This window comes from Papaver somniferum, chromosome 9 (assembly GCF_003573695.1).
Source record: "Papaver somniferum cultivar HN1 chromosome 9, ASM357369v1, whole genome shotgun sequence".
Classification (NCBI taxonomy): Eukaryota; Viridiplantae; Streptophyta; class Magnoliopsida; order Ranunculales; family Papaveraceae; genus Papaver; species Papaver somniferum.
Window position 1 is genome coordinate 12,260,560 of NC_039366.1, and position 72,089 is coordinate 12,332,648.

Below are 72,089 nucleotides of genomic sequence, written 5' to 3' on the forward strand. Positions count from 1 at the left end.
AGTCTATGGATTTTACGTGTCATGGAAAATCTCTCGCCTTTAAAAGCCACGTGCTCTGCCACTGAGCTAACTCGGGAATATCTGCTGATGTATTTGTCTTTTGATTTTTTGCTTGGATTAAACACCAAATGACCGACTAATACCCACTATTTGTCTTAATCAAGTTTAAACACCAAATGCTTGATACACCACCATTTGATTATCTTAATCAAGTTTAAGTGTCATACTCTTCGTTACTAACATCGTCACACTTTCAAGCGCTTCTTTCTACTTTTAAACCTAAAACGTGGGTTCCCATGTTGATGCTTGATACACAGACATTTCTCCAAGGGTGATTTTTCGTCGAAAATCCCATATATAATCTCACGGAGTAATCTAACTGTTATTAGGGAAATTTTTATACACAAAATTAGTTAAAAAGACCAAAATCAATAATTTTTGGGTGAAAAAGACTTGTACATTTTGATACTGTTTAAATGGACAAAAATTAAAAAGATACTGTTCAAATGGACAAAAATATAAAAATAGCCAGGATGTAATCAGTTTCATCCTACCCATTTTCAAATATTTTTTCTTATTTTTAATTTATATCAGGATGCATCCAGTTTCATCCTTTCTATTTTTTAAATTTAAGCCATGAATCCAGTTTCATACTTGCTATTTTCTTTTTGTCCATTTGACCCATACTAATTTTTACTCGTCCATTTGAACCATGATTTAAATTTTTTTTGGACAAATGACCCATTTTCCGATTTTTATAGCAGTTTGATTATAAACAGTTTTTTGATTAATTAGGCCTTGAATTTGAATTCCCAAGTCTAAAAGACAATCAAAATATGGCTCAAGTTCATATAACCAAAAACTAATACACAAAATTGGTTAAAAAGACCAAAATCAACAATTCCTGTGTGAAATGGACAGTTAGATTTTGATACTGTTTAAATGGATAAAAATGTAAAAATAGGCAGGATGTAATCAGTTTCATCGTGCCCATTTTCAAATATTTTTTCTTATTTTTAATTTACACAGGATGTATCCAGTTTCAACCTTACTATTTTTTAAATTTAAGCTAGGATAAATCCAGTTTCATACTTGCTATTTTATTTTTGCCACCCAAACTATTTTTTACTCATCCATTTAAACCGTGATTTAAAAATATTTGGACAAGTGACCCATTTTCCGAAACTAATATTATACGGTCTCACGGATATTTCACCCAACCTTTATAACTTATTTTTATATTTACTTACCAAAACACCCTTTATATCATCTCTCCAGCGATAACTTTTAAAGAACAAATACAGATTGCATTAGTTGTTGGTGGTTATGTAGTCAGTAACAACAAATCAGCTATATGCTAAATGGGTTTTGATTTTGATTTGGTTCGGTTGCAGACGTGAATGAAGATGGATTTCCAAATCTACTTCCCAAATCAGAAGCATCAGCTCTTGAAGCTGATAAGAAGTGGTATTTGAGTGTTAATTGTTGAGATGGTGATGATACAAGAAACAATAGACAGGTTGATTTCAATGGAAATACCCTAGCTGCAGCTTTCTTTATCTAAATCAATTGAATGTAAATCAATGGATCTGTAGGGCTCGTTTGTGGTGATCTCAAAATGGGTTTAATTTGGGCGATTGGTAGTACAAATTTGGGTTTTTTTAATATCAATCAACTATGAGTTGATAACAAAGTGCAGGTTGGGTTTTGCATAAAAATGTTGTCTCTCTAAGGACATTTGTCTGCAGTAAGTGTTAACTTATTTTACAACCACCTCCATGATAGAACCACCAATTCCATTATCATTGTTAGAAGCAACAACGCTCCACTTAACTCAAGACGAATTGAAAAAAAAAATAAGCACAGAAAAACAGTAGAGCTAATCTAATCATGTTGAATTTTTCGCATTAGTTTGGGTTCTTTATTTGTGTTCGTTCTGTGAGTTATCATTTCTTGCTCTTTGTGGTGAACTAATACTAATCGTGATGATTTGTAGGAATCCCATTACGGGCGAGCCAAATGGAATCGTAGTCAATTATATGATTGAATGGAATTCCACAGAGGAGTTGTCTCCAGAGTTAAAGAATCAAACTAATATCATCCCATTGTCACCAAGCAACAGGCACGCCAGGACTTTGTATAAATGGTTGAACCAGTTTTGCAGAAACGATGCGAAAATGCAACAAAAATAGCGAGCTGGTACCATTAGGTGCGGATGATGGAAGTGGGAAAATAGAGCGGGAACATCAATGTTTCACTGAATCATGAAAGGGGTACTTGTTGGATGTGAAATTTGACAGCGGGATGTGTGTGTTTGGAGTCGCGAATTCAATGGGTTTTGAACTGAGTTTGGTTGTACAAGATGCACCTGAGTGCATAACGCATATTTTGACAAAAAAATAAATTTTGATCAGGTTGCATCCGAGTGTATAATGTGTATTTCTTTTTTTGTTTTTTTTATTCTTCTTCTTAATACTTGTTTTTGGTTGATGTTTTGATGGTAAATCTTATAGTAATGGTGAAGGATTTATTGATCGAGATCATGAACTAATAATTTTGGATGTGTATAATACACTGCAGGTGAGTACCAGGATAAATCAAGATTTATCCGCGAAGTACACAAGATGGACCTTAGTGCATAATGCATATTCATAGAAGAAATAAGTTTTAGACCAGGTTCCACCTGGGTGCATCATGCATATTTTTTTGATTCTTTTAGAAAAATGTTTTGTCCAGGTGTACCTGGGTGCATAATGGTATTTTATATGAAATAAATTTTGGTCAAGTTGCACCTGAGTGCATAATGATATTTTTATATGAAATAAATTTTGGCTAAGTTGCACCTGGGTGCATAATGATATTTTTATATGAAATTAATTTTGGCCAAATTGCACCTGGGTGCATAACGTATACTCGGCTTGGATTAAAACAATTTTATTTATTTTTAAAATTTCATATCAACAATGGATCTTGTTTTGAAGAGATTTTCAAGCCCTTTCGGAAATATAAATTTTGTTGAAAATCCGACTTATATTTCGAAAGGTAAGAGCTTTCTCGCGATTACTTTTTAAATTAGAGTGATAAAATAAATAGGAGAGAGAAAGGATATGATAAAGAATAAAGTTTAAAGTTAAGGGTATGTATGACTAATTTTTCTTATGTTTTTTCACTCAAACCTATATTTTAGAAGTTCATTGCTCCCACACTTTATGGGTTTTGGTCATATGACTCATTTACGGTAAACAGTTTTGGCTGGACTCTAAAGTGGATTATCTCACTCGGGATAGTACCCGAAATTTATTCACGTCGATCATCATCGATTTTCACGAGTCTGAGTTTTTGGTCTTTTTCGTAGCGTTCTTTATAGATAAGGGTCATTCAGAATGTCAGACATTTTTCGTTGGCGTTGTTTATGACAAATGCTATCCCACACGACTTTGTGGAATGGTTTCCCGTAAAAGCGGCTTCTTTACCGTTGGATGATTAAATCAAAGGTTAGATTCACATTCAGAAAATGACCCATCATTTTCAGGAAAGACCCACCACTTTCAGATATGACCCACCATTTTCCCTAAAGGATTCAAGACTGTTAGATCTGGATTTTAGCATGATCTAACGGTAAAAAAAACCTTTTGAGCGGAATAGCTTCCCGCAAGGTCGTGAGGCATAGCACTGCTCGTTGTTTATTTTACGGACTCACGGCCCACCTAGATTTCGTACCAGAAAACGAAGTTGAACACATGAGTGGGTCCGATATAGCAACTCCCACCAAACATCCATTTTCATCTTGCCCCACAAACCGGTGTAAGTAAACAAAATTTCATTTTTAGTATGCAAAGGAATTCTTACGAGATGAAAGATTCATTTCCGAGTAATTCTTGAAGGACTGCAGGAAAACCTATTGAAAAAACCGACTGTGATTGCTGGAAACCCAGCAACACACCCAAATGGAGAATATGTAAGATCTAAGACATCATAAACACTAGAACTTAAACTTATTTATTAATCTCAAGTGAAATACAAGTTATACCCGTGGGTTACAAGGAAATCCTAATCCCTTCTCCCAACCTATGAATTACAAGGAAATCCTAACTTTTTCTCTCTCCTATGCTAGACCTTTCCCTCTCCAAAAGATCCCTCCCTTTACATTGTCCAAAGGTCTTTATTTATAGGCCTAAGCAACCTTAGTGGCATACAGCTCATATCATCTCACCGAGGTTACTTTATGCTTCGCTCGGAGCATATTCCATAAAACTTTTCCCCACCTTTTGCTGACTTCACGTGGTCTTGTCGGGACACCTGTCCTTTTACTTGCGCCCTACTAATCCTACTTCGCGATTTTATCTTCTTCGCCAAGTAATCTTTTCGTGACTTCGCCTTAGTATCTTGATGGTCCTTCTACTTTATTCGGGATGGAGAGTTATCTTCGCGCTTGGGATTTGTATTTCGCCTTCTGATGTTGACTGATTTGACAGGTCACTGACACAGATCTTTGACTAGGATTTCCTTACCTTACTTGGTATGACACGTGGCAATCCTATTTCGTGTACGTACATTTTTCCTTTTCTTATTCCGTCCAAGTTGCTGCGAGGATGGAATAAGAACCGTTTCAGTTTCCTTAACCGTCACGTTCTTCATACCCATAATTCCACGTGGCCACGTTCCCTGGGTAACCGTCCGTCATCGGTCACCTTTATTTCGATCATGCCGCTTCCTGGTTTTACCGGTACCTTCTTCTTGGTATAAATACACTTCTCCACCCTTACTTGAGTTTCTTTTCTGCCTCTTCCAATCTCTGCTCCTTTCTTGTTTGATCTCTGCTCTTACTTTTACCTTATTTTCCCGAAATACTCTACTTTCTTCATCACCATGTCTCCTAAAGGTGTTTCTGCATCTTCTTCACTTAAAACTCTCGAGGAATTTCAAGCCGAGCTCCAGGAGTTAGGTTTAACCTTAACTCCAGCTGTTGATTCTTCCCCAGATCCTGCTGTTCTTGCTACCCAAGAGATGGAACTGAACTACCGGTGGCTTGGTTCGAACACTTGGTCTGCTGATAAGGTGATAATCTCTTTAGGTCAGTTGAGAGCGGGACTATCTTTCCCCTTGTATGATCCTTCAAACCCCATTTTCTTGGAGATTCTCAGTAGGCTGCAGTGCGGAGTTTTCCATCTTACTGGTAATGCGATTCGAATCTCCAACTAGTTCAAAGCCCGTTCTCGCGATGGTATCTCGCAAATCCCTTCTTCAGCGGACGAATTTGATTCCTTGGATTTCAACATAGACTCTTTCATGGACAACTATTCAGCTATGTTTACAAGCACCAGGGAGCATCAGGAGTGGGGTCTTGAGCTTGTTAGGAAGGTGGTTTCTCCCCGTATTAACGAGCTTCTACTGGATGTGGATTCCCAACTTCGTCTCTCTGTTGATGACTGGGCGAAGTTTCCTTTAGTAGTTGGCGGTCCCTTCGCCTGAGGTTACGACGAAAAGGGCTTTCCTCGCAATGGTCCCCTTCCCAGACATTGTTACCTCGCGGGATGTGAACCCTGGATATTTCGCTGGACTGTTCCTAGCGAGGTATTATTTTTCCTACTGCTATTTGTATCATTTGGAACTATCAATTGTACTTATGTTTCTCAATTCGTTTTAGTATGTGATGCTTGCTGCTGGACTTATCAAGGAGAGACAGGATAAGAAAGTGGCTGCTAAGAAGACTCCCTCTGAACATGTATCATTTTCGTCTGTTGTTAGAGATTTTATGATAATGGTCCATCCTGACGTCATACCTCTTCACAGGGAGAACTACCCACTTCTGAGGTACCCAAGGGTCACAAGAAACGTTCTCACACTACTCCTCCTCCTTCTTCTCAGGTACCATCCTTATCGCCTTTTATTTGTAAATTTTAGCCTTTTTGGTTTTTAACTTTTGATTTCGGAGACGAGTGATCCTCCGTCTGGTACATCCAAGAGGCCACGAAAGACCCTGGATGTGGATGCCTTAGCTGCAATACAACCCTCCGCTCTCCTTGGATGTCCCTTTCGCACTAAGCAACAGTCCCCTTCAGTTAGTGCTCTTGCTCCTCCGAAAGAAGCTGATTCTGCTACCCGTTCCAAGGTCGCCGATTCCCATGTTCAGCCAGGAGTTGAACATCCTAAGAGTTCTCCGGAGGTACCTTCCTCTGGAGAGAATGGAAAGCAACTTGTCCGGCCTGTAATGTCAAATCCTCTCTTCGACCCTGACATGCAATTCCTTCGAGGTATCTACCACAAGGCTCAAGAAGATCCGGCTGTTAGATCTCGTGCTTTGGAGTCTTTGTCCGCCTTTGTTTCTGACGACTTCCTCTCCCAAGACTCGTCTGCGCTTTTGAGTGCTTCGATGAATCTGTCTCTCCAGCATCACTCTGCCTTGATGAACCAGGTGATTTCTTTGTGCCTTTTCTGCCATTTTTCCTTTTCGTCTCCGAGATCTATTTTCCTAGTTCAGGTTTGCTTCGCAGGAAATCTACCGTCACATGGCCACCCTCGTGGAAATTCGGCTTGTTCGCGAGATGGCTAGGAAGGATGAAGCTAAAATCAAAGCTTTATCGGAGGACCTTCAGAAAGAAAAATATCATTCCCGCAAGCAAGGCCAAAAGATAGAGAAGCTTTTGAGTGAGTTTTTTTTTCTTGGACGTCCCTCTATTGTTCTTTCCTTTGCTTCCATTATTTTCTTATTTTATACTTCGTCAAGCTCGATGCATGCAACGTCAAATGAGCGCCGACGAAGCTTCCTCCTCGCTGGAAGGTATTCGCGCTGAGATGGTGAATCTTACAACTCAAAATGATATTTATGCTTCTGAGAACTCCATCCTTAATGAAAAGGCCGAGACCCTTTACTTGCAAGTGGACCGTCTGTCAGTTGAATGCTCCCGTAACGAGGAACTGAACCTCCATCTCCACAATGATAACCTGCGACTTAAGTCAGAGCTTCAACGGATCTCTAATTCTATTACTACCTCGCAGAGCCATCATTCTTCGCCGATAGCCAACTATAAGAAACTGGAGGAAGATTACTATCGAGTGATCAAAATCAAAACCGAGCTCGCAGCTACTCTTCGTAGGTCTCGGAACATTGTGGATGGTCTAAACGAGTACGTTGATTGTTTGAATAAAAAGGTGAAACTCTTGCAATCTAAATTATCCACTTCCTCTCGTCCAAAACCTGCGAAATCCCCTCCTCCGATCAAGCCTGCAAGTCTCTGTGGAAAAGGCTCTCTCGCCATTCAGTCTGACAAAAGCACTTTGAAATCCTCTCATGGTGAAGGTTGGGATAGAATGTATCATGATTTATGTGTTCAACTTGAAGATTCCAACCTCAAAGTTGCCAAGATCGATCATCTATACTATGATGTTCAGAGTACTTTAAATACTACTATCCTTCAGGCGGAAGGTAGTTTTTAGGTATATTATTATCTTTGTTTGACCCGACTTACTTTCTTGTTTCTAATGTAGTTTCTATTATCTTCGCAGAATCAGATGAGCGTCATAAGAGTCAGGTCCTTCGTATCACAAGGGAAAGAGATGAAGCTCGTGGTGACGTTTCTCGTCTTAATTAGGAGATTGAGAGTCTAAATGATAATATGTACGAGACCATCGATTCTTCCAAGAAGGTAGCTAAGACGTCCCGCAAGAATACTCAGAGCTATTTGATTCCACTCTTCAATGACTATTGCGCTGAGCATTGCATTCATCCTCCTTCTTTTCCTTTGGAGATTTTTTCTGATGATGAGAAGCCTCAGGATGAAGCTGCTGATCCTACCAACGAGGAATTATCTCTTGATGACGACGAGCAACCAAAAGTCGACACCGCGAAGGACAACGTGGGGTCCAAAGGAGCTTCTACTTAGCATTACCGAGGCAGGTAGCGAGAACCCTGAGTCAACCATCATCAATAGTGCCATTCCTCAGTAGTAGTTTTAGTTTTGTCTTCTCTCGTCTCAGATTAGTGTTTTATAACTAATAATTTTTATGGGCGCTCCCAAGCTTGGGGGGGCAAACTCTTTATTTTGGGAATCATGACATTTCATGATATTATGATTCTGTTTTATCAAGCGTGTGTTTATTTGATTTCCACCATTTGCCTCAAGCATATACTGACCATGGAAAATCTCAAAAGAATAGTGAAGCCTTTAAGTATATACTTGCCTTTTATTCTTTTGCGAGTTTTCATCTTCGTTTCTGCCTTCACCTTTCAAATCACCCTCAGTTCCATTTTTCTTTCTTCACTCTTCCCTGCTTCCTTTTGCTTTTCGGCGAGGTTGAGAATGCTAATTTAAAAGAGTGAGGAGCACTGGTTGCTAAAGTAGGCGCCCGGTCTTAGTTTTTTGCTTCAGGTTCCTTCTTGCCCTGTCCTGTAGCCTTAGATTATTTCTTAAGCGCTTTGTAGTTTCGTGCGGATAATTCCAAAATAAAAAAAATATAAAAGTATATACTTGCCTCTTGTTCTTGTTGGCATTATCCAATCGAGACGAGATGGTTCTGAGAATGCTCTTTATAACTTTGTTGTTTTGGTAGATGTGTCTATTTCTTGCTTACGAGGTCTTATTGCGCCTCCTAAGTAAGGTCTTATTGCGGCTCAGTTTTTTTTTAAGAGTATTACTTTGGCGAAGTCTCAGGCGCTTGCTATTTTTGCGAATAACAATCCATCAACCTCGTCTTAACATTTTTGATAAGTTTTCTTTCTGCGACAATATGACAGGCCTATCTATTCCCATGAGTAGCAGCCCCATGACATTGCCGTATTTTTTGTTTACACACCTCCCTAATATAGAGGGTGCCATCCCTTTATATTCCCCTGAGTGCCCCTTCAAGGAGGTTAACCCTAACATGCATGTTGATCTCCTCCCATCCGGTTATTACGACATTCAGTTGTTTTCGCGACTTCTTATCCTCTTCGCGGATAAGGCTCGGAGTTACGAAGTCACACCCTAAGTGGGGTTTCTTTGGGATCGAGTGCATCGTAGCCATGAATTGCAAGACGGACATGGCCGGTAACGCTCCAGACGTCTCAGGCACCCGCAGCTCAACCGAATACGTCGGCGCCTTGGTCATATTTCTGCACTCCTTACCGAAGTCCATCATAAAAGGGACCCTCAGCGGATAGCTCTTATCATTGCCCCTAGCTTTCTGTCTGAGAATTGTCCAAGACAAGTGTTAGGTCTTTGCCTCTTGCATTTTCATGCGAACTAGGGTGCATGCCGTGGGTTCCTAGCCTTCCTAGGCGAAGGTTTTAAGTTTCCCTAGAAACTTTTTATTTCATATTCATTATTTGCCTCCTAATCTTGAGGTCTTACTGTCTTAGGTTACTCGGAGAATATTTATTTCATCAATATTTCATCAAATTTTTATTGCTATGCTCTTGAAAATTGAGTACATCGATCGTTTCATTTTTATCATCAAAATAAAGCGAATATATTTATCTTATCTCATTGTATCTTTCCTATTCTTCTCCCATACGAATGTGCTCGGCTTGGTATCTTTTCAACTCCTTCATTCGTATTGCATTTCTTATCTTGAATAGTGCGGAAAATAACGGCTGCCCGGTTGATACAGCATAGATGAACGATCGCACCAACTCCTCTTCCGAGATTCTTCCCTTCAATTCTTTGCATACTGCTTCCCATCTTGCGACGAGACTTCGCAAGATCTCATGCTCCTTTTTCCTTCACGAGAAAAGCGCTGCTATTTCTGGCTTGCGCGATTCATTCATTGAGCATTTGTTTACCATTTGCAAATCACTTTCTCTCCTTTCCTTGGGGATATTGTTTCTTCCTCGAGTAACTACTATTGATTGTTTCATTCGATACTCCATTTTCCTGAATTCTCTTCTGCTGCTTTCTATGGCCTTCTTCAAGTCTTCTCGCTCCTTTTGCTCACCTCGTCCCAGGCCTTCTCGTTTTTGTATTTCTTTAGTTCGTGCTTTTCCCATAACATATCTCTCGTCCTGCATATTACTATCCGCCTGCTTGTTTTTCAAATGATTATTTCTGATGATAAACTTCTCATTTTCCCTTTCTAACCTTATTCGTTCACTGACCAGATCCTCTTTTCTTCGCCTCTCTTGACAAGGTTCTTCCTTTAACCGGGCCATCTCCTCGTCTTCGCGACTTTCTTTCGATTTATTCTGTGAATTTCGTATTTCAACGTTTTCCTCGGCCTCTTGTCCCTGCGCCTTTTTTCCTCTTGACCGGTTCATCTTCCCTCCTTCTCGTGGAATTTGCTTCTCCTTTGTCGTGGGAGTTTCCTTTTTATTCTTTGTGATTTCATTTCCTTCAACAACCTTCCCCTTCTTGGCATTTCCACCTTTTTTTGATCGACCTGGCCTCCTTCCTCTGGAATTGCGTTATTATCTTTCTCGATACGAATTTTTGCTTCATTGGTTTCCTCCTCATCGTCATGCGTTCCGCTCAGTTATTTGCTAGACTTTATCATAAATACCATCAGCTGTTCGGCTCTTTTTTCTTCGTTGACTTTCTTCCTTTCTTCCATCTTCTTTCTTAACTTCTCCTCGTAGTCTCGCCGATTCCTCTTGGCATTGGGAACCGGATCTCATGGTGATATGTCGATGAAACTCCCTTTATTCCATGTATCCAAGGCCGCCCTATGAGAGCATTGTAGGGAGAATCAACATCTACTACACAGACTGTGACCTTTATCTCTAGTTCGCTAGCGAGAATCTTCGCGGTTAGTTCCCCCTTTGGCTTAGACGCTACCCCATTGAACCCATATATGTTATATGTAGAAGGTACAAGATCCGAGTCCTTGTATCCCATGGTCCTAAAGGTATGGTAAAAGAGGATATCGACTGAACTCCCAGTATCAACTAAGATTATGTCTACTGCCCAAATTCTCCTTTCCTCAGCTTGCTCTCCCTCCTATCTGGAATATTTTCCGAATCCCAAGGTCACGACCAGAGGATTTGTGTGTGAAATTTCCCCATCAGGTGCATCCTTCGCCGAGAAGGTTATCTCCCTCTTCTGCCATTCCTCTAGCGGCTCTTTCGTCATGACGCTAAATATTTTGTTTCCCTCGAAATCCCTCTTGTGTACTCTTTTAAGAACATTGTCATGAAAGTCTTGGAGACTTCTTGTAGCGTGAATTATCGAGTTACAGTTTAATTGTTGCTTTCCTCGGTCTATCTCGATCCGGTATATTGGCTGATTCTCATGAGGTGGCGGGGGTGGCACATAACCCTCTAGGAAATGAGCGAGTTTCCCTTGGTCTATCAAGCGAAGTATAATTCGCCGAACGTTCCTGCAATCACTTGTTTGGTGTCCATGGAAGCGATGATACTTACAAAATTCATGACTTCGAGACCCTGGTGGGGGCTCTTTTCTATAATTTGGTGGGGGCGGGATTTCCTCGGCCAACACTATTTCCTCCCACACTTTTTCCACAGTTGTGTTAAGTCGTGGGAGTTTCACATCTTCAAAGATTGGTCCATTGGGCCTTCTTTCCCCGTATCTGGGTCCCTGATTATTCCTAGGTTGGTATTCCGTATTGTAGCTTCGTGGCTTATGATTTCTTCGTTTTGACTCCTCATACCTTTGTTGATCAATCCACTCCTGATCTCCAATCGAGACAACCACAAGCTTCGTTGGGACGGGAACTGCTGGCTCTCCCTTTCCTCGCCCGAGTTTATCCTCTACTACGTGCATCGCCTTTGGTAATATCCTAGAATTTCCTTCTTTCGTTGGGGCCAACGTCATTTCGCTGACCTGCCTCTGCTTTTCCTCCAACGCTATGTATTCCTCATGGTACTCCCTCAGCTCATTCATCGTTATCCAGTTTCGAATAATGAATATCTGTGTGTACAGCAGGTCCATTGGGATCAAAGCATTCACGAAATCTAAGATGAAGTTTCGTTCATCAACTCTCCCGGCTAACTCGCTCACACTTTTCTCCATCTCGTGACCAACTCCCGCAAGCTTTCTGTTGGCCTTCTCCCGCAAGTTGAACAATGTCTCTATCCATGGTCTTAACAAGTTGTTGCTTATGTACGTCGTCAAGAATATCCTCTGCAAATCTTTGAATGATGATATTGACTTTTCGGGGAGTCCATCAAACCAGACTAATGCCTCCCCTGTTAAGCTCGCAGGGAAATATCGACAAAGTACTGCGTCATTTCGTCCCTATTGCATCAGCGAAAGGGTATATTGCTTCAAGTGTTGCACTACACTTTCTGATCCACTGAATATGCTTGCAAACGTTGGTAATACGCATTTCTCCGGGATGTCCGCATGCATGATCTTATAGGTGAATGGTTATTTATCTGCTTCCTATATTGCTTCTGCTAACTGTACTCTTCCACCTATATGTGAGTTATTAATTAAAGCCCTCATGTCTCTCAACTTGTTCAAGATTTCTTGGTTCAAGTTTCTTCCATCCTCCTCATGGGGATGGCCTCTCATCATGCTAAGCCTCCCTTCGCCTGGTCGTCTCCTTTCCTCCTCGTCTCGGATAAGGTTCGCCCGACGTTGCAGTTCGTCCTCCTGCCTATGTTCCTCCTCATGTCTCCGCCTCTTATCTTCCCATTTCGAGATCTCATGTGCTCTTCTCAAGTCTCTTTCTTCGTCTTCATTCGTCGTCTTCTTCTTCGTCCTACCTCATCTTCCTCGTGGTTATGTCACAGTTCATCTTCCTCTGAAGATACAGTGTTTCCTCCCGAATCTATGGCATTCATCTCCACGTTTTCGTTAAGTTGCCAGTTTTGTTGCCTCAACCTAGGATTATGCCTTTCCAACTGCACCTGTTGTTCCGCCAAGTCCCGGTCTCGTTGTGGTTCACGGTGGAGCGTCTCCCTTAGCTGGTCCAACATCATGTTTTTTTCTCCGATATTCTCTTTCATCTCCTCGCGAGTCATCTCCTCCTCGACAACGGTGTATGTATCGGATGTGTACATTGAACCATCCCTGAGGCCATCTTCCTCCGTCTGCCATTGGTTCTCTTCTCGTCTTCCTCCTACAGCTGATGTTACGGCCCGTTCCATCCCTCCTCTCCTCGCCTCTATACGTTTTCTTCTTCTTGTTGCTATCACATGCCTTGCTCGATCTGGTGCCCTGGCCATCTAACAATCTTCAACTTCCACGATCTTTCTCTGTTCTCCACGCGAAATTTCAAGATCTCTTCCTATTCCATGTCCCTAACCTTGTCTACGAATGTAAAAACTCAATATCTACAAACCTAACTTCAAACAACTCGCTAGATCTATAATCTCTACAATCTCTAAGACAACTTCTTTGATTTTCTAACTCTTAGATGAGGATAAATCCCTAATCTAAGTTCCCTGTTTCTAGACGCCAAAATGTGATTGCTGGAAACCCAGCAACACACCCAAATGGAGAATATGCAAGATCTAAGACATAATAAACACTAGAACTTAAACTTATTTATTAATCTCAAGCGAAATACAAGTTACACTCGTGGGTTACAAGGAAAGCCTAATCCCTTCTCTCAGCCTATGAATTACAAGGAAACCCTAACTCTTTCTCTCTCGTATGCTAGACCTTTCCCTCTCCAAAAGATCTCTCCCTTTACATTGTCCAAAGGTCTCTATTTATAGGCATAAGCAACCTTAGTGGCATACATCTCATATCATCTCGTCGAGGTTACTTTATGCTTAGCCCGGAGCATATTCCATAAAGTTTTTCCCCACCTTTCGCTGATTTCACATGGTCTTGTCGGGACATCTGTCCCTTTTCTTGCGCCCTACTGATCCTACTTCGCGGTTTTATCTTCTTCGCCAAGTAATCTTTTAGTTACTTCGCCTTAGTATCTTCATGGTCCTTCTACTTTATTCGGGGTGGAGAGTTATCTTCGCGCTTGGGATTTGTGTTTCGCCTTCTGATGTTGACTGATTTGACAGGTCACTAACACGGATCTTTGACTAGGATTTCCTTACCTTACTTGGTATGGCACGTGGCAATCCTATTTCGTGTACCTACACCGACTCTCAACCAAAATGGCTGGAAACACCCTCCCTTGGTTTTGCAGGTACTGGTTTTGGATTTTGTGAGAATATGTTCTCATACGGAAGTTTTAGATGGTCAATTAATCACTTTCTTTTTTCAAATTTTTTTTGATGTTACCCCAAAAATTCGAAATGAAGAATGGAGGGCCGAGCCTTTACCAGTTAACTAATCAAAAATGTCAAGTCACTTGATTGCGGATAACAAGTTGGATCTTAGAACTTCGGCATTTCCAGTAGACGATTTCTAAACTGAACGGTCAAAAATATCACTCGTTTCTCTCAAACTGTTGGACTACATAATGAGTCGCTTAACGTTTCAGATTGCAATTCAAAATATATTTTACGGGTGGAATTTGTTTTAAAATATTATGCCAGTGAAATTTACGAGAGAGTACCCATCTAGTGGGGTGGGTTATTTTATTTTAGATGAATTAAGTATAATTTGGTAACTGATGCGGCAGTTATACTTTTAATGTCTTTTAAGATTTTTTCAAGGCTTTCTTGGAAAAACCTTCTGCCAGAAAACCATGCCACTCGAGCGTCAAGTGCCGACTTAGATTGTCGACCTTAAATCTAAAATCTCGAGCACATGATGCATTATCCTGCCCATCAATCAACAAAATAACTTTTGGTACTGAAAAAAGGTGAGGAAAAGAGTATGCACCTCACCAACAATGAAACAGTGACTGGCTTTTTAAGCACAAACATAAAAAACCAAACTCATTTTCACAAAAATTCACATTCATCCCCTTCCACACTTTCTCTATAACGTTGATGTTTTCAGTCCATTTTACTCATCTGTCTATTTTACTGAGTTTTTGTTAGTCTTTAAACGGCAGCTACAGAAAAGTACACAAAAATGACAACAAAAACAAACAGAATTTTCAAACTATTTTTCTAATTCTTCTCATTACAGTTTCATGATTTCCTTTTGTGTTTCTCCATTTCAATGTAAGTTTCATCTTATCATCCTCTTTCACATCCTTTTTTTTTCCTCTGTATTGCATCAATCATACGGTATTCCTCCATTTCCCTCTGTTTTTGTCAATATTGAAACCCCATTACTTGAAAAACCTTTGATACTTACTTGAAGTTTAAGAACAAACCTAACATAATTATTTTTTGCTGAAATATCTATTAAACTATTATATATCATTAATATCAAATATTATCTTTCTACTGTCAAATTCCAACAACTTGCTAATATCAGTATTTAGTAATTAAAAACAGTGTCCTGATATTATTTTTACTTTATCAAAACAGAGACAGAAACTAATTGTTTATTGCAAAATCGGTTTGTTTCTACTTGCATTATTTAAGAGCTTACTTATACTTCTTTAATTTTAACGTTGTACCAAGAAGAAGAAGAAGAAGAAGTGGGATCTTCTTCTCTAAAAAACAGAGAAATTAAGAGCTCTCTCCGTTTCTGATATTTCACGTACAATTTTGGAGCAATGAGAACAGAGTCTTCTTCTGGTGATACCATGAATTACAAGGTATAAAATTTTTGAACTTTCAGCGACTCAATTTACCTCATTTTGATGCAGAAAAAATTGTAACTCACTTGGGTTTCTTTTCTTATTCTTCTCGGTGTTGTTGTAGTCTTCTTGGCCGAAGCAAGTTGTGAGGAAATGGTTAAACATTCAGGGTGGAGCTAAAGAGTTTCATTCTGATTATAAAGTTTCTGGTAATTTCTTGGGTATGAAATTTTTACCACATGTTTACTGGCCTAGACAGTAAAACCTCAATAAATTAACATAGTTTTTACGGCTGGCTGAATTGTATTGGATGGACTTTTGTTTTGTAGAAATGGCTGGAGCAAATTCAGTGGTAAACCATTATGATTTCTTAGAAGAATCACCACCAGGTATGAGAAAATGAAAGAGGAAAATATGAAACTCACTTGGTTCACTCATTACACCAAAACGGGTTCACCGAATTGCTGATAATTACATGCAAATTTTTCTTCTAATTGGATGTCTTAACCTCATGATGATTCAGAAAAATGGCTGACTGAGATTGCCCCAGAGAGTTTAAAACGTCCAAGGATTGAATCAGACTCACCAGCACCTGTTTCAGACCCCTTAAACCAAAGGTACCCCTACTATTGCAGAATCCCTCCAGCTTCAGTCAATGAAAGTTATTCTTTGTTGACTGGCTGATATTTTGTGTGTGTATTGTTTTCTTCTTTCAAACTTGGCAATTTTTTTCTACAAAGACTGAATTAGAATTCAAACAGTAGCCATCAAAACATTTGACATTAAGAGCCTTTTACTTGGAATTGCAATTCCAGGCAACACTTTTTATTTTATTTTTAATCGAGTAAATTGGATAGAAGTTAGTCGTTCTTTTCCAAAATTGGTTGGTTAATCGAAGAGTTATCATCCTCAAGTATTGCTAAACGCCATAAAATCGATCAAAACTCGAATTGATTATCGGTAATTACGGCCTAAAAATCATGAAAACACCGTGGCCTAATACAGTTTGCAACACTTTTGTTCAATTTCATTGAATTCGATCAAATTCAGTTGAAATTGATCATCTATTTCCATAATTGATTTGATAATAGAACAATTGGGTTCCCAATCATATTTGAACCCTATCAAACTGGATCAAATCGATCGATTTCATCCTCAATTATTTCATGTAAAAGCAACGGTATAGGCGTTGCTAAATAATTTCCTTTGCAAAATCCAAACTACTATGAACGGATGTTCTTTTCGTTGGACTGACGGAAAATTCGGTCGTCCCCGCAGGTGCTGAGGAGTAATCTAGTTTGCTGATTGGTTCTTTAATTCGTCCTTAAAAAATCGGCAAATTCACTAGCAACTAGGAGTGTTAAATGCAACGCAAAATTTTCTAAAATTACTAGTTGTTGATTGATGATACATGTAAACTGCAAAATGAGTTGCCTTGTGGATCTGACTTATTGCATCATGAAACAAATAGGGATACTAATTTTTCCAATTGAATATCGAACCCACCAGCGTCACCGCGCGGTGGATCGCGACTTGATTAGGACAGCCTCAAAAAATTACTCATGGGTCTATACTTTGGTTTGCAATCTGACAGTGAAGCAGCCGTGTGCCAACTACATTTTTTTGTCTTCCAATTTCTGTAGCTTACCAACTTCTGTTTTGGCTTGCTTGGACTGCAGGATATTTGTGGGTACATGGAATGCTGGAGGAAAATGTCCCCACGAAGGGTTGAATTTAAAGGATTGGCTACTAACCCCAGTTCCTGCAGACATTTATGTTCTTGGGTAACTTTCCGCCACCCATGAAAACTTGTGCTTTTCAACGTGCAATTCGATAGATAGGATAAGTTTATATGCAAAGAATACTTATCCGATATGTCTGTTTTTCCATGTGCCAGGTTTCAGGAAATTGTACCACTGAATGCAGGGAATGTATTAGGTGCAGAGGACGATGCTCCCGCCTTAAAGTGGCTTTCACTTATACGCCAAGCTCTGAATAATACTGAAAATAGTACAGAGTTGACTCACCGGCACCAAGAACTTAAGAATTTCAAAACTAGAATTAGCTTCTCTGATCTGATATCATTAGAGGATGAATTGGATAAAGAGGATTTAGAAAGACATTCAACTTCGAGTCCAAACTCAGACATAGAGGATGAATCATCTATTTTTTCGATGAGGCGCAAATCTCCAAAGAGTACTAGTAGTCGTTACAGCTTAGCTGCAAGTAAGCAGATGGTAGGCATCTTTTTGTGTGTTTGGGTTCGAACTGATCTTAACCAACATGTTAGCAATTTGAAAGTGTCGTGTGTTGGAAGAGGCATCATGGGTTATCTTGGAAATAAGGTTAGACATGACCCTAATAAAATGATAGTTGACGAAGCATTTTACTATTAATGTTCATAAAGTCAGAAAAACTAATTCGAACCGAATATATTTTTGCAGGGTTCTGTATCGATCAGTATGACATTGAATCAAACAACCTTTTGCTTTGTGTGCACCCATTTAGCTTCTGGTGAGAAAGAAGGTGACGAGGTTCGGAGAAATTTTGATGTTATTGAGATATTGAAGAAAACGAAGTTCTCACAATCCCAGAGAGTATCTGGACAACCATTTACACCTTCCCCTGTTAGCATTTTAGAACATGAGTATGTGTCTATACAAATTTAGTTCAATTCTGGGAGGAGAATGACATGGAGAATATCTGACTTTCCCTTTTTTTAATAATTTTCAGTCATACTGTTTGGCTTGGGGATTTGAATTATCGACTCGCCTTTCCTAGTGGCGACACGGATGAACTTCTGGAAAATAAAGATTGGGAAACACTTCTCAAGAAAGACCAGGTGAGAGGCCAATATCACAAAATTTAAAATAGAGTAAAGTTGTAGTTCACATTTTTGCTGTTGTGTGACATTAGAATTTGTGTGCAGCTCATGATAGAACAAAGTGCTGGCCGCGTGTTCGAAGGATGGGAAGAAGGAAGTATAAGTTTTGCCCCTACTTACAAATACCTTGATAATTCTGACCAGTACGTTGCGCAGAACCAAACGCCCAAGTCCAAAGAGAAGCGAAGAACACCTGCCTGGTAAAATTCTAATCCTCTTTTCATTCTGCACTACCTGGTCTACGCATTTCAAACCCAAGGCTTGTGTCAAATCCACTCTAGTTAGTTTGCATAATGGTTGTTTTGAGGAAGCTAATCTTTGTTGGTTGGGGAATGCAGGTGTGACAGAATACTATGGAAAGGAAAAGGAATGAAGCAGATGTGGTATGTAAGAGGCGAGAACAAATTTTCGGACCATAGGCCTGTCTACTCCTTGTTCTCAGTACAACTCGACTCCCCAATTGACGGAAATAAAGTACAGAAATAATGCAGCAGTACCACTACCATCTCCTCATCCTCTGCAATTACGACCACGACAACTTCTACTTCTACAAAGGGAATGAATTTCCCGGCAGAAAGTTCTGCCAAAATCAGAGCTGAAGAGTTGTTAGTCAAGTCATCACAAGTTTATGATTCGGCTGAGAATAAATAATTAAACAATGCCCATAGGCCATAGAGAAACCGAAAGGAGTGTCCGAGACAAAGATGTTATGATAGCAAAAAGAATTGAGTAAAAGGTGAATAGTACAACATTTTCCATGATGGTTCATCGTTGGTGTAATTCTATGCTGCTCCAATTAGATGTAAGTGGTGCTGCAATACATGGAATTTTCCGACAAGGATCCTGCAATTTTGTTACCTAATCAGTCTGACAATATATCACATCTCGCTTTGGATATTGGTGCACATCTGCGATTAGAGGTGTAAATTGGGACGGGCCAGCACGTTTATGGCACAACACAGCACGTTAAAATTCGAGCACATCACGACACAACACGTGACCGGCACAGCACGGACACATCACGTTTGTTTAATGTGTTGTGCTGTGCCAGACAAATAGGCACAGCACAACACGCGGCACGTGTTAGCACGTGGCACAGCACATCACGTGAAGAAAGCACGCCACGTCATGCGTAAAATACTACACAATACATCACATTTGATGCATATTTCACAAAAAAATCATTGTTTTAGCCAATTTCTAACATTTTATTTTCATTATGCTAATTTATTTATATAATAATACATGTACTAACTAAAATATCTCAAAAATATTTATTTTGGAGAACATAAAATAAGTGTGCTAGCACAACCCAGCACAACACAACACATTTATTTTTCTGGCACAACACAGTACGGCACGCCATTTAGCACAACACAACACAACATGTCTGAATCTCTGGCACAGCCCAGCACAGCACGCTAAGTACGCGACTTCGTGGATTGGACTGTGCCGGGCCGGCACGTTTTACACCTCTATCTGCTATACATGGCTTTAGTAGATAATAAGCAAAAAAAAGAAAAACTAATCCAGATTCCAGATGAGACACTGCTGGGAGTTTCTAATGATAGCATGATGAGCAGCTGTCCTATTCCATGAAGTTTGAATCTCGGAAGATTAACGAGTTCTCGCAATGTATCCAATCAAAGCAGCTTCAGCCTAGAATAATTTGTACAGGTTGACCAAAAGAATTTATTCCCTTATCTTCTTGTTAATATTCTTTCTGGTGTTATAATTATTAAGTTGAATGGAGATGGATCTTTTGAGGTTATGACAGATTGTGAAAGCTTTGTTGGTTCGGTAGCACTTAGTCAGCGGGGGATAATAAAGCAACAGACTTGGTTGTTGGTATGCCTGCAACTACCCCTTTAGCTGTATACTATCGGATCTTGGTTTCTGTTGATGACAATGCCCATCTACTAATTTTTCAATCGATGTATCACTAATTTACCGTCGAAATAACAATAGGTGAACAAACAGTAGTTGCACATTAAATTTCCGTTTTCACTTGTGTTTTGTAAACTAAGAAACATGTTTTTCGAAATCATTAATTATAATTTGGTTAGTTATTTGAGAATGCTTCTACAAGACTACAACAAGAGAAGAAAGGCACGGATTTTTTTTCCAGTGGAAGGTAAATGTCATAAATTTTCAAATCAATCGTTGCGATGAGATAGCAATTGAGATTTTTTAAGATTTAATTGAATCAGAAAACTTACATACTTATGCCCAGGCGGCGAACCCATAAATGTTTTAATTCGTACGATTTTTTGGGGACCATGGTTTTTTAGGGGACCATGGTTCTATTGTTATTAAGACATTTAGAAGTAAATCTAGGTCACCCCTTATTTAGATATTTATATTAATACCTAAACTATCCTCCTGGTTAATTTTGGGTTAATGATTAGTTAGTGTAATGATTAGTGAAATGATTAAGTTAAAGATAATTAGTTAGATTAAAAAATCACATGGGTTTTCTTACAAAAAAGGAAGTAGAATTATTGAGTAAAGTTAGAAAAGATAAAGAAGAAAAACATGGAAAATAAAAAAAAATTGAATTCACTAAGCTTGAGTATTCAAGTGATTACTCAATTGATGGCTCATCTGAATCATGTAACCGAACAAAACCGGAGGAAGAGCATTTGGGTACCCAGGTATGCTTCAAACTTAGATAATGTTGGTTGAATTGCTCCAAATTTTCAAAAAAATGTAAATTTTTGAAGTAGATTTGGCCTTGTTCGGTTACCTTATGTGAAGAACATGTAACCGAACACATCTGAAAGTGTAGTTCGGTTACGTTTTCCAAACACGCAGGTTACCGAACTCGCTCGTTAATGGAGGTTTTTAGTCGTTCGGTTAACAGACATGTTACCGAACTTTGTTTATAGGATTTACAGAGTAATGTTCGGTTTGCCCGCAATGTTACCGAACTTTAGGGTCTAAAGTTCGGTTGGTTCGCAATCTTCATACCAATCAACTATCTAACCGAACTTTACGTAAAAAAAAAATTTATACCAAGTGTAAGAAGTTCAGTTGGTTTGCAAACTTTTACCCAACAACATATCTAACCGAAATCAATATCAGAGTGAAGTTCGGTTAAAGTAAAAACTTTATATTTTTGCGAACGAACCGAACTTTTGGACTTCTCATTATTTTCGTCAACTCAAGTTCGGTGATATCCTTATTTTGCGAAGGAACCGAACTTATGGACTTGTGTTATTCTAATACATGGAGTTCGGTTATATTATTTTTTGCGAATTGATAATATTTTTGAATGATGTTTTAGTAATGAGGTTCAAACTCTCGGACTTGTGAAGATTAAATTTAAAGATTTAATAAAATTATATACAAAAATATTAACAAAGTGGGCGAGAGGTATGAGAAAACAACCAAGACATTGATTCCACTATTACACATGAATTAATGATGGTAAATAATCCAAAACTCTAATTATCTTTTAAGTCCTTTATATCTTAACTCACTAATAATCAAGCAAATTCTCAACTCAATTGTATCCCTTAAGCATAGATTATCTAAACAAAGCATAACCTATCTAATTGAATCACAACTGATTAGGAAAATTACGCAAACAATTTAAAACTCTGCAAAAGCAGTGATTGAGTGAATTATAATTAAATATTAGAGAAAATAAAATAGTTACCAATTATTCATGCGTAAATAGCTTCCTCATTGCCTTGGTTGTGGGAGAATTAGCCGCTCATGATGTTGGAAACACGCTCAAAAATCATTATTATTACTCAAAGGGTGTTTACAAATGATGAAAAGGGAGAAATAATTCAAAACCGGGTTTCTAACAATTATATTTGTTACAAACCAGAGAACTACGACCCTCGGAAAATAAGACTGTCCTGCGACAGTAACAAATACGACTGTCACTGTAAAAAATAAGACTGTCAAAAAATAAGACTGCTCGGTGTGGGTCTTATGTTCTTCGCGTTCTTCAGCAGCAGCAGAAAAATGGAAGCTCTGTAACTTAATTTTTTCTTCTTCTCTGGTTCTCCTCAGCCCCCCAAACTCTCGACACCCCTTCTATATATTTATACGTAATTGCGACATTGAATCTCCTCCATTAACTCCAAATAATCTTCATTTACTCGGGATATTTTCTTTCTTCTTTTATCAATGATTTTGATTTTTACGCATCTGCAGCTGGATTAAATTCCTTATAAATCTTCTTCACGTTCCAAAGTGTTGATTAAAGCTTCCAAACACGTGCAGTACACGTTTAGATTCACCACAACTCATGTAAGCTCATGTTTTTCCTCGAACTCCCTGTTTGGATTAAACCAAGTTATCCAGACAAATTTGATCGAAACAAACACCCATACTAGCTTTGTTAGGACATATCACAACTACCCATTAAGTTTCATCCCTTTAGTCTACCCAGAACTCCTTCAAGAATCGATCGAAAGTTACACAGTTGAGAATAAAATGTTCCCGCCAAAACGAATTTTTGAAATGTTGAAGATGGTGTCCCACTAACCAAACTGGGGGTGCGAATAGCAGGTGTCCAACTGAGGTGCCCCTAATCCAAATTGAGGGTGCCTTTAGTACTTTTTTCCGGGAGTCCAAATAGCACTTTTTGAGCAACTTTTTCCACACAAGTGTATTTCTCCAAAAACACCTACAAACATACAAAGCATCAAAATTAGTACAAAAATCGAGCACTAACAATAGAGACATTAAGTACAATTTAGACACAAAAATGTGTCTATCACGAATCCACCGAACTCTGAGTTCGGTTAAGAAAAAATTAATTCGTGATAACCGAATTTTTTGCGACATAACTGAACTAAAAGTTCGGCTGAGACTTGTTTTTTGCGACGTAACCGAACCTTTCTCTGAAAAACAAAACTTCCATCAAACCTCTCTGCAACTTCCATTTTCAACTCATTTTGATGATTACTTCTCATTTTTTCAACCAAAAACAAATGACAAGTAATGGGTTTGTGAGAATATCTTTGTTAATGATTTAAATTAAGCTTTATATATAGAGGTGGTGGTGGTTGGTGGTGGTGGTAATCGGTGGTTGGTGGTGGTGATAATCGGAGGTGGTGGTGGTAATCGGCGGTAGTGGGCGGTGGTGGTGGGAGGAGGTGGTGGTGGTAATCGGTGGCTGGTGGTGGTGATAATCGGAAGTGGTGGTGGTGGTGGTGGTAATCGGAGATGGTGGGCGGTGGTGGTGGGAGGAGGTGGTGGTTATATATATATATATATATAGGTGGTTATTAGGTTGATTTTAAATTAAATTAGGTTAAGGGTAAGTTAGTCATTTCAACACTTTAGGACACCCCTTATAACTATAGGGAAGGTGACCTAATAAAACGGTGGTTCCCACGAAAAAAAACATGGTCCTAAAAAATCGTTCTTTAATTTTGTCTAGGGTTTAAGCCCATGATTTGGGTTGGTGACTACTGGCTAGTTACACTACTAGACATCTACAAGAATACAGGACTTGGAAGTGTTGGAAAATTTTGAATGTATTGTTACATTTGATGCTTCCTTTAAAGAATATGATAACTCAACGGGATTTCTTGATAATTATTGAGCATGCAGATGTGAGTTCATAGACGGGTTTGAATGGGCAGCTAGCCCCTTAAATACAGAAGCAAAAGCGTTCCTACAATCACTCATATGGCTCAAAGAATTGAAGATTACCTCATCTTGTTTCTTAAACGACTTAAAGTATATGATTTCTGCTATTAATGGAGATATATCTTTCACCTCGGTGGAGAGTGCAAAACAGTGTTGAAATGCCAAGAGTTGTTTAATTTACGGAAAATGGGTCATTTGTCCAAATATTTTTAAATCACGGTTCAAATGGACGAGTAAAAAATAGTGTGAGTGAAATGGCCAAAAAAAAATAGTAATGATGAAATTGGTTTCATTCTAGCTTAAATTTAAAAAATAGCAAGGATGAAACTGGATACATCCTGTGTAAATTAAAAATAAGAAAAAATATTTGAAAATGGGCACGATGAAACTGGTTACATCCTGCCTATTGTTATATTTTTGTCCATTTAAACGGTATCAAAATCTAACTGTCCATTTCACCCAGGAATTGTTGATTTTGGTCATTTTAACCAATTTTGTGTTTAATTTAGTAGTTGTTTGTACCGTGTATAAAAAATACACGGAAGGCCCATTAATCAAGCCCGTTAAAAAAGATTCCAGAAGTTTTGTTGCCCAAGTTGCTTGCACATCAAGTTTTTATCAGAATTATGGTTACATATAATCTATATAAATACATGTATCATAAACCTTAAGAAGATATGGAATTTTAGGTTACCTAACCCGGAGAAAACTCTTGTATCCTACAATCAATAAAATATTTCTCTGTTCCTCTGTGGATGTAAGCAACACTCGCAGTACCACGTTAAATTCTTGTCTTCTCTAGTTATTCTTAATTCGCTCTTTAATCCTAATTCTCAATAATCATCATCAGATCACCGTGTTTTATGCCTAAAACTAATTTTGGGTACAAGCAGTAGCGTTTGTTTTCTGTAAAGAAATAGAAGTTCACTAGATAAGTTAGCAAAGGAAACTAGACTTTTAAGTGTCATAATTTTTTATACCAAGTGTGTTTAGCAACAAATTAAGACACTGTTTTTTGCTAACTTGGAAGGAATTTATTTCATATTTCACCTTTAATTTGTAATTTCTTTTTCTAGTTAATAAAATCAGCAATTAATTAATTATCAATAGAAAAAGACAGAAACAAAGACCAAAACACAATGAAACTCCACTTCTTCAATCAGTGCATTATTGTTGTGATTAAATGATGTTTAACCACGGATTAAACTTAACTATGATACCGTTCAAACGAAAAAATTATGTATCCTTCTAGATTAATTAGAAAACGTAACCTCTTACGACGCAACGCACCACAAATATATATCTAAGTGAAACACCAATTCTAACGATGCTTTCACTCCTTTACGTGAAACACGAGTTTGTTCATATGTGAACAAACGCTTTCAACTTATCGTCATTACCATTATGGAATTTGTTCCATCAATTTATATACATTTAAATACACAAAGGTCTTTCGTCGTTAAGGAAATCGAAGTTCCTAGAAACAAAACCGTACGAGATTCCATTGCAGAAAAATAAAAACAAATGAAGTAGATCAACCCTGCCAACCGCATTCTGTTAATGATGGATTAATTTATTTGATCATTTAATTTGTTGATCTGCTAATCAGTGTTGTGCCTTGTTAAAGGTGCCATTAATTAAATTTAATCCGTGCTTAATTAAGTTCAAAAGTATGCATTGCATAAAGAGAGCAGTCTTAATCTGTAATGGGAAACTAGACCAGTATCATGCTTAGTTACGACAGCAAATCTCTAGGCTCTACCTATATCAACCAGAAAGTAGTCTAATGGTTGCCCAAATTAATGCTATTAGTCTGCAGCCTAAGCAAATCATTTACGGGTTAGGTTTTGCAAATCATTTACGGGTTATGTTAAGACGACGTGATGCTTACCTTTTTGTATGTTTTATTTGCGGACGGGTTTGCAACTTATCTTGGGGGCCCATTAGGCTAATGTCAATTAAGTGAGAACAACATGCTTCAAAAAGAAAGTGGTCCCTTCGTGAGAATCGTGACAGAAAAATTAAGTGAAAAGTGATGGAGCCAATTCTCTCAGCAGAAAATTGGCCAAAGTGTGACCTGCTTCAGGTCGTAGACAAGAATAATTTTTATATCAAAACTAGGACCAGTCTTAATTCTTCTGTGTGGTATTCACTCTCGTTTGGCTCTTGGAAGTACATCTAGCAGTGGTTGGAACACCTAGTGAAATTCTTTCGGCCCTTCCTTCCGTTTAGCTTGGATTGTTATAGCCAAGAGGAAGATGTTGTTAGGATTTGCCTCTCATTCAAGAAGATAAAAACAGACAAAAGGAAATGTTGAGGGGGTTTCGTAGTTCCTGTTGAAGGATAGGTGCTTAACGACTTCTATGGTCTATGTAAGTGAGTTAATTACTTGGACATATTAGATGGGAATGAAACGACACAATGCATACGGCCAGCTATTGATTGGGATTTGGGGTGCTTTAGAGCGTCCACCGTCGACGATCAAACCTATAACTATGGTCCAGAGATAAGACGCAGCGGAACGGAATAAAGATTAAAAATCGGACCAAAACTAAATTCCAGACTATATTTGATCCGGGACCAAGACCAGAATTATATATAGTCGAGCGAACGTATAATGTTCGTTTGTCACCGGGCGGGTATATAATGTGATTAAAAGGACGGGCACAAACCACATCACCCCAAACTAAATCCACATCACCCCAAACCAAAAATATGGTTAAAAATTAAAAAACGATGATAAATAGTTTTAGGGTCTGCCCGGTGCGTAGCACAGGCACAAAATCTAGTGGGATTAGTTACGTTTGGCTGTTTGCAATTATCATGCACAGGTGATTATCCGATTATGGCTGCTCTGATACGTACATTTTAATTTTCGACAATTATGTACGTAATCATCATCCAATCAATACCTTTGAATGAACAACCAAAAACTATTGGCCATCGAACATTTGTAAAACAAAAGAGATTTAGAAGAATTTATTGGTTCATGTTTTACACTATGTTTAGACGTGTTTCCAGCTCAATGCAAAATCAAGAGATAGTAAAAAAAGTGTATATATATATACACACACATGGATGGCTTTGACTTGGTAAGGTCAGGTGGTTATTTTCCCAAATTATTTATCTTTGTAACAAGAAAAATAAGACAAAGAAAGGTCGAGGCTGCCGGATGGCTGACATTTTAGATTTGGCTGGAATATAGAAATTTTTAAGTTATTAGCATGATTGTTAAAAAGGATACCGGTATCAACGGGGAAACCATCTGACTGATCCAACGGTCTGGCCCGTTTTGTATCCTTTCATCTTACATAGAATGGTATCCCCTGAAAGATTTGGCATCAGTCTTTACCAATCATGGTTATTGGTGGTGTATTTTTAAAAGTGACAAAGATTGTATTTGTTTGCATCGACGGCGTGAGCTTGCATTCCTAGTTCTTCCTATGGGTGCGTGCGTGGCAACACATACACAACCAAAAATATACGGCATTAGCTAGTGGTAGGCCGCTGGCTTTGTTCAGGGTGAAGCACTCAATGTAGCTGCTAGCAGTATCCCGCAGTTAAAATACACAAAATTGATTAAAAAGATCAAAATCAACAATTCCTAGGTGAAAAAGACTTGTACATTTTGATATTGTTTAAATGGACAAAAATTAAAAAGATACTGTTTAAATGCACAAAAATATAAAAAATGCCAGGATGTAACCAGTTTCATCTTACCTATTTTCAAATACTTTTTTCTTATTTTTAATTTATATCAGGATGCATCCAGTTTCATCCTTACTATTTTTTAAGTTTAAGCCGCGATGAATCCAGTTTCATCCTTGCTACTCCCTCCGTTCCATTTTAGATGATGTTTTTGTAGTTTTCACGTAGATTAAGAAATGAAGAGAGATGTGAAGATCTTCCATTTATACCCTTGAGAAAAGTCTTCGAACATTAAATGCTATTAGTGCATTAAAAATAAATTTATAATTTCAAGACAAAATGTAAGGATGTTACTGTTAGTTTTGTGGAAAATATGGAAACTTTCAAGTATTATGAAACAAAAAAATAATCCTAAAACATCTTCTAAAATGGAACGGAGGGAGTATTTTTTTTGTGTCCATTTCATCCATTCTAATTTTTACTCGTCCATTTGAACCATGTTTTAAGATTTTTTGGATAAATGACCCATTTTCCGGTTAAAATATGGGCGCAAGAAAAAGTAGATAATGATCACTAATCACTGACTCAGTAAATGTCTAGTACGATATCTGACTGACTGCCGTATAGAAGGGGATGTTTGATTATTAATTTTAAAAAGTAGTACAAGACTGCTTTTAAGTCACATCCCTTGCATTAAATTCTGATAATTCTCAACTTACATGTACCATCATCATGAATATATATATGATCATTCTTAACACAAAATTGGTTAAAAAGATCAAAATTAACAATTTCTGGGTGAAATGGACAGTTAGATTTTGATACTGTTTAAATGAAAAAAATGTAAAAATAGGCAGGATGTAACCAGTTTCATTGTGCCCATTTTTAAAAAAATTTCTTATTTTTAATTTACACAGGATGTATCCCGTTTCATCCTTGCTATTTTTAAAATTTAAGCTAGGATGGTTTCATCCTTACTATTTTTTTTGGCCATTTCACCCAAACTATTTTTTACTCGTCCATTTGAACCGTGATTTAAAAATATTTGGACAAATGACCAATTTTCCGCTTTCTTAATCGGTTATTTCATTTCTTTACCCAGAAAAAGATATGGTGTATACTCGGAGCTCGATGCACGATCTTGCATAAAAAGCACAACCACCGACTTTTTTACTTACCTATTCTAGTGAAACGACTGCCAACACCAAAAGGGTCGACTATTAACTACCGGATTAAAAATCAGAAAAGGTTAAAAAGACCAAAATCAACCAATTCTGGGTGAAAACGACATTTATATTTTTATACTGTTTAAATGAACAAAAATGAAAAAATAGCCAGGATGTAAACAGTTTCATCCTACCCATTTTCAAATATTTTTTCTTATTTTTAATTTACATCAGGATGCATCCAGTTTCATCCTTGTTATTTTTTAAGTTTAAGTCAGGATGAATCCAGTTTCATCCTTGCTATTTTTTATGTGTCCATTTCAACCATACAAATTTTTACTCGTCCATTTGAACCATGTTTTAAATATATTTGGACAAATGATCCATTTTCCGATTGCTCTCAGAGGTCCATAGCCCTAAAAGCTATACTCCATCGTTTCTGTATAAAAATTATAATCATTACTTTGTTTTAGTAATAAAATTATGTTTAACGGAAAAAGTGATGATAAATTCTTCTTCCAGAAAACAAAAAGAGTATATTGTAGGTGAATGACTGCCGATAGTAGTGGCGGATCCAACATGCAACAAGGATGTGCAGTTGTTACCCTCCTATTGATCTTCCAAGCGTAAATTTTCAAACCCAAATTTTCCTACATGCTTAATCAGCTTTCTTGCGTCCCCTAAGGCTAAGAACTACAGGAGAGGGCATCCCTTCAAAATAATAAAGAAAATCTCAAACGTATATTTAGTATTAGTTCAAAATCACACGAAAACTCAGTTTCGGTCACACGGAAACTCAATCTTCATGTGATTTTCCTTCCATATAAGGGGATCAGATCTGATCCACTTTGAATAATAGAGAAGAAATATCCCTACCCAAATAGGGATGTGGGAGACCATATGAATTGCCAAATTAGATTTTCCCCTAAATACGAGGGATATGGAATGAAAATAGGGCACCATAGTATTAGTGCCTTGCCTAATACACTTTTGCTTCCTTTTAGTCTAGTTTCTAGTTTCACCCTTGGCTGATGGAGCTACAGATTCGTGGATTTTAAAATCTTAACAAACAAAACGACTTTATTTTCTTTTCAATAAAGCCTGAAAATAGATAACTTCTCCATTTCATTGCTGCACTGGACAAATGTTCCAAGTTAACACGTCCCATTTCTAATAGAATAATGCACCTCACTCGCTCACCACCAAGAAACAACCACTTACCTTTTCAAGCACAAACAATAAAAACGAACTCAATTTCTAACCCTCTCCACAAAAATTGATCATTCTAAATTGAACAGTCCATTTCACTCTTCACAAAAACGTTGATTTTTTTTTTGAGTTTTTCTTAGTCTACTTGCAGAAAAGTACATAAAAAGGACAACTAAAACAGAGATTAGAATTAACAGCTACTTTTCCATTTCTTCTCAATCCAGTTCATCATTTCCTTGTGTCTTTCTCCGTTTCTCATGTTAGTTTCCTCTGTTCATTCCATCTTCGCATCTTTTCCTCTGTTTTGCATCAATCATATACTATACCTCTGTTTTATCTGCTCTGTTTTGATTGAAACCCCATTTCTTGAAAAACCTTTGCTAATTACTTCAAGTTAAAGAAAAAAACCTAACTTAATCTAATCTCTAGAAAACAAAATTTAAACAAACTTCATATCTTTTGTATCAAACATTATCTTATACTGTCAAATCCTTCTTCTGGGTTGTCTTATACTTCTGCAATCATAACAACGTTTTACTAAGAAGAAGGAGAAGAAGAAGGAATAAGAACAGAGCCTTCTTCTGGTAGTACTATGAATTACAAGGTATGAAATTTCTTAAATTTCAGTGTGATTAATTTAGTAGCTCATTTCATGAAGAATTTCAACCCACTTGGAATTTTTCTTTTGTTGGTGTTCTTGTGTGGTTGTGGTGGTTATAGACATCATGGCCAAAAGTGGTTGTGAGAAAATGGCTAAACATTAAAAGTGGAGCTAAAGAGTTCCATTCAGATCATGAAATTGCAGGTACATATAATTCTGGTAGCGATAGTTTATGAATTAATCAAGATTGTTATTTTACTTGCTACTGAATTGTAAAAGATGAAAATTTGATATTGTTTGGAACTTTTTTCTTTCTTTCTAGATTTGGCTGGAATGAATTCAGTAGAAGATCATTATGATTCAGAAACTTGGCTGACTGAGGCTGCCCCACAGAGTTTGAAACGTCCAAGGATTGAATCAGACAATCCAGCATCTGTTCCAGACCCTCTAAACAAAAGGTACCCTACTAAGACTTTTAGACCGTATTGCACTAATCCTAGCAGTCAATGAAAGTCAGTCTTTGTTGACTGGCAAATTTATTTATTTTTTTGTGTTTTGTTCTGTTCCTGTTGTTATTTGAAACTTGAGATATTTTTTTTCTACAAAGACTGGATCAAAATTCTAACAGTAGCCATCAATGCATTTGAAATTAGGAGCTTGTAGCTTGACAAAATTGTATCTACACCTTACCTAATTTCCCTGTTTCCTTCCTCGGATTGTCCTCACTGCAAGAATCCGCAACAGCATTTAGGAGTTTTTGCTGCAATGGAAAATTTCCTAAAATTACTAGCTGTTGATGATAGATGAACTGCAAAAGTAATTGCTTTGTGGATCTGAGTTATAGAAATACATTGAGCTACTAAATTTTGCCAATTAGATATCGGACCCCTCCCCCACCACGCGCTGAATAGCGACTTGATTAGCACAGCTTCACCAAATTTATCATGTTCCAATTATAGTTTGCAATTTGACGGAGAAATTTTGCCAACTACATTTTTTTGCCTTCCAATTGCTGTAGCTTACCAACTTCAGTTTTGGCTTGCTTGGACTGCAGGATGTTTGTGGGTACATGGAATGTTGGAGGAAAATGTCCCCACGAAGGGTTGAATTTAAAGGATTGGCTACTAACTCCTGTTCCTGCAGACATTTATGTTCTTGGGTAATTTTCCGCCACCCATCACAAACGTGCTAATTCGATAAATAGGATTGTTACTTATCCGGTTTTGGCTGTTTTCCTATGTGCCAGGTTTCAGGAAATTGTACCTCTGAATTCAGGGAATGTGTTAGGTGCAGAGGACTACGCTCCTGCCTTGAAGTGGCTTTCACTTATACGCCAAGCTCTGAATAATACTGATAAGAATACAGAATTCCCCCAAAATCCTATAAGTCGCAAAGAACATAAGAATATGAAAACTAGAATTAGCTTCTCTGATCTGATATTATTAGAGGATGTATTGAATAAAGAGGATTTAGGAAGACATTCAACTTCGAGTTCGAACTCGGACATAGAGGATGAACCCTCTAATTTTTCAATGAGGCGTAAATCTCCAAAGAATAGTACTAGTAGTCGTTACAGCTTAGCTGCAAGTAAGCAAATGGTAGGCATCTTTTTGTGTGTGTGGGTTCGAACTGATCTTAACCAACATGTCAGCAATTTAAAAGTCTCGTGTGTTGGAAGAGGCATTATGGGGTATCTTGGAAATAAGGTTAGACAAGATGCTAGTGAAATGAAAGTTTTCGAATTACTGTTTACATTCTAGGTAGACAAGATGCTAATGAAATGAGTGATGGGGTTTAATTTTTGTAGGGTTCGGTTTCAATCAGTATGACATTGCATCAAACAACCTTTTGCTTTGTGTGCACCCATTTAACTTCAGGCGAGAAAGAAGGTGATGAGGTTCGGAGAAATTCCGATGTCACTGAGATATTGAAGAAAACGAAGTTCTCTCAATCTCAGAGATTTTCCGGACAACCATTCACACCTTCCCCTGTTAGAATTTTAGAACATGAGTACGTGTGCCTATGCAAATTTTGTCCATTTTGTGGAGGAAAATAACAGGATGAATGTCTGAGCCTCCCTTTCTTTGATTTTTTGCAGTCATACCATATGGCTTGGGGATTTGAATTATCGACTTGCCTTTCCTGGTGGCGACACAGATGAACTTCTGAAAAATGAAGATTGGGAAACCCTTCTCAAGAAAGACCAGGTGAGAAACCTATTCCAGTAAAATTTAGAGTGAGATGTGACTCACATTTTTCTGTTTTCTGACATTAGATTGTTTAAGCTTTTCGATTAATTGGTTAGAAATGGTGTGTGCAGCTCATGATAGAACAAAGAGCTGGCCGGGTGTTCAAAGGATGGGAAGAAGGAAGCATATGTTTTGCCCCTACATACAAGTACCTTGATAATTCTGACCAGTACGTTGCGCAGAACCAAACATCCAAATCAAAAGAGAAGCGAAGAACACCTGCCTGGTAAAATCCTTCTCCTCTTTTCAGTTGGCCAATGCTTTCCAAACCCAAGGCGTGTATCCAAGCCACTCTAGTCAGTTACAAAATGGTTGTTTTGAGTAAGCTAATCTTTGCAGGTGTGACAGAATACTATGGAAAGGCAAAGGAATGAAGCAGATGTGGTATGTAAGAGGCGAGAACAAATTTTCGGACCATAGGCCTGTCTACACCATGTTCTCAGTGCAACTCGACACCCCAATTCACGGAAATAAAGTACAGAAGTCAACCAGCTCCTCATCCTCTGCAATTACGACAACAGCAACAACTCCTACTTCTTTTTCCCTTAAAAGTTCAACTTTTACAGCTTCTACTACTTCTACAAAGGGAATGATGCATTTGGCAACAGCATGTGTTGCCAAAATCCAAGCTGAAGAGCTATTGGTACTGCCTAATATTGCAACAGATGCTTCCAGTTCAGGTTTCTGAACATCCCGTCACTAAAATCCGTACTCGAAACATGATTCAGTTATAACCGGAGGTAAATTTGTAAATATATGTTGCGCTGATTCAGAGGTGGTGTCTCATAATTTTAAATTCTGCATCACTCCACTGGATAAGTATCTGTAAAGAGATCTACTTACTAGACCCCAAAGAGATTGCTATGAAAAACAATGAGAAGCTTGCAGGTGTGATGCTGCCAAGACTTGAGTGGAAAAGCAATGACTTATTGGGGGGCATGAAGACATCAAGCATGCTTCATGTGGTGTATCTCTATAGCTAATTTGGATGTCAAGAAAAATGCTAAAAGCCTTTTCTTATTATGATTTTGCAGCTGAAAGCCTAAACTCATGAAAGCCTAATTTTGATGTCAAGAAAATGAAAGGCTTAGGAAAAGGACTAAGTGTCAATGTATGATGTATATCTAATATATAAAGAGTCTAAAATCAATATATCTAATTATAGATAAAAAGTTACAAAAACTCTTTTACCAACTTTTATTTTCTCTCTCCTCTCTCTTACTCCTCTTCTTCTCTAACAAAACCATCAACAACAATCCTTTTCTGCTCCGATCTAGATCCGAGCAGATTTCTTCATTTTTCCTTGCTTTCTGGGTTAGTTAGTAGATTAGTTTGGTTTTATTATGTTTTCTACTTATCTACACCATTTTGGTGGTTTTATCTATTCTTTTGAGGTTTATCTTTGCTTTAATGGCGATTCTTGGTTACTGGGTTGGGTTTTAAGATCAATAGTGATACTCTCCATGCTCTCCAACGACGAAATCTTCATCTTGGTTGTCTCCAACGACGGAATCCTCATCGGAATCTTCATCATCAACTTATCCGGCGACGGAATCTCCATAGGTGGTTTTTTTGACGACGGAAGCTTCATCACTAGTTATAAGAGATTTGAGCAAATCACTCCTACTTTGGGAGCATTTCTTTCTAAAGAAGAAAAACAAACTAAATTGTTGGAATTTAATTCCGAGAAAAACCATTCTTCTTCCCATTTAATCGAATCTTATTCATACTTGTATTTGTCTTACTCCGGTAATCCTTCTCTTTCTCTTGTCGGATTTCTTGGTATTGTACTCTTACGGTATGTTCTTGTCACTTTGTATTTTCTTATTTTCGATCTTAAACTCATTGTAACCTTGAGATCCCATTAATAAAAAGTTTCCTTGTTTATCAAAAAAAATAAAAATAAATAGAAGTTACCAACTTTAATTTTGTATAGAAAATTATATACTTTGCCAGGTTCTGATCCTTGCAAGTAGTGGAGGAGCCAGAAAACAGTATGGAGGGGGCTAAAAAAATTCATAAATTTTAGGGGGCCATATACTAACATTTGACGGGCTAAGTACTAAATACAAGAAAAGATGAAGGTCGTTTTTAAGGTTATCAAGATTAATGGACGGCTAGAGCTAGAATTAGTCAGACCTTGGCTCCGCCACTGCTTGATTTTAGCATCGCGGGTGCTGGACTCCCTTCCTTTGCAGTTCTCTGTCATGTGAAGTAGCTAGGTGGGGCCTAGTGCAGTGCAGTGCATAGCTAAAGATTCAGTCAGAATTTCAGAATCTTGTTGCCCATCAAGTAGTAGTTTCATAAAATCCGATTACTACATCCAACAAGATCTACTTAACATAAATCATTGAAAATCATACATAAAAGATAAAAGTACATAAAAATAAAGATTAACACAAGAATTTTATAGTGGTTCGGCCATTAAAAGACCTACATCCACTTTTTTTTCACTATTATTGGCGGTGATACACAAAGATCCATGAATGGAGGTCCTCATGGGACTTGAAACTCCATCCATGGAAGAAGAGGAGGAGCTAGAGTCTTGCTCGCAGCCAGAATGAAGAAGAAGAAAAGAAGAAAGGAGCCCCCTCTAACCTATATCTCATTTCTTTATATGGGAGATATGGTGTACATCATATTACATGACTGCCCTTAGGGCTAACCAGATAATGACTAGATAGGATAAGGATTACAAAAGGTGGTGTTATTGTGTAGTTGCTTGTAGTATTATATGGTGCACCCGTCTAGATCTTGCGCCACGTGTCGAGTTGATATTTTATTCTCACACTTTGCTCCTTTTCTTGGAGGTTCTTCGAAAAAGAATCTTCATGAAAATATTCTTTAGGTGTTGTTTTTGGGACGAGATGAGTGCTCCAAGTTTTCACTGAAACATAAAATACAAAAGCAAACTTTATTTTATTCTCCTTTTTAGGGTGACGACCCTCTCCGTTTGTTGTACTGTGTTCCACCATTAGTGCTTTGAATAGCAATCGCGAAGTGCTTCTTCGTCGTGCTCCATTATGGCATTCTCCAAATGTGCCTTAAATGCTTATGAGCAAGTAGGCTAGCACTTTATTGTGGTGCTTCGATTGTTTCTTGAAGGGACTGAGCAATAAGAATACTGTTTATTAAAAAATATTAATACTTGCTCCTATTCTTGTGTGAAGTTCCAACACTTCCATCGTGCATATCGATGGCGTAGTTTTTCCTGACATCTCGTCATTAGTATCTCCTAGTCTCGTCGTTAGGATTTGGTACAATGCTCTTGGGAAAACTGCAGGGCAGTATTATAACTTCTAGTCCCTCGCTCGGTACGTCGGTGGTCCTCATGCTTACTCTTTGGCGAGTAGTTGTCAATGCGATCTCCTGGATAGGCGTCTTAGTAATTTGGTGGTATTTTAACCGCTTTGCTCCTTGGTGGGGTGTTGTTTTCTCCCTTGCTCCTAGTGTGTAGAGGGGAATTGCCCCTGCGCGCCTAGCTTCTCATCGTAGTCGTCATCGTCTATTTAAGAGATGCTCCATTGTTTACAGGTCCTCTTAAGGATTCTCTTTGCACAACGAAAATAGAAAATTTTATCGTCAATCGTCATCGTAGGGTGACGACCCTCTTCTTTTGCTGCGCCATTTTTTGGCATTACTGTTGATGAAGGAACTGTGTAGGGGAATACGATTTGCTCCTTTGTAGTATGCATACTTGCCCCTGTTCTCGTGCTCAGTTCCGAGGAACAGGTGGTGCCCCTGCTTGATTCGATTTATCATGTTATTTCCCGACACCATTGTGAAGGGTTGGTTGGGACGGACATCGTACCCATCCATTTTTATTATGGTCAGGATGGACCTCGAGTTCCTCCATTTTCATTATTAGATCTCGTCTCCGTCAACAAGATTGGTGTATCGCTATTCGCCTAATAGCTTAGAGGTGGGTCTGCCTTGCTCGGCTTTTGTTTGTCTCTTCACTCCGATGGAGTTCTAGTTTGTAGTGTTTACCCCTTGCTCTTGGGAAAATTGTATTTTACGCCGTTGGCTCCATTTGGCTTCGTTTACTCGGACCGCCCTTGCTTTTACTGGCACTCAGTTGGTCTCCGGCACAAACTGGAAAATGTATTTTTAACGTCAATCCATCGGTCTTATCGTCGTTAATGGCTAAATGTGCCTTGGGTTCATTTGCCCCTTGGATCTGTTCCTTGCCTCCTTACGAGGGTTACATAATGGTAGCATCTTTGGAACATCTTTCTCATATTTTTGCGGTTTGGAAATGAAATTCGTCTTTTTCATTTGAGATGTTACGATGATTAAATGCATGTGCCCCTGCTTATGTCTTGGGTTCCAAGTACTCCCTTGGATTGTTGCGCTTCGTACTGGATCACGCCAGAATTTCTACCACATGGAGTTAGTTTATCTCCTTGCATCGGATGGCCCGTCTGATGGCTTGATATCATTTCGTACTAACTACCATTAGTAGTTTTCGTACTGAATTTTTTGGAATTGCTAATGTATTTGTCTAATGGCAGCAAGGTAGGTTGATGCTTCACGAGCTAAATTCTCCTTCGTTCATGCAACTAATTTTAGATTATTACTGAGTTTAATATTGTTATGGGAGATGTGAATCTCCATTTGGCATCTTTGGCACATCGGGCTCCACCACGTAAAGGGCTATTGTTTGTAATAATTCCCCGATACCTTTATCGAGGTGAAATATCTCCATTCTTGTGCCTGTTATAGCTTTGAGTGTCGATAACGATGAAATGTCTTTTCATTTTGATCGGTTTTGCCTTCTTCACCATGTAACCAGTATTGGTGAAGTCCGATGTCTCACCATTTTTGCTCCTGTGGTATATTGTTGGTTATGCTTTTTGTAAACCCTCGTGCATGGTCCGAGGCAATAGCTAGAGGTGTAGGTTCTCTCCGATACGTGACGACGTATCGTCTGAGGCGATAATATTAAATAAGTAATTTTTTGTAACTCTTTGTTGAATGTCTCGTCTTGGAGACTTTTTGAGTAAGTCCTCGTGCTCCTTCTGAGGCAGTATCTTATTAATATTATTGATTTTAGCCTGCTCCTAGGTCAAGTGATCAGGTGTTTGAGTCACTTGTTTGTTGATCATTGTGTGTAGGGCGATATCTCTGTAGAGTGATTTTTATCCTAGCCAGAGGCAAGTATCCCGATTTTGGATATCTCCTGTTATGGCAGGACATCATCCGATTTCATGGTCGTGATGGCATTATCTTAGGTTTGTTTCCATGTCAGGTAGTTTGGGTATTTTTCCCGCATCATTCCTTTTAGAATGGAAGGTGTGGCTAGTACCGTACCATAATTTTCATGGGATTTTTAGAAGACTATTGTTTGGAATCCTAATTTGCTAACTATATGTAATGCAAAAAGCAAATATATAAATAAAACAAGAATAAATCCAAAATAGGAAAAAATTCAAAAAAAAATAAATTAAAACAAACAAAAAGAAAAAGTTTATATTATTGTTCCAAATAAAAACCCATTGAAAACATATAGCCTTTGTTAGTTCGACTTCGTGGCCTCTTTTAACGATCTGTACACTCCATATTTAATGATATTGAAGGAATGTATCCTTCGAAATAAACCATATTTAATGGCCTTGAAGGAATGTATCTCCGAATTTTATGGGTGAGTTTCACCTTAATTTATTGGACTTCGCCTCCAGCAGGAGGATTATGCGTCACATGCGTCATAATTCATTATGGAGCTGAATCGTTTTGATAATGATTGCTTTCTTGTTAAACTAATCAGTGGGCTCTTCGTTATGAGATGCTCTTTTACATAACTAATTGTACCGTCTTGACTTTTCATTTTGTCGGGAATGCGAGGAAGTGAGATAAGAAATTTTAGCTCCATCCACCGTTGTAAGCACTACACCAAATCTAGGTTTTTGTAACAATGATTTTCCTAACTAATTTTATTTTGCTAACTCAAATGATCCATTATGATTCTAGTAACCGTTATAGGGAGTTAGCAAACTAAGAAATAGTTACCATAATTAGGAATTAATTCATAAAAACTAAATAACTATTCATGCTGTTATATTATTAGTTATTCATTTCTAACACACTTTTAACTAAATTACTATTACAACTATTTCTACACAAAATTGGATGTGTACTAAAATGAACCCCAAGTTTATAACTCTTTATCATTTTTAATGGTAACACACTTTGACATACCTAACACAATGATTTATTTTCAAAATTAGAAAATGTAAAATAGAGTTTTAAGATTTATAAATCTTTTGTTTGGAACCAATTTAAGTTGTAGAACCTAAGAATAACTTAAGTCCCGGAACCAGGATGATGTGGGAACCGAATTCTTACTTAGCCATTCTTCCCAAAGGACCCGGCCGACAGAAGCAAATTCATTATCTATATCTCTTCTCCAATCAAAAACCTGAGAACAAAATTCTGAAATTGAACTCAAAGAACCCAGATCCATTATCGTTCTTATTGATTGTTTATGATTGATTAAATACCCATCGTCATTCTTATGATTGATTTCTATTTCTATTCAACTCATTAATTTCAGAGGAACTTGAAGAGAAATAGTAACTGATCGAATTTGTTTTCTTCAACTCATTCAGTTGCTGGTATAATTTCTCTTCTTCTTCTTCGATTACTCTTGTTACAATATTTCAATTATCAACCTAGGGTTTGAACGGCATTTTTAAAATTCGTTTTAATTTGGGGTTTTTTGAACCTAAGGGTTTTTAAAATTTGCCTTAACTTAATTTATGAGTCTTATTTGGTTTCCTATTTCTACAAATCTGTTTGTGAATCTAATAGTTCATTTGTTGTGTATGATTTCATATTCTAATAGTTTGGATTGACAGCTTTTGATTCAGTGAGAGATGTAGCTGTTCTCTTGGAAGTTAATAGGGGTGATTCTATTCGTCACGATTTTGAATCCATCCAGAGTAATTTCTCATCTCTAACTTGTATTATAATTGATGGTGAAAGTCTCTGTTAAGTTATGTTTTTTATTTCAATTTGCCGTAATCTTTGTTTCACATTGGATTCGGATTGGTTTAATGTTCTCATCAATGTTGCCAGTGCTTGGTAGTTTAGTGGTGTGCTATTTCTGCATTTGGATTCGATTAAGCATATATTGAGTTTTGATGATTGAATGCATGTTGCTAAAAATAGTCTATAAGCTGAAGGGCGAACGCCTTATTGCAACCTTAGTCATTTTAGGAAGGTGTAGATTATATCTGCCTATTCTGGTGTATGCATTGAGTTTACTTTTTTTGTTGTTGATGATGTTATTGTGAACTGGTTTTAAGAACTTACTATCACGGTTGCATATTTTGTGGATCATAAGAGAAACAACACGATTGTATTGCTGTTCTATGAGTGCATAACTCTGAGTTTAATACTTATTGTTTTTCTAGAGTGATGTAGGACTTTGGGATGTATAAGTTCATGAGTTTGTTGGACTATCCATGCCCAAAAAACTAACCTACTCTTATAAGCAGAATGACATTTTAAGGCAGCTACATTGTGGTCGATTTCTTTGCATCTGAACAACAGTATGTGGAAAATGGGTTCTGACACTCTAAAGACCCTCTAATACTGATTGGACTATCATTTGGCGTATGCATTTAATAGATATGCATTATTTGAATGAGTAAATTTTAGTGCATCTTGATTTTGGTTTGTTGTTCCTGTGCTTGAAAAAAGGAATTCCATTCCAAGTACTATTTCTTTTATAGGGAAAAGCTTCAGTCAGCAAAGGTTCATAGTGCATTGTCTTCGATTTGGTCTTCAAAATCATTTCAGTCGAGCGAGCAGAGATGCTATTGAATCACATGACCCAAATGTGTCGTGCAAACCTGGTGCCTACTGCATCACACTTGAAAAGATCAATGCTGAGGAGGAGAAGCTCTATAAAGAAATTAAGGTAATAAAAGATAAAATGCCGAGGAGGAGAAACTCGGCGGATGTCTTCTGCTTAAGCTGCGCCACGTAGCAGGTACGTGCATATGCAGGGGTGAACCTGTGGCTTGAAGTGGATGGTAGAGTGACTTCTAAAAATGTTTTATTGCAGGCTGCAATTATGAATTTCTGATGGATTTCTTTTGTTATTAGATACTAATGGATTTCCTGACTAACTTAATGGTATGGAGTTATCTTTGGCAGGTCAGTCGATCATCAGGGGCATCTGAGTGGTGTTTACTGCTTAGGTCTTCATCCCATTGATGTTGTACTTACTGGAGGAAAGGACTCTGTTTTTCGGGTATGAAATATGAATTGACCCTTCAATATAATTTCTTATCAAGTGCTGCAATCCCGTAATTGACTTCTGGAGATTTGTTCAGTGAAAGATGGAGGTCTTAATTTGAGCTTTTTGACATCACAAGCTGGTTGTTATATGCAAAAGATGTCCTATTTGTTGCACATAAATTTATTTTCTTTCTTTTTGGCTCCACAGGTGTGGGATATCCGTACGAAGATGCTTGCCTATGCTCTCTCTGGACATGAGAATACAGTTTGTTCAGTTTTTACTCGTCCTACGGTAAGAACTGAGCTTGTACTTGACCATAACATGTTATCTTTTTGTTACTTCTTGGCCAAAAAATAGGTTTTCATTAGATATTCGAGGGATATTAGTCTCTGAACTTTTTAGTTGACACTGAACTAAAATATCCATATTAACTTAATCAAAATGCTGGAACCAGTGGGAGTTTAATTTCCTTACATATAAGCTTAATTTTCATTATCTCTTAATGAACTACTAGTAGTAACATACTGCACTCCGCTGTTTCTTCTTGTTTTCTTTGCCCCCAGCTTTGATTTTTGTTTTAGTTGAGCCAAACTTTATTCTTTCATCATAGTTGTTATGTGTGGTGGTCGACCACGCTGAAACCTGTATGCTTGAGCTTTGTCTCTAATATCTTTATTTATCCATAGCGTGTCATTTACCGTATTGTCAATCTTTGGAACCATAAGATGGATCTTTATTTGTTCTTAAAGGCACTTGAGAAGGTGGACACCACCAATGTCTGAAGATGTGACAGCCACAATGCCACCAATTTGCAAATCTTGTTTCTTGATCCCTTAAAATCTCTTGGAAACCAAAGCTATCTTTGGTCAGATGTCACTGGAATTGATTGTTCACCCATTGCTAAGACATTGGTGTTCAGCAAAGTTCCTGAGACGGTAATGTAAAAATTATGAATGTGTATATATACCGTTTCTTCATCACATGCATTCAGATTTTTAATGCACTTTGTTAACCTATGATGTCGTACCTTCTTAGAAAATTTATAGTAATTCTGCTCAGATTTTCCAAAATGCAGGTTGTGTTGATGTACGTATTGAGATACTTGCAGTTGTATACGCTGATGATGGAGTTGCTTGTTGGCTCGGCTAGGAGGCAAATTGATTGTTTCCGGCCTTTTCTTGAATTTTTGTGTTTCTGTATACCTATTAGTTAAAAATCCCGAGTTTCTATTTGGAGTAGGAAATAAAACTATAGTATCAGCTAATATTCACAAGGCTTATATTGTAGTTCAATTTATTCTGTAGTTTTGAGGGTAATCTGGTCATTTTCACGATCTCCGGAATATTTGCTGCTCTAAATCTTGGCCATTTCTTGTTTGATAAAATAATAACATACGCAACTATGAAGAAATTGGAGGGTAATCTGGTCATTTTCACGATCTCTAAATCCGGCAATTTCTTGTTTGATAAAACAATAACATATGCAATTATGAAGAAATTGGAGGGCAATTTGGTCATTTACTGTTTTTCTAGAATAATTGTTGTATTTATTTTGGAAAAGGAAATCTGGTCATTTCCTATTTGATGAAAATAATAGCATATGCAATTGTGGTTGAATTGGAGGGTAGTCTGGTCATTTTCTGTATAGGCAAATACCGAACTGGTTTGTCCAATCTTCGAATACCTCTTCTGACTCACTTTGTCACTTGAGTGACTAAACTGCAAATCACTTTTCCATTGGGGTTTCACGAAACTAATGAATCTTCATTTTTTCTAGGGGTTTCACGAAACTAACGAATCTGTTTGAATACTAATGAATATGTGGTGCAATGGTAGTACATCTGACTTCAAGGCAGAAAATACGTGTTCGATTCACGCCGGGTTCACTCATTTGCTTCTTTCATAAATGCTCTCTTTGTATTGAATGCATCACCGATAAAAAAAAAATATGTCGATTTTGTGCACTTATTTCTATTTCTTCAGTCTCGTGTTAAAGATGGATTCCCGATTATAATTTAGACCAACCTTGTTATCCGAAGCCTACTATTTAGTTTATACAAGTGCATCTCAATCTGATAATGTCTTCAAGACACACGTTTGAGTGTTGTTATCCAACGAAATATCTGAAGCTTATAAGAAAATCGGATCCGAATCTCAAAAACTGATGAGGAACTCGAAATCTGCCGATTTTGTGCACTTACTTCTATTTATTCGTTCTCGTGTTAAAGATGCATTCCCGATTATAATTTAGATCGACCTTGTTATCCGAAACCTACTATTTGGTTTAGGCAAGTGCATCTCAATCTGATAATGTCTTCAAGATACACGTTTGTGTGTTGTTATCCAACGAAATATCTGAAGCTTATAAGAAAATCGGATCTGAATCTCAAAAACTGATGAGGAACTCGAAATCTGCCGATTTTGTGCACTTACTTCTATTTATTCGTTATCGTGTTAAAGATGCATTCCCGATTATAATTTAGACCGACCTTGTTATCCGAAACCTACTATTTGGTTTAGGCAAGTGCATCTCAATCTGATAATGTCTTCAAGATACACGTTTGTGTGTTGTTATCCAACGAAATATCTGAAGCTTATAAGAAAATCGGATCCGAGTCTCAGAAACTGATGAGGAACTCGAAATCTGCCGATTTTGTGCACTTACTTCTATTTATTCATTCTCGTGTTAAAGATGCATACCCGATTATAATTTAGACCGACCTTGTTATCCGAAACCTACTATTTGGTTTTGACAAGCGCATCTCAATCTGATAATGTCTTCAAGACAAAAGTTTGTGTGTTGGGAAACGAAATATCAGATGCTTATAAGCGAATCGTATTCGAATATCAGAAACTGATGAGGAACTCAAAATCTACCGATTTGTGAATTTACTTCTATTTATTCGGTCTCACGTTAAAGATGGATTCCCGATTATAATTCAGACCGACCTTATTATCCGAAATCTACTATTTGGTTTAGACAAGTGCATCTCGATCGAATGTGTCTCAGAAATTGATAAGTGATTTTAATTTTGAACTGTCAATTGCGCGATCCGTATGAAAAAAAATAATTTTAACCCTCATTTTTGACTGGATCCGTATGAGCAAAATAATAAAGGATTTATGACCGTCGATTAGGATGATAGAAATGAATGGTGATCAAAATGTTAACGTGGACCGCGTTAGACCACATCTGTTTCTCTGCATCACAAAACATTATCAACTTCGTGAAAAACGAAATCCCCATTTTTCCCCTCATCTTTTCTTCTCCCGCTCCAAAAAAAATTCCCCTATCACCTTAAATCTTCCGCTAAATCACTCTGAAATTTTAGAATGGATTCAAATCTAATTTTTAGTTCCCCCCCCCTTCCTCTTTTTTCTGTATAATCTGGTCCCTGACCTGATTCTATTTTTTTCTCTCCAAACTTAGGGTTTCTTTCTCTCAAATCTCTCTATCAATCACATCATGTCTCACGGTCTCTGCCTCTCTTAAGGTGAAAACTATTTTTGTTTTAGTTTAATTTTATGAATTTTTGATATTAAGATATTAGGGTTTCAGTTTCTCTTGGAAATTGGTTTTGATATTAATATTTTAGGTTTCTGTTTCTGTATATTAAGATTTTGGTACTAATTTTTCTCTAATTCTACTTTATTTTTAGGGGTAGTTTTGGAAGTCCATTTGGAGGAGTGGCTGTGTTCAAAGGTTTGTGGATCTACCTCTGAATCTTTTGCTTTTTCGATTTTATGATTTTTAAAAAAAATTCCCTTTTTTATACAACTTGTTTATCTCTGAATCTACTGTGTGTAATTTTTGTGGATTTTAATCTGATGGTTTTTTGATATTTTTGATGATCATGGAGATTATCTAAGAAGTGGAAGCAAGATTAAATTCTTTGAAACTCTTTTCTATTAGATTATCTTGCTCAATTACAAACTGTGTATGTCTTGCCTATTTATAATCTTTGTTTAGGGGTTCTTGTTTTGTTTATGAAAACGGGTTTTATACTTTCTGACCTATTCATTTTTTTTGTTCTGCAGCAAGTCCTTTATTGTAAGCTTCTCAAAGTTTTTTAGTTTTTTCAGATGATTGATGAAACACATACAGTTGGAGACCTAAGAGATGCTGACAGGTGAGACTCTGTATTTCCTTCAATGCTTTCTGCATCACCTACTATATATGCGTCAAGACAATAATTCCTGTGACTACTATCATGTGCAGGTTGTTCCTGTGACTACTATCATGTGCAGGATACTACCAAGTTGTAACGGCATTTGTCGAGAGAACTCTAGTCAGGATACTACCATGTTGTTTCTGTTCGGGTCTGATACCTTTACACCCCCTTTGCAAAACACTGTCGTAAAGCTCAGTTTGCTGATTTTATTCTTTTATTTGTGGTTTGTAGACATTGTCCACCACATGGAATCAGTCTGGATGAGCTTTTTATTATCACTTGGTAAAGCTTAATGCAAAACCATTTCATCATGTTTTTATTTTTCTTTGTCAACGAGTAGTATTCAGTTTATAATATTTTGGGGTTTGAAACAGGAACGAGATCCAAGTATCCAACAACATCTTAATTATGTAAAAAATGGTGTGATGTTCTTTACTAAGTGTCCGATTCCTGTGAATCAGAAGTCCAAAAGAACTCTGACTTGAGCAGATTGGATGTTGTGAAGGTATTAAGAGGTCAAAGCTGTTACTAAATTTTATTATGTCTTCATTTTGTTTGTAAGTTGAAAGTAAGTTGTTGGTTTATGACATTTATTAGATGTGCATATGCAGGGGCGAACCCATGGATTGAAGTGGACGGTAGAGTGACTTCTAAAAATGCTTTACAAGGTGAAGTTATGATGAAACTGATAGATTTCTTTAGGTATTAGATAGTATTGGGTCAGTACCGATATATCTTTATTTCGGACATGCAAGATGTACAAATAACTCATCTTTATTTCTAATTCCTGTTAATTATAATTATGTTTGAAACTCTTGTGGTTATCCACATACAATTAGCTCATCTTATTGATGTGCTTGTAAGTGGATACATTTGTTAAGAATATGAATTTATTATTGAATGATAATGGTATGAGTTGATGGTTCTCTATTATAAAATACCATGTATCGAGTTTCCCGTTTGTAAATGAGATTGTTGTTTTTATTTTGAAGCATAGTAGAGGATATGTTATAAACAAGAATATTGATGCAGTTGTACTACATATAACTTAGGAAAGAGGTGTAGAACATATGTGCTTGAAATGGTCTGTGTATTCGACAAGGCATGTGGCAAGGTAATTGTCTCCCCAACCTTTTGTTTGTAATCTGGAATTCTTCGTATGTTTATTTCGTTACTTCAAACACATACCCATAATGTAGACTTCTCATTCAGTTTATGAAATACATGGTCCTTTGTAGACAGTACTGGTTACGCTGTGTCCATGAATCCCATGTGATGCAACTGCAGTTTATGCGTTGAAGGATACTTGTAAGTCTGCGCCTACTACTGGTGCTGTTAAGAAGCTGCACAAATACCGCTCTTGTTGCTCAAACTCAGAACTTGTTGCTCCCAACTCTATCCAAGTGGTGTATATTTGTTGTCTGATGTATGTGTAACATTTACAGTGGACAAGTATAACTAAGAAGTAGTTTTTTTTTGGTTTTTTTTCCAAATTGTATCAGCATCCTAATGCAGTGGATGGTGTCTTTGTAAATTACCGGTTTTGGTTTTAAACGAACTAGATATGAATATAAATATATTAGTTTCACAGAAAAAATAGTTATAAATTTCCAGTTACAGAATCTGATTTGTGAATATCGGAACCTGAAAATTTCAGGTGGCCGGAACCTGAAATTTCAGGTGGCCGGGACCTGAAAATTCCAGGTGGAAAAGTATGATACATGTCATCTCTTTTTTTGTTAATTCAACAGTTATACAAACAGTTAGCAAAGATTATAACACAATTTTGACATTACAAATTAAATAAGAAGAGTAAAATGTCAATAGTTAGGATAAACCTAGTAATGAAATTGGAGTGTTAGCATATTTAATTTCCTTATGGACTAAAAGAGTTAAATAAAATACTAACGCATTATATAACTGTATTTGGGTAACCATTTTTCTTAGTTAGGGAAATTAGCTTCTATTTTTTGGCAACACTTATTTTTCGTAAGGAAAACCTTGATTTGTTGTAGTGAAGGTGACGACCCTCCTGCTCACAGCGGTTTTGCGAGTGATATCCGTTGCTACAGAATTTTCACTTCGAGTTTTGGTTTTGCAATTTTGAGAGTAGAATTTCTTTGATGCCCCATGGTGAATTGCTGTTAGTGCAGCAATTAGTAGTGGTTACTTCTATCATCATCGTAGGTAGCGATGTCCTTCGTTGGCTCCTGGTTTCGTCTCAGCATGGGTCACATTTGTTTGTGTCAGAGTGTTTAGCTCCACACCCTTGTTTATTGAGTCTTTAAATTGATATGATGAGGCAGGTTATTAACTGCTTGCCTACAAGTTTTACATCAAACGTCTCGCTGTCGAGAATTGCATATATCCTTAAAAGGAATTTGTGATTAGTTGGAATTCCGCCGGTATTTAACATGGATCTCGTGTCCTTGTTATGGTATGCCTTGTTTGCAAGATTTATTGTCTCACTTCAAAATTTTGTGTCCCCTTCTAGATTGGTCACCCCTCTTTGTTGGCTCCGAGAGCAAGGTATCGTCCTCTCTTGTAATAACAAAGACTCATATTCATTTCATGTTTGTAGTCCAAGCTAATGGAGGATGTTGGTGATTAATCTTAATCATTAGTTCCTTCGTGATCGAGGAAAAGACATCATTGAATCATCTGTACGTCTTATATTTTGCTGTATAAGGATTTGATCTCAATAGTGGGGATTGATGATTAGCTCCAATCACTTATTTCATCAATATTAGGACTTCGTTCCACAGACGGCTCCTTCCAATTATTTTTGTTCTTGACATAATTTTAGCATAAGCTGCTGTTATCATTCGCCTGACATTTGTTTGTGCTACATGGCCATTAATTGAATGGTTTTGTTGATCTTCTTGAGTTCTCAAGTCAGCGCCTCTTTGTTGGGCTCGTCATATCTCCAGGGATCCGTCTGGTGTTAACGGAAATCCTTCGTACTTCATTAGAAGGTGAGTTCGTCATGCGAAGCCCTTGCGGCTGGGATTAGATTCCTTTTATATGTCACTTCATATGTTACTATAGTGGTGATCGGTAATGAAACTCAATCAGCCATTGCTCCGTCTACTCGGGATCAGAGTGTTCACATTTCTTGTTATCATTATTATTTATAAATTCATAGTGATTGGTGTTTAAGTCCAATCGACTGTTTCGTCATGGAAGGGAAGCCTTGCTCCTCCGAGGTTGTTCACCTTTTGGATTTGACGGCATTTTGGAACTTTCCTTTAAAAACAATGAAAAGAACAAGACTGTCATTATGTGAACTAGTCTTACTTTGTCGAGATATGTCGACTTGATATTTTTAGGTGGACGGTATTGGACTGTGCCCCATGGCCCTTCAGACTTTTTTTTTCTCATTATTTATGAATTGTTGATGGCTGTGACTAAGAGTCAGTTTTGGTGCCATCTCGTCGATTTTGATTTTGTGGTAGCCAGGTATTCCAGCATATAAAAGACATGGAAGTTCGATCTCATGTTTTGGGAGCTTCTCGAGCTCGTACTCAACAGTAATGGGTATTCGAGATGAATTACAATGATCCATTTCCCCTTGTAATGGGACGTCATTATCGTAATCCTTGCTTCGATTTGGCGCCTTTAGGACTTATTTGGTTACATGACCATTAGTATCCTCCTTTCGTCTTTATATGTATGAAAATGTATCATAATATTTTTGATCAGGAGTCTCCATTATGTGGAGTCGTTTCTCCAATTTTATCATCGTTGGATTGTCATCATTGTTCGCCATTGTTGCGAGGTCCTTCAGACCATTTCATCATTTATGGGTGATATTTTTAGGAATTTTCCTTTTCGAGTTTACTCGGCTGAGCCAATGGATCGAGTCCGAGCAAGTCAATCTGTCCGCCTTGGATCGGTTCGTCCGATGTATCTATAAATTACTCGAAATGGTTTGTCCTATCTGTTATGAGTGGAGCTGATGAGATCGAGTTACCTTTCCGAGCTGCTATTCTGAGTCATCACCAATAGAGTTCGTCTGTTTTATGGGAGGTTTTGCTTGCAAAGGATCTGATGTTTCCTTTTTACGTCAGCATTAACCATCTCCTCATGGCAGTTAGACTTTGCTCCGTGATTCATCGTCACAGCCACTTCGTAAGAGCATGCATTATTTGCAGCTCGAGTTCGTCTCGTTATTCCATTGTCAGCGCGAGCTGATGTTCCTATGAGGTAGGGATTATGCCAACCCTTTGTCTCGTCGTGGTAGCGAGACTTGGTATCGTGACCATGTAGGTGAATGAATTCTGTTTTCACCATTGATCGTCGTGGATCATGACCGCCGAAAATCTTGTTCCTCTGGGATTGCTATTTCTGAGGATGGAGCGCATCTTTTTTATCTGCGAATTTTGTTTGCATAAGATGGGACATCGAGCATCATTTAGACCTCCATGTTTTTTTTTCGAGTATATATGTCTGTTCGTCACATCAAGATGGCAGCAATGCTGCTTGCTTTTGCGAGACTCCATTAGGGAATTTAGCTTCGTCATTTTTACCTCTCTGATCGACAAGTTTTGACTTGCCGCAACAGTGATTGGTGATTAATTCCAATCAACTATTTCACCAGTGGCTACTTCGTTTATCATTATTAGCAGCACGAGTTGGACTCGGCTTGGCACCATTTTGGACTTCGTCTTCGGATGGATCCATCTATCAAGATTTTTCCTCCACGAGATGGAATAACTTCTTATTTCATCAGAATTATTATGTTTCATGCGAGATCGGGTGATCTTTTTATCCCGTAGGAGTATTCCTTCACGAGATCGGATGATCCGTTTCACCATTAGGTTCATGCCTCCGCGAGATCGGATGATCTCTTTCTCCATTGGAGTTTTTTCTTTACGAGGTTACTTGTTTCGTCATAGTGATCATGCCAGCACGAGATCGGATGATCTCTCTCTCCATTTGGGTTTTTCCCTTCACAAGATGGGATTATCTTTATGACATACAGGATCCTGCCTGCACGAGATCAGGTGATCTCCTACACCTTTGGGGGTTTTTTCTTCACGAGATTATTCGTTTCGTCATTGGAAAAATGATCTCTTTGGCCATCTTTGGTATTTTACCTTCACGAGATCGGATGATCTCTTACGCCGTCAGGATGATGCCTCCAACAAACCGAATGATCATAGCACGAGATGAGGGTTGGTCGTCTTAGGATAAACTCACCACTAATAGTCATGGTGGTAATCACCGGAAAATTTGTTACTTCTAGAGATTATTAGGAAATATACATAATATTTTATATATATCCTGATTGCATCATTAGGCAGTTAAGTTAGGCAAGATACCATCTAAAGAGAGTATGATATTATTAGCTTATTTTTATGCGTTGTACACATCATTTTCTTTCACCATTCGTCTGGAGTCATGCCGTTACGAGATTAAATGATCTCTGTCACACCATTGGTATTATTCCTCCCCGAGATCGGATGATATCTTACGCCATTGGGATTTTTCGAGAATGAGATTACTCGTTTTCTCATAGGATTAGATGATCTCGTCCGCTATTAATATTCGAACTTCAGGAGGAGACTTGTTTCGTCTCTGATGATTTTATTCTATCGCCTTTGGTATCGGATGATCTCTTATGCCATCAGAATTATGGTACTTCATGAAATCGGATGATTTTTTTTCGTAAGTAGGATCGTGCCTTCACGAGATCGGATGATCTCTTCCTCCATTGGAGTTTTTCCTTCACGAGGTATAGTTATCTTTGTAACCTACAAGATCATGCCTGCACGAGATCGGGTGATCTCTTACGCCATTAGGTTCATGCCTCAATGAGATTGGACGATCTCCTTCACAACGTCGTGAGTTCGCCTTAACGTCATTGGAGCTCTCTGTGACAGGGGTTTCGTTCTAATTCAACCATGACAATAGAAGATGGTGATTAAATCCATACAACTATTTCTCCGATCATGGTAGCAATATATTTTCTTCTTCCATCGTTAAGATCTCCATGGATTGTCCGAGATAATAATTGAAAGAAGCAAACAGGCGATTCCCAAATCAGACCAAAACTTGGATAGTTTTTCATCTTCTAAGAATGGGTTTGGAAAATACATCTTTGCTGACTTTAAATCTGCAGCTTAAATCAGTTTTCTACTTGAGAAAAATTTCATTTTTAGTTTTGTTTTCAAAGTTTTTGTTTCAAAAGTTATAGATCTGAAACATACAGTCAACTAATGTTTTGAAAACATCGGAGAGAAAAGCAATATCAGAGAGGACAACAATAATTACTGTTTTGCCATTTGGCTAACAATTCTTTCGAGCCCTTTCATGGAGGAGATTGCTTAAGTGCCGAAGTGTTTGAAACTTCATTTTCACCGCGATCTTCTACTCTCTTGAACATCTTGAGGGAGATACATGAGATATTGAAAGAACATAAAAATTAAAGAAAAATCAACTAAAAAGTTGTAGATCTGTTGAGTATTTTTTTTTTTTGATAAAACGGAAATTTCATTCAACTAAGAAGGAAATCTACTTTTATATTTCTATTCCAGTTATTAGAATTTACATCATACACACCCAAATTAACACCGATTTTATTTAAGTACTTAGCAAACCTATCCGCTAAAATATTACAGTCCCTTTTGATATAATAGAAGGAAGTGGAAGCAAAAAAATTGGAGATATTTATAGCTTTTTGTATATAAGCATTACTTCTCCAATTGACAACAAAATTTCTCCTTCTCATAGCATTGATGACATTGAGATTGTCATTAAGGAAGACAATTTTTGTAGTTCATATATCTTTTTCCCATCTAGTTGCTTCTCTACAAGCTCTTGATTCTGCCTCTTCTGCTGTTGTGCACCAGCCATTCCCTCCTGCAAAGTACATAATAACTCCTTTATAGTCAAACATGACAATGGCATAAGCAAAATTTAGATTAGACTTGTTGAAAGCAGCATCAAAAACAATGTAACAAGAATCATCACACATGAAACTATCTTTTCCATTTTTACATCCAGGATGAGGACATTCACAACCGGACCTATTCTTGGCCGGAATTATATTATTAACTTTAGAAGCACTCTCTATAAACTGACTAGAATCTTTTTTGATTTTTCCAATTAGATCAATAGGATCTGGTTGAATATCTTCAAAAACCACTTTGCACATGTACTTCCATATAGACCAGAAAATAAAAGCATATATTTCCTTATTTTGTTTATCTTTGAGCCACTGAACACACCAACTATTAAAATCAAGAGATTTGTCATTATAAAAAATTGAAGAAAAGGACATGCCCCTCCATATGGCTTCAGAGAATTGACATTCTAGAAAAAGATGCCTTGTGGATTCATTAACAAGTTTTTTGCAAAGCACACACTGAGTATCTATTGGTATATGTCTACCCAGTTTATCTTTCACCGGTAAGCAATCACTGCATGCCTTCCATAAGAACATTATCACTCTAGGAATGATTTTTAGGTCCCATATTCCTATCCAATCAACTTTAATACTAGTATGGTTCCTGTTGCACAAATAATTATAGGCAGATTTAACAGAAACTTCACCATCACGAGTACCTATCCATTTAATACTATCTCTCCCACCTTCCATTTTAGGTTCTAGAAGTTTAATCTGCTGGATAGTTTAAGTGTCAAACATATCCCTCAGCATACTATCATTCCACGTACCATTACTTTTAATAAGACGGGAAACCTTACTATTCATATCTACTTGATAGTTGTTTTTAGGAACAGGTATATTGTTTTCTTGGAAGCCATTTTTCTTTCCATACTTCAATGCTTTCACCATTATCAATATCCCAGTTATGATTTTCTTTAATTATGTCAATCCCTTTGCATATACTTGTCCAAACCCAAGATTTATTCTTCTTTTTCTTATAATTTAGGGGGTTCCTATCTCTAAAGTATTTGCATCTAAGAATCACAGATCAAAGTTTATCTGGGTTTTTGATGAGTCTCCAAGTTAATCTAGTTAGTAACGCTAGGTTGAATTTGTGGGGGTTTCTGATTCCTAGACCACCACTCTCTTTACTAATACACATAGCGTCCCAAGCCTTCGAATAAACACCTTTGTTATTCTTAGTTTTTTTCACCGGAAATCTCTTTGCAGAGCATCTATTCTATCTAAGGTTTTTTTAGGCAACGAAAAACACATCATCTGAAACATGGGCATAACACTAGTAACAGATTTTATAAGGGTAGTCCTACCAGCTTGAGAGAGAAATTTTGCTCTCCAAACCTGTATTCTACTATAAACTCTGTCTAACAACAATTGATAGTTAAAAGTTTTCTATCTATTAAAGAAAAGAGGAGTACCTAAGTAAGTGTCAGTTTTAGTAATTCTCCCAACCTTGAGAATTCTAGCAAGCAATTTACAATGTTTGTTTTGAACTTTTTTACTGAAATAAGTGCCTGATTTTTTATAATTAATAAGCTGACCAGAAGAGAGACTAAAGATCTTAAGGATACCTAGCATGTTATGAGCCTGTTTAATATTAGCGCTGATGAAAATAAAAGAGTCATCCGCAAAGAAAAGGTGTGAAACAGAAGGTGAATTTCTAGTAACTTTTATCCCCTCAATGTTACCTAATTGTTCTTCATACATTAGCAATTTTGATAAGGCTTCCATACAAATGATAAAAATGGCTGGTGATAAAGGATCACCTTGCCTAATACCCCTACAGGGAGTAAAAGACTCCCCTGGTATACCATTAACTAACACAACATAAGAAACAGAGGAAATGCATGCTTATAAAATTTCACAAAATTCGTTGGAGAAACCCATACAACTGAAAATTTTAATGATGAATTTCCACTCAAGCCTGTCAAAGGCTTTTGAGAGATAAAGTTTGATAGCCATGTGTCCATTATTTCTTTTACTAGTTTTCATAGTATGAAGGATTTCATGTGCTACTATTATGTTATTAGTAATTTGTCTTTTAGGAATAAAAGATGATTGGTTTTGAGATATGAGATTATCCAAATGAGGTTTTGATTCTACTTGCTAGAATCTTGGCAACTATCTTATACAGCGCATTACTTAGACTAATAGGTCTAAAATCTCCTGGAGTTTTCGGCGTATTATTCTTTAGGATTAAAGAAATGAAAGTATGATTTTCTTTTTGATTGAACTTCCTAGTTTTAAAAAATTGTTGAACCCAATGAACAATATCAATACTTAAAACATTCCAATGTTCTTGATAAAAACCTGGAGGGAAACCATCTGTCCCTGGAGCCCCCAAGAATTCATACCGAAAAGCGCTTCTTTTATTTCTTCCTCTTCAGGAATTTTACAAAGATTTTTATTATCCTCCCTATTGACTTTATGATCTATAATTCTGTCAAAGATTGGATCAATAACCTGGTCACTAGTTTGATATATATTTTTGAAATGCTTTGTAGTAATATCATTCAGGTTACCTTGACCCTCAATCCAGAGACCACTATCATCTCTAAGAGCATAGATACTATTAATTCTTTTCCTTTCAGAAGCATATTGGTGAAAGAATTTAGTGTTATGATCATTTTTCTTAATCCATTTTTCCTTAACGTGTTGGCCCCAGTATATTTTCTCTATAATATACCAAGAGTCTAATTCACTATGCAGTTGTTCTAATCTCTTTTTTGTTTCAACATTTAAAATATTCTTGTTTTCATTGTCTATTTAATTCATTATACTAGTAATATTTCTAAAACTATTTCCAAACTCCTTCTTATTCCATAAACGAAAATCAATCTCTAGTTTCTTGAGAATGCCTCCTAAATCAGCCTCCCTATTTCTACTGACTTTCAAAGAGTTTCCTACTATATTACTGTAATTTTTATGTTCCTTCCAGCATTTCATATACCTATAGGGCTTATTGCCTTTCACTCTATTTGGTAAAGTTTCAAGCATTATAGGAGAATGATCAGACATAATTCTGGTCAAGTGTTGCGTTACTGAACTAGGGAATAGCTCTAGCCACTTATGATTAACAAGAGATCTATCGATTCTTTCCTGGATGTTATTATTGCCTAATCTTTTATTGATCCATGTAAAAGGTAAACCAGTGAACTTTAAATCTACTAGACCAAGCTTTTGAATGAAACTATAAACAAAGGTTAAGCTACTAGAGTTAGTATCATTTCCTCCTTCTTTTTCATCACGATGCAAAATGAAATTCAAGTCTCCTATAATAGCCCAGGGTTCATTAACATTGCTAAAACTTGAAATAAAATCCCACTGTTGAACTCTCAAATTTTTATCTAGAGCTCCATAAACAAACGAAATGTTACAACTAAAATTATCTTTAATAACATGAAAGTTAAAGACATTATGCATGAAAGAAACAAGTCTAGTAGATATTCCTTGGTACCACACAATAGAAAAACCTCCAGATTTACCAATTGATGGGATAATAAACCAATTTTTTTCATGCATTTTGTTTAGGATTTTCTCTATTGTATTCATGTTAACTTTTGTTTCTGATAGGAAAAAAATGTCTGGTTTATGAGTCTTACAAAGATGATTTAAATGATCTTGCTTAAGACTAGCTCTAATACCCTGAAGATTCTAGGATAAAACCTTAAAATCAACCCCATAATTCGCTTCATCCATAACCATACTTTTAAACATTAACTTTTGAAAGAAAGGTAAAAAACTATTGTAAGCACATTTCAGAAATAAACACAAATGATATGCAGTAAAAATTATACAGTTCCTATACAGAGGTGGGTTAAGTTTGACGAGTTTAAAAAAACTAATTAAAAAAGCAATGCTCAAGTAAACAAAGTAGAAATTGATTCTTAAATTAAGGTAAATTATGGGACTTGGAAAGCTAACATGTTTTTTAGAATTAAACTTTCTAAAAGATAAGAAAATCGAAGAATACCTCAAGAGTTGCCTCATGATCCACAGGAAAAACTTTATCGGAGCAAACACCAGCATTGGCCATCTCCATTGTCATCACCTCACCATATTTTTCAGCTTCCTCTTCAATTATGCTCCAGCAAAGTGCATTCTCAGCCTCATCAGTAATTATCACAGCACTCTCCTTAGCAACCCCAGCTTTCGCAACTTCAGTTCTACCAGTATTCTTATTGATCAAGACCCATGAGTTGTCGATCTTCTTATCTGATTCTGAGTAATGATCCAGTAGACGAAACCAGTTTGCTTGTCTTCTTTTATGGATTATCTCCTTTGGTTTAGGTCCACTGCTCTCTATCATTGGAGATTTTCCTAAAGCAATTCTTCTTATTTCCTCATTCAATCTTTCTTCTATGCTACCATTGCTTGATTCCCCAGCTTCACTGACTATACTAGCACCAGAAACTCCTCCCCCAGCTTCACTGACCATACTGGCACCAGAAACTCCTCCTTTATTAACACATGCATCCCTTCTTCTGTCTCCAATAACCCCAACTCCAGTAATTTCCAGATTATTGAAAATGACGCTTCCCTCATCATTAAGCCTTCTCCTCTTAATACCCCTTCTTTGTTGATCCTCCTTATCGATTCCGCTATCATAAATTCTAATCCCAGCAGCTGCATTGTCTAAATTTTCCTCCCCTACATTTGTTTAAGTATCCTCATTTCCCATTTCTTCTTCTTCATTGTAGACGAACACTTTTGGACAATTTCTATTGTAGATGCCTCTTCTAGTTTTGCATTTTTCCTTAGAATGAGAAGCGTATATATGCCAACACTTGAAGCAGGTACCATGTGGAATCTCCATAAAGAAGATTTTCACCTTAACAGTTTCTTTGTCATTTGAATCAATAATGATTACTCTAACTTCGTGGACCAGAGGTGTTCCTTGTGAGATATCAGCAACAATATGAGCTTGAAACTCTCCCATATCATTCAATGGACCAATCAGGTTAAGAACTTTCCCAATCTTATCAGCTACTTGTTTTGCTACATAACCTTTTTCAACTAAATCTCCCCTCAGAATGAAATTAACCCAGTAGTCCTGGGCTGTGAAGTCTACATTCTCCACTCTAGATTCATTGTTCCACATTCTCATAGTAAGAAGAAAACCCTGAGATCTGTTTGGTATAGAATAGATTGCTGCCGCAAAGTCTGCAGCGTTGGAAAATATGATGATGAACACCTTTGGATCAGCTGTCTTCCTCACTATCAATCTTCCAGTTGGATTCCAGGATAAGTTCAAAGCATGAACTAATTCCCCTGTTTTTAGACCTCCGGGATCATCTCCTTTTTTTATCTCCTTGAAAAGCTTGACAATGACTCTAGGATATTTCCTATTTTCAATATCCACAGCAGCATTTCTAAGAAATTCAATTTAATTCTTAACAGAACTAGTAATAGTTTGAGTTTCATCTTCTAAGATACTAGTAAGATGAGTAATATAGTTCCTAGTTGGAACATCAGACATGATTTTTACATTCAGTAGATATAAAAACTTATGATTATTGTTGAGAGAATAGTGAAGATTATTTTACTTGGTTCTGAAAACCTTTTCCTCAGTTTTTTCTTTAAAGTGTTTTGTGAGCAAGCCAAATAAGTTGCTAGTGTATATATAGGCAAGATTGTTGAGTGTAAATGTCACTTGTAGATGTTTACAAGGAGGTGACTGAGGAATGTAATGATTGTAAATGTAGATTTTCTTTTTGCATGCAATCTTATAACTGTAGTATCTGAAAAGAATTGCCACTTGAAATGAAATTCTCTGCCTTTCTGATTCTTGAGGTCCAAGTTTTCTTTTGTGAATTTTAGGAGGAACAGTTCTACTCATTGTGATTACCATTTGTAAAGAAGAGTCGCAAACACCAATGTTGTGATTTATGAAGTCTCTGACAAAGACTGTAGTACTGATATTAGCTTCTGTCTTATAGGAAATTTTAAAGTAAGATAGATGTCTGCACAGTTTTGCCACTTATAGAGAAGTTCTCTGTAATTCTAAATCTTGAGGGCTAATATTTGTTTTGTGAATTTTAGGGGAAATATATCTACTCAATAGGATAGACACTTATAGAGAGAAGTCGTTAACACCAATATTGTGATTTATATAAACACTGACAGGGACTGTATTGTTGATGCTAGCATCTATTTTGATGAAGTTTTAAAGCAATATATAAATATGGAGGCAATGATAGCTTCAATTAAAAAATAAACTGGATTTGTCTTTTGGGGTTTTTCCTTACTCAAGATTGCTGAAAATTTTCTTACACCCAAAGTGAGGACTTTTTGTTGAGCAGAGAGATTTCCGAAACACTGTATCGAATCGCTCCTTCTCTGAACGGAGGTATTGACCGGATATGGCCTCAACTGAGCATTGGCTCCAATAATGCTTTCCCTGCAAATACAGAAAAGCAAACAAATGATTGTAATCAAATTACTTATATGATATTTACTCATGGAAGAAAAAGAATTAAAATCACCAGACTGAAACGAAATAGATAAGAATTGAAAGGAAAATTGTACTTGAAACCTAAAACAAAATTGACAGAAGAGAAAATTGTAACTAAAACCTAAATTAACACAAAAGATTGGATAAAAAAGCCAATTGTTTTAGAAGCATAACTGAATCTGCAAACAGAAAGTAAATGGACGAAGAAAACATAGAAACTGATTCAAAAAAGAAGGAAGGAGAAGAATAAAACAGCAACAATAGAGGATAATTGGAACCAAATTGTAAATAAAAGGAATAATAGAGAACAAGAAGAAGATTAATTTCAGTTTTAGCCAAAAATTGGATAAAATCGACTGGAAAACGAATGAGGTTTTGAAACTGGGTTGACTCGGTTTTATCGCCGATCCTCAGAGCCCCCTCATAGATCTGTTGAGTATGAGGGTCTTCAGAACTCCACTGATCATGTTGACCGTGTTGAGTATGAGATCTACTCATGAACCTCGATAGAGTTCTACACAGTGGTATGAAATCCACTTCTCTCATGGAGATTATGAAAACAATATAGAGCTTTTAATAGGGAGGTAGATTATATCTTCATATTGTAGTTGCAGGAAATCCTACACTACACCCCTCATATGATTTCGTTATTACTCAACTCATTTTTAGATTTACACTCTTAATTTTATTAATCAATCTTTGAATATTCTTACAAGAAAAGATAAAGAAATCAAGAATGACCTCTGCTCTAGACTTTCTCTCTCCTATTTACTTGTTTCTTACTCAAAAAAGATCTCTCCTTTCCTTTACAACTGAACGACTATTTATAGGGAAGTACATAGTGGATGACAGCTAATCTGTCCTTTATTTTCGGATATGCTTTGCGACATTCTCGCAACCTTACAAATGTTAATCTCGCAAACTCTCTAACTTTCGCAGGATTCTCACATCTTTCTCATAATTCTAGCTGACGTCGTTTACTATATCATTTCTGAAATTGTTCTGCGACGCTGTGGTGTTGTGGTGTTGATAATTTCGCTGAGACATCATTGCTGCGAAATTTTGATCCTACATCTTGCCTCTTCTCATATCTTCTCTGCAAAGTAGAGAATGATGTGAGAAACGCCGCAGCTGTTCATCTCTTCATATTCTACATTTATCACACGTATTCTTTCTCCCATCCGTTTCTTGACACGTCTTCTGTAACCGCTGCTTTTCAACCGCTCACGTCTTTTCGTCTTAATGGTGTTTATTTCTTCGAGTAAAAAATCTCCTTTATATACTCTTTTTGCTCTTCTTTCCACTTTATTTTTACTTTCTCTTCTCTTTTTATTTTCTCATCTCTACAACTTTGTTATTCTTCTGCAAGTTCTGCTACTGTAATTTTCCCCCCTTCAATCTTCTTACTTTTCATTCATTCCCATATTCTATATTCAAATATGCCTCCAAGTGGTCATAGACATGAGAAGAATTTAAAAGATGTCCAAAAAGATCTTGCTAACAAAGGTTTCACACTTTATACCATTCCTGGTGAAAGTGCCAAGTCAATTCTTTTTGTCAACCTTTTCTCTGATCAGTATTGTGATGATCAATCAATCATAATTTTGCTAGGTCAGATTCTCGCAGGTCTCCCCATTCCTCTTTATGATCCAGATATTCCTCTATTCTATGAAATTCTCGCTCACTCGAGATTATCGCGAGCTATATTCCAACTGAGTGGGGACTGCATCCGTCTGATGCTAGAGTTCGCTAACCGTGGTGCTGGTAGAGTATCCCTGTACTCCAAAGAACTTAGGGATCCTAAATTCGCAGACCTAGAGATAATTGCTGAGAAATACACAATAGCGAGTTTCTTTGAGAACTATGAACTGATCTCCATGAAGAAAGAGAATACTCGCTGGGGTATTCGCTTGAAAAGGAAAAATAACATTGATGAAGCTAAAATTCTCATGCAAGATATTGACTAGCATTCTGGTAAGAATACAACTCCTCGCCAATCCAAAGATGATAAATGGTGTGCTTTTCCTTTAATGCTAAAAGGACCTTACATTGTTGGGTCAAATGTTCTTCCTGCGAATCTCGCTGCTTATCAACCTTGGGTTTTCTCTTGGCCCGAGAAGGATAAAGAGGTATGTTTCTTCCAGTTTAGTTCACTTTATATTTCTTTATTTGTCTTTATTCTTTTATTCGCTGACTCTTGCGACATTTTGCAGATCCAAAAACTGAAAGATAGCTTTAACAGGACTGGGAAAGCTAGTACTCTGTTAGCTCTTCGCTCATACACAGATGCGGTAAGAAATGTTCTCTTATGATTTTAAACAGTGTATCGTTGCTTCTATTTCTTATTTTTATCTGTTGTGTGAAGATTATTGCTGAAATATAAGAGTCTGCCAATGTTGCGAAGATTGGTGATAAAGGCAAAGGTGTTCTTCGCAAGAGAAAAATCAACTGCTCCTCCTTCAAAGAAAATAAAGTCCGTTCTTCCTCTCCTTCAAATATTCCTTCTCATGAAAACTCCGAGAATGATGAGGATGATGAGAATAATGACGACCTTGCTGAAATAGAAGAGTCTCCATCTGAATCTTCTATGGCTAAGCTCTCTGGCCTCTTTTCTGATTTTTTGCAAGGAATGTGAGATAGTCAATTCGCTAACACCTGTAAAGCTCTCGCTACAATTTGTGATGTTCCTTTGCTGGATGGTGATAGTTCTCTTCGCGGAGTTTCTAGATCAGTGACTCCTGATTTCTTGCATTCTCTCAATAGTCTGGTATGCTTTATCCTTTTATTTTTTAATTGTTGTAATTTAAAACTCTTTCTATTTTAATATTTTTTATATTTTCTCGCAGGATGGAAAAGCTTCTTTCGCTGTTGCTTCAGATCTAGAAAGGAGATGTGAAAATCTTAGAAAGAAGAATCTTCAATATCGCACGAAGAATGAAGAATTGGAAGCTGAAGTCAAATGTCTTCGCGAGAAAAACAGAAAACTAGAAATTGATTCTTCTTCGTATAAGAACAAAATCTCTAGTCTTCAGCAAGCTAATAATCAGCTTTTCGATATGTTACTTTTCTCTTTTCCCTTCATTCATTCATCCTGTTGTTTTATCTTATTTAAATGATCCTTTTTGCAGACATTTATGGTCTTTCTAATGAAGCTACCCTTCTTCGTTCATTTCCTAATTCCTTGGATAATGATACCCTTCTTAAGCGTCTTAATAATTCCTTAAATAGTTTCCCAAATAATAAAATTTCATCTCTTTCTCTGAATGAGCTTAGATCTAAATTTCGCCTCTTAGAAATTGACCATAGATCTAGTTTAGGCTTAGCCAACCGATTTAAGCGTCTTTTTCTTGATTTTAAAGAGAAAACCAATGAGTAAAGAACCAAAATTAGCGGTCTCATAGATGATAAGGATCGCATCTCTGATCAAGGTGCTAAGGCTTTGGCGAAATTCCAAGAGACTCTTCTTGAAGTTCAACTTGAACGAGATGAAGTTAGCTGCAAGAACATCGAGCTTTGTGAAAGGGAAAACCAAATTCGTTCTCGTATTCTTATAAGTAATGAGGATGAATTTGTTTGGGATGCGAAAATCATAGATGAGCATACAACCTTGATTAGAGATATGATTTCTAACAGAGAAGGTTACTAACTTCTCTTCTTTACTAATCTTTTGCTTCTTATGAATTTTCATCAAGTTAATAATTCATTGTATTTTGCTCGTAGATTCTGAAAGTAGATATCGTGAAAAGATTGAGGAACTCGAAGCTGAAAAGGAGGAACTCACAAAGAATCTTTCTTCTCGCATAGACAAGTATTCTAGATTAAAGAATCAAATCAAGATCACTGTTGCGAATTTTAAGAATGATGTTATGCATTTTCGCAATCAAACTATCCAAATGGTTTGTGACGATCATAATATCCCTCATTCTGATTATCCTTGTCTCTTGGAAGAGATCCCACAGAATATTCCCAGTCTGATTATTTCTGATAGCGAAGCTGATGATGCAGAATCTGATGGCGATGAAGGTTCTGATGGTGATGAAGATTCTGACGCAGACAAAGAAGGGAACAAGTCTGATGAATATAATGAAGGATCAACTAAGAAGTAGTCTTTGTTTCTTTCTTTGATTCTTTGTAATGCTTGTACATTTATTCCTTCTTTCTGTATATTTGTGTTTCTTTCATTTTGACCTGCATTCATTAAAACAATTCTCCCTTGCAACACAGTTAATCAATATAATCATTAATTTTTGAATCTTTGTGTAAATCTATCATATGGAGACAAATAACATTTTCTAATTTTATTCATTTCCATACTTGCCTCTGTTATTTGTATCCAAATGAGAGATTTTATAAATTTTTCTTATGTTATGCCTCAATTTCGCAGTTAATTATGTATAACTTCGCAATCTTATGCGAAGTGAATTTTGATTCTTTTCAAAATCTCATTCCTGTGTGGTCTTATTTTGCCTTCCTAATTAAAGGTCTTATTATGCCACCTCTTGTCATTGCGAAAAAATCGCAGGACGTCCTTGCCCTTTCATGAAAAAACCTATTGATCTTGCCTTATCTTTTTCTTTTGTATTGTGGCCTCTTCAGGAATGTTGCGACAATATGACAGGCCTAAATATTCTTGCGAAAATAAAGCCCCATGATATTTCCGTCTTGCGACGAAATCGCAGGACGTCTTCGCACTTTCATGCGAAAACCCATTGATCTCATCTTATCTTTTTATTTTGTATTATTGCCTCTTCAGGATTGTTGCACAAATATGGCAAGCCTTAATACCCTTGCGAATAAAAAGCCTCATGAAATTTGCGGCTTAAGACACTTATCAGCTCCCTAATGGAGGGTGCCGCCCTTATCTTCCCCCTGGTTTCCCCTTCAAGGAGGCGTACTTCTACCATACAAGGTTAGCTCCTCTCATCCAGTCTTAACAACAACCAGTTGTTTTCGCAGCCTCCTATCCCTTTTACCTATAGGGCTTATGGTTACGAGACTGCACCCTAAGTGGGGTTTTCTTCAAGCCGAGTGCAGTATAAGAAAAGACTTGTCAAGAATGACAAAGTACGCTTCAAACGTCCCTGGCACTCTTGACTCAACCGTGTACCTCGGCGCCTTGATCAGATCTGCACTCCTTGGGAGAGTCCTTATTACCTTATTCTCCCAACCTAAGTCATATGCCTAAGCTGAGAATCCAAGGTGCCTCTCCCGGATGGGCTTTATTGACTCCAAATCTCCATGACTCAGGTTCCGGTGGCGGTGTAGCCTTTCCCTGAGCCATGCAACAGGTACCCCCTTATATGACGTACTTTAGGTCTTACATTTGCCTCTTGCGAAATTGCATTCGCGAACTAGGGTGTACGCCATAAAGGTTTGCCCCTTTCTCTTTTTTCATTTTTCTCTGATTGCCTTCTGTAAAATTCATTCTCTGCGAGAGTCTCACACATCATCATATTGTATTTGGATTTCGCAATTTCAATTTTGTCATTCAATAAAATGTATTTTTGAGAATTTTACTTATTGCGAGAGTTTCGCAACAACTTAATCATTCATACATTTCTTGTTTTTATTACCTTTGCCATCCTCTGCTTCTTTATTATTTTCTGCTACTGCTTCCTTGGTAGTGGTATGTTCATCATTTTTATTCTGAGCTAGCATTAGTTTCAAAACATCTCTTCTTCTTTTCTTTCGATTGCATCCACCATCAACCTCTCACTTCTCTGTGTATCTTTGATTTTGTGTCGCCAGTTTTCCTTCTTGTTTGCTCTTCCTTCGCAAGATTCTATCTCAGTTTCGTAACACCTCTTTCCTTCAACCCGATCTCCCTTTATGATTCCTACACCACTGGGGTGAGGGATTTTGATGCACTGGTGGAAAGTTGAAGCTACACCTAGAATCCCATGTAGCCAAGGTCGACCAATTAACGCATTGTAGGGTGATTCAACATCAACGACACGGAATAAGATTTTGGAAGATATTCCCTTCAATGGAATGTGCATAGTAACCTCCCCTTTAGGCTTGTTAGCAGTACCATTAAAACCATATATCTTCTATGTTGATGGTATAAGATCATCATCCCTTCAATGGAACGGCACCAACTTCTATGAAGAATGTTTCCTTCTTTTTCATCGTGTTTACTTTGTGATGCTCTGGTGGTGGTGGAAATGGTTGATATTGTGGGTGCCCTACCAAAAAGTGGTTTAGTTTTCCTTGATCTATCATTCTCAAAATAATTCTTTTTACATTTCTGCAATCATTTGGTGTATGTCCATGAAAATGATGATAAGAACAAAACTCATGGCTTCTGTGGTTTGGAGGTGGTTCTGTTCCCATATTCCATGGTGTTGGTATATTCTCCAACAAAATTATAGCTTCCCATATTTTCTCCACACTTGCATTTAGAGGTGGCATCTTGATTTCTTCCCATATTACCTTGTGACCTCCTTGTCCTCTATTATAGTTTTGTCTTTGACCTCCATAAGTTTCTTGTGGTTGATCGAGTCTTTGAATCTTGTTATTTTCACCACGATTGTAGAAATTTCTTTCTCATTCATACTCCTCTTGATCTCGGCTTCCCACAGCCACCAGTTTCTGTTGATTGTTACCTGTCACCTTCTCTTGTTGTACTTGCGAAGTATTCGCTACTGTGTTTATTAGTTTGGGTAATAAGCTTGCATTCGTTGTTTTTGAGCTGTTGTTCGCAACTGGATATGATTCCATTTCATTCTGCCTTTCCTCTAGAGCAATGTATTCTTCTTAAAGTTCTCGCAATTCAGTCATTGTGATCGTTGGTGGCTCTCTAAAAGAGTCACAGAAATGATACCTGCGAGTGCACGGGGTCTGTTGTAGTGAGTTTGCAAGGCAGGGTCGAACCACAGAGACTTGGGTGTGAATTGAAGTAATGAAGCAAGTGACAGTTAACAAGAAAAATCAGTGGCAGTGAACAAGAACAGTGAAACAAAGACAAACAAACCAAGGCTGTTATCCTAGGGCAGTGATAAAGAAACAAAGGAAGGTCTTCCAACTATGTTCTTGTCCCTTGTTAGTTATCAGTCAGCTTCTAGGCTTTCTGAATAACTAGATGACAGTTGCGGTTCAAAGCCGGCTGTTCATCTAAGGGTTTGTCTAGAAAGGAGGCTAAAGGCACTAAGATGAATTCTAAACCTTGTGGTAGTTGGGGCTCTCACACTGCAACTACCCGCAGAGAAGCTTGCTTAGTGTTTTAACAACCTATAAGGATATTCAATCCTAGACAATTCAAGCACAACAAGATCATAGCATGGATAGGATAAAAACAATTGAAGTTTACAACATCATTTAAAATAAAAACTAACCCTTGAGGCACTGGCTATTCCAGTCCTCTTGGGTGAAGCACTGGATAGTCCAGGCATGGTTTCTACAACACCCATAACATCTATTTATACCCAAGATACAAAATTAGGGTTCTTACAAATATTCCCCAAATCCCCAAAAATTAGTGTTTTGATTTTTTTACTCACCAACTGTGATGAGAAGAATCAATCGTCTACCCATGCTTCTTCTCCTTTCTCTACTCCATCTCCATGCTCTAGATGCTTGTCTCGATGTCCTCTGCCTATCAACCTAATTCATTGATTTCAAAACCCTAACTGAGAGAGGGTGTGTGAAATCATTGAAATAGGTAGCAAAGGTAATGGGTTTTAGTGGTTGGTGATATAGGGTGGCTATGGTGGCTGGTGAAGGTGGTGGCAGAGATGAAGGTGGCGATGGCAGGGCGTGGTGGTAATGGAGATGGCAGAGTTTTCTCTGCAGACGGAGTGGAGGAGAAGAACTCGGTGTTTGGGAAGAAGGGTGTGTTTGGTTTAGGTCGATGGGTTCGATGGCTAGGGTTTTGAGCGGAATCATCTGAAGTTGATGCGCAACGAGGAGATCCGTTGGATAATCACTTACTAATTGAATCGAACGGCACGATGTAAACAAGCTCTGAGCGACCGTTGGATTAAGTGATACAACGAAGCTGACGGCTCCAGATGGAGTTAGGTGTTGTAGTGTTAGACATGAGCTTCAAACTTTGATGTACTGGCGATGTTGCGACCGTAGGATGCTGAAATGATCCAATCTGACGGCTAGAAAGGGAAACGGGTATGGATATAGGAAATGGATTTGGGTGAGGGTTTTGGGCCTTGGGTATTCCAAGCCCATATCTTCTTTAAGAACAATTCTTCCTCTTCAAGCCCAGTTCTAGCCTTTTGGTCTTGCGCACAACATTCTTTGCGGCTTCCTTGTGTGATTCCTCTTGGCTTCCACCACTTTTCTGCTCTTTTTGCTCCGTAATTCATCCAAGCTTTATTTAGTACCTAAAAATACAAAATTAATTAATAAAAATATTTATTCTTGAAAACAATGAAAATACAGAATATGGGATAAAATGTAGAATTAATGCACAAAAGATGAGTGAAATGCCAAGAAAAATATATAGAAATATGCACTTTTTAGCACTCATCAAATACTCCCAAACCTGAATTTTACTTGTCCTCAAGTAAAACAAAACTAAGGGAATCCTACCTATACCACTGTCGCTGGTCTCTCGATTGCATTTAGCGAATGCAATAAGCCTTTTAAAGCACTAAGTGTCCCTAGTGGACGAGTGAAGTCTCGTGAAGGTTTTCTTAGAACGTACCTACAAAGTTCTAGGACAAAATATGAGCTCATATTCCATGAAATGTGACATGTGCAAGACAGTAGAAGCTCACAGCAAAATGGAGATGTCAATCTAGCTATCAAAGGCACAATCCTAGGACTGATAACAAATAAAGACATGTGATAAGAGTGTAAAGTGTATCTACACATGTGTAACGAAAGATCGGATGTTATGACTACTAATCACCAAGAGATAGTTTCTCAGGCTAAGAACCGAGGTCGAAATCTAGCTAGCTGTCCGGACTCTACGAGAATTGTGAATGAGTTGGAGGTATTTCACAATTTATCGCGTTGTACATCAATGGCGTACACCCTTCCTTGCTTACTAAAACAAAAAATGACTCTTATTTACCTTGACTACTCTCTTTTATTTTTGGACAAGAGAGAACTATTTTCTTTACATGACACAAATGGAATTTGATAAATACTTAATTTTTTTGTATTTTTTTTTTCTGATATTTTTTTTTTCTGAATATACATCATATTTTTTTTTTTAACATGGTAACACTTTTGATACATATACAAAAGGAAACAAAAAATTACATGACTCTTAGCAAGAGGTAGCCCTTTTTGATGCACCCAGTTAAATTCGATGGTTGTCTTTCTTAATGTAACCTCCACCTTCTATCCCAACCAACCAAAGAACAAGCTAGTCAAGTTTCGTTCAGTATTCTAAAGTGATTGGCAATCGTGACTTCCGATAGAACACCTCAAGGATGAGCCTATACATGTATTGGTAGATCGTGCGCGTGCAAGTTTCTTATCACTATGTGAATTGTGCTAGAATCAGGGGTGCCTAAATATCTAGACTAAGAATCCTTATGTTTACATACATGCACAAGAGTCAACATTTCAAGGTAAATGAGCTCCGTTTTTATGTTTTTTTTTCAATTTTTTAATTTTTTATTTTGATTTTTTAATTTTTTTCATTTTTTTTTTTTTAACAAAAAGAAAGAGTTCAGTTTTCAATTATAGCATGTGATCGTGGTATCTATACCATACCCCCAAACCTAAACTAAATATTTTCCTCAATGTTCCAAAATATGAAAAGAATTATAACATACGAAGAGGATTATGCTGAGTAGAGAGAAAGGAAAGAGAATACCCGATTTGACGGCGAAAGCAAAATTAGAACTCCGTTATTCAAGGCAAAAATCCAACATATTTCAGTTAAGAGTCACATTGGATTAGCAAATTATGTACAAAAGAAACAAAAGATTTAACTAAGAAACTATCTACTAGATTCTATACAAGAAAATTTGGTTTTTAATGGGATTGGATTTTTTGGAAAAAATTTGGTTTTGTCGGGAGACATTTGATTTTGATGGGAAAAAGAAAAATTTTGGTTTTTAGGGAGTCATTTGGTTTTTAATGGGTTTTGAAAAGAAAAATTTGGTTTTAAAATCGGGAGCAAGCCCACATTGGTGGAAGAATGCACAGCCCACTAGAAATTTGAAAACAGCCCACAACTGCTGTGCAAAATGAAGCCTAGATGAGTATGAAGTCAAGCCCAACGAATCAGTTTGAATTGAGGCCAGCCAAAGGTTTTGAATAAAAGAGCCCAACCGTTTGGGGCAAAGCTTGGTCTGAAGCCCAGATGGGTTGTTTTTGGAGCCCAAATTTGTTTTAAAAACTTTGATTCTTAGGCCCACTGTTGGTGAGTAAATCTCACCGTTGGTTTTTTGGAATTTTGAAAGTTTGGCCCACTCGAAGTTTGGTTCAGGCCCACAGTTCAGAAACAAGCCCAGAGTTCAGAAACAATTGGGTTTTTGGGCTAGCAGTTAACTGGAATGCGAGGCACAGCTGGGTTTTAAAACTTTAAAACGTTTTTCAAATTTTTGGTCTGGGTCTAAGCTCACAATGTAGGGGTTTAAAGTTCAGTTGAGTCTAAGCCCACGAATGGTTGGAGCCCACAGTTTAAACAAATTTCAGTTTGAGGCCCAAAATGTAACTAAGTCCACAGTCCAATTCACAAGCCCATAATCACTTTTAGAATTTACACATCCCAAAAAGAAGTGCAACTGGGTTTGAAAATGGTTGTCAACTTTTGTTTGGGTCAAGCCCACAGTTCAGGCTTACTCTTGGAGCACACCCCAGCTGTTCTGTTTTAGTTGCACAGCCCAGTTGGGCTTGGTTCACAACAACTTCAGTAAGAGCACCAGAGGCTCATCAGCAACAGCAACAAGAAGAAGAAGCAGCAGCAGTAGGAGGCAGCAAGACAGCAGCAGCAGCAACACAGAAAACAGCAGCAGCACCAGAGGCTGGCTGTAGCAGCACCTGTTGGCTCAAAAGATAAGATCAGTCTATTTGAAGCAAATGGGTGAGGCCAAGAAGCAACGAGGAAAAAGGGCAAGCAGCACAGCAAGAAAATAACAAGTATGCTCAGGCAGCAAGTTTCAGACAAGGCAATGCTATAGGTGTTAGGCCACAGGGCAATGCTGCAGATGAAGCAAGTCTGCAGAGCATCATGCTTACAGGGCATGGCAAAGCTACAAGCAATGAGAAAAGATGAAGAGCAAGGATGCAAACATAGATGCAAATGCAAGATGCAGATATGGAGAAGATGCAGGCATGCAATGATATGCAAGTGACAGATGCAAGTTATGATGACAATATGCAAACTAGAGATGATGCAGGTATGCAGATATGGATGCAATGGATGCAATGGTTACAGCTAAGATGCAGATGCTAAATGATGCAGATATGGATGCAGGAGATGCAGAACTACAGTTACAGCTAAAGCTAAGTTACACTAAGAGCTACACTAAGTTACAGATGCAGTTATACTAATATAGCTAAGTTATACTAAAATTATTACACTAATATAGTTATACTAAGTTACAACAGCAAAACACTAAGTTACAGCTACGACAGGCTAAGTTACACTAAGACAGGTACACTATTTTTTTTTTTTTTCTTTTCAACTACACAGCACCAGTCCCCGGCAGCGGCGCCAAAAACTTGGTGGCTCTCTAAAAGAGTCACAGAAATGATACTTGCAAGTGCACAGGGTCTGTTGTAGTGAGTGTGCAAGGCAGGGTCGAACCACAGAGACTTGGGTGTGAATTGAAGTAATAAAGCAAGTGACAGTTAACAAGAAAAATCAGTGGCAGTGAACAAGAACAGTGAAACAAAGACAAACAAACCAAGGATGTTAGCCAAGGGAAGTGATAAAGAAACAAAGGCAGGTCTTCCAACTATGTTCTTGTCCCTTGTTAGTTATCAGTCAGCTTCTAGGCTTTCTGAATAACTAGATGACAGCTGTGGTTCAAAGCCGGCTGTTCATCTAAGGGTTGGTCTAGAAAGGAGGCTAAAGGAACTAAGATGAATTCTAAACCTTGTGGTAGTTGGGGCTCTCACACTGCAACTACCCGCAGAGAAGCTTGCTTAGTGTTTTAACAACCTATAAGGATATTCAGTCCTAGACAATTCAAGCACAACAAGATCAGAGCATGGATAGGATAAAAACAATTGAAGTTTACAACATCATTTAAAATAAAAACTAACCCTTGAGGCACTGGCTATTCCAGTCCTCTTGGGTGAAGCACTGGATAGTCCAGGCATGGTTTCTACAACACCCATAACATCTATTTATACCCAAGATACAAAATTAGGGTCCTTACAAATATTCCCCAAATCCCCAAAAATTAGTGTTTTGATTTTTTTACTCACCAACTGTGATGAGAAGAATCAATCGTCTACCCATGCTTCTTCTCCTTTCTCTACTCCATCTCCATGCTCTAGATGCTTGTCTCGATGTCCTCTGCCTATCAACCTAATTCATTGATTTCAAAACCCTAACTGAGAGAGGGTGTGTGAAATCATTGAAATAGGTAGCATAGGGTGATGGGTTTTAGTGGTTGGTGATATTGGGTGGTTATGGTGGCTGGTGAAGGTGGTGGCAGAGATGAAGGTGGCGATGGCAGGGCGTGGTGGTAATGGAGATGGCAGAGTTTTCTCTGCAGACGGAGTGGAGGAGAAGAACTCGGTGTTTGGGAAGAAGGGTGTGTTTGGTTTAGGTCGATGGGTTCGATGTCTAGGGTGTTGAGCGGAATCATCTGAAGTTGATGAGCAACGAGGAGATCCGTTGGATAATCACTTACTAATTGAATCGAACGACACGATGTAAACAAGCTCTGAGAGACCGTTGGATTAAGTGATACAATGAAGCTGACGTCTCCAGATGGAGTTAGGTGCTGTAGTGTTAGACAAGAGCTTCAGACTTTGATGTACTGGCGATGTTGCGACTGTAGGATGCTGAAATGATCCAATCTGACGTCTAGAAAGGGAAACGGGTATGGATATAGGAAATGGATTTGGGTGAGGGTTTTGGGCCTTGGGTATGCCAAGCCCATATCTTCTTTAAGAACAATTCTTCCTCTTCAAGCCCAGTTCTAGCCTTTTGGTCTTGCGCACAACATTCTTCGCGGCTTCCTTGTGTGATTCCTCTTGGCTTCCACCACTTTTCTGCTCTTTTTGCTCCGTAATTCATCCAAGCTTTATTTAGTACCTAAAAATACAAAATTAATTAATAAAAATATTTATTCTTGAAAACAATGAAAATACAGAATATGGGATAAAATATAGAATTAATGCACAAAAGATGAGTGAAATGCACAGAAAAATATATAGAAATATGCACTTTTTAGCACTCATCAATCGTGTTCTTGACTCTGAAAATTCGGACATACAATAGGTTTGTTGCAAACATAGCATTGATAAATGATAATATAAGATATCTCTCATCTGCACGGCCAGCCATTTCGCTACA

At 37.4% G+C, this 72,089-nt stretch overlaps 2 protein-coding genes across 2 annotated transcripts; both read left to right on the forward strand.

The window, feature by feature from the left end:
* The first annotated feature begins 15,365 nt into the window (after positions 1 to 15,365).
* LOC113313197 (type I inositol polyphosphate 5-phosphatase 8-like) lies at positions 15,366 to 19,566 on the forward strand. Its single transcript, XM_026561936.1, has 10 exons — positions 15,366 to 15,501; positions 15,608 to 15,704; positions 15,813 to 15,872; positions 16,007 to 16,100; positions 17,163 to 17,267; positions 17,381 to 17,828; positions 17,928 to 18,130; positions 18,217 to 18,325; positions 18,413 to 18,567; positions 18,706 to 19,566. The coding sequence occupies exons 1-10, from the start codon at positions 15,460 to 15,462 to the stop codon at positions 18,851 to 18,853; spliced, it is 1,461 nt and encodes a 486-aa protein (XP_026417721.1). The 5' UTR covers positions 15,366 to 15,459; the 3' UTR covers positions 18,854 to 19,566.
* Positions 19,567 to 29,975: 10,409 nt separating this feature from the next.
* On the forward strand, positions 29,976 to 33,989 carry LOC113311144 (type I inositol polyphosphate 5-phosphatase 8-like). Its single transcript, XM_026559996.1, has 9 exons — positions 29,976 to 30,610; positions 30,727 to 30,811; positions 30,930 to 31,065; positions 31,662 to 31,766; positions 31,854 to 32,313; positions 32,415 to 32,617; positions 32,706 to 32,814; positions 32,928 to 33,082; positions 33,196 to 33,989. The coding sequence occupies exons 1-9, from the start codon at positions 30,599 to 30,601 to the stop codon at positions 33,542 to 33,544; spliced, it is 1,614 nt and encodes a 537-aa protein (XP_026415781.1). The 5' UTR covers positions 29,976 to 30,598; the 3' UTR covers positions 33,545 to 33,989.
* The last annotated feature ends 38,100 nt before the right edge of the window (positions 33,990 to 72,089 follow it).

Bases quoted from the DNA above. Each gene is read 5' to 3' on its own strand.
- LOC113313197 (XM_026561936.1), top strand. From the start codon at position 15,460: ATGAGAACAGAGTCTTCTTCTGGTGATACCATGAATTACAAG. The intron at 15,502-15,607 runs GTATAAAATTTT...GTGTTGTTGTAG, and splicing joins GTGATACCATGAATTACAAG to TCTTCTTGGCCGAAGCAAGT. The intron at 18,568-18,705 runs GTAAAATTCTAA...TGGGGAATGCAG, and splicing joins AAGCGAAGAACACCTGCCTG to GTGTGACAGAATACTATGGA.
- LOC113311144 (XM_026559996.1), top strand. The intron at 31,066-31,661 runs GTACCCTACTAA...CTTGGACTGCAG, and splicing joins CCAGACCCTCTAAACAAAAG to GATGTTTGTGGGTACATGGA. The intron at 32,618-32,705 runs GTACGTGTGCCT...GATTTTTTGCAG, and splicing joins GTTAGAATTTTAGAACATGA to TCATACCATATGGCTTGGGG.